A 72,089-nucleotide genomic window follows, 5' to 3' on the forward strand; every position below is an offset into this window, starting at 1 on the left:
AAATCCAACCATGCCATCAAAAAACAAACGGTGAAGGTCTCTGGTAACTGTGGCAAGCAGGATATAACTGCAGTCTGATGTGGTAAAGCTGGGCCACAGATCCTGCCATGGGGATCCCAACCCTCACTGTGGGATCCCTGTTGTCCCAGGCCCTGAGGTCAGCTAGCCGTCCTATTGCCTGCTCCTACCTGTATGGGGGAAGTTCTTCACATAGAAGACCAGAGTCCTTTATAAGCAAAGTGGGAATAAAAATATTAGACTTTCTTAAATTAGAGAAAAACTTGAAGCATTTTTAAATGAATAGTTTTCTGCATCCAATCTTAGCCAGTATTAAAAACAGATTTATAAAAACAGCTAGACTAATGTATAATTAGAAGCGGTGTGGAATGTGGGAGCCCAGAGTAGATACAGGAACTTAGAAAATGGTAGAGAGACTATTTCATGGCTCTCTGGTGAGTTCCTGTCATGTAGCTGGGATTAAAATGGCTGACAGAACAAAGCAGGAGCAGGAGCTAAAATGGCCCATGGTTCTGAGGATTTTGTCCATCGGCCACACACTTGAGATTAGGAGTTCCTGGTGGCGGGAGTCTGTGGTAAGACAAAAGTCCCTGGCCACAGAAACTTCAAAGGCCTGCCAGACCCCACCTCCCAAACATCCCTCAGCACCCCAAAATGGTGCCAAAAGCTCAAGGCCAAGCAGCCCACATAGGAGCTTGTGGGTGGTGTGTCAGGTTCAAACTGTAACAGGAAGGTCTGGTCCCACTTGCTTAGTCTCAAGCCCTTGGCCAGAGCATCAGGGCAGTGGGAGCTTGTACGGCCGAGCTGCTCTACTCCAAGGAAACAGTTCGGGAACCCCTTACAGCCTTCAAAGGCCTGTCAGAGACCTTTGCTCCTGTACGCCCTGCCTCCCCAGAGTCTCCACAGCATCCACACATGGCATCAGCAACAGTTAGGGACCATGAATCGTAAACACAAGACTGTGGGGACAGTTCACCATCAGTGGAGGATGGAGATTTTTAATGAATAATTATCTGGGATAGTGAACAAGACATCTGGGGAAAAAAATTCCCTGTGTCTCTTTTTACACCAAAGTAATCCCAGATGTTTTTTGTTTTTTTTTTTAAATAGCAATGTAAAAACAAGACTCAAAAAACCATACCAGTGAGATAGGACTAAGAAGATCAAAACGCAGGCCGATCCTGCCTCCCTCAGGCAGCCCCCGGCACACGAGAAGTGCTTAGTGAATAGCTGTGAAATTCCTTCATGCAGTGTGTGTGTGTGTGTGTGTGTGAGTGTGTGTGTGTGTGTGTGTGTGCGTGCGTGCGTGTGTGTGTGTGTGTGTGTGCGTGCGTGTGTGTGTGTGTGAGTGTGGTGTGCCAGGTTCTCCATAGCATGTTTCCATTTAATCCTTCTACTGTGACCGTAATAGAAAGAAATGTAGGTTCAGTGACATAGGTAAGGAGAGATGGGTTGACCCCCATGAAGAGCACCTGCCAGTGACATGAGGGTGCATCAGTAAAAGAAAAGAAGGGTAAGGACTAGGGGAAGCATGGGGACAGCATCTGTTGGACCCATGGACTGTCTCAGCCCACACAGCACCTAGCCCATGCTCAGTATTTAACAAGTAGGGATTGAATAAATGAATGGATTGCTCCTTGGGTCATTTCTGTTGCTATGACAAAATGCCCTGACCAAAACCAATGTAGGGAAGAAAGAGTGTATTAAGCTTAGAATTCTGATTTGAAGGGCCCTGAAGCAATTCATCACATGGACACTCAGGAGCAGAGAGAAATGAAATCAGGCTTGCTCACTTGTGCTCAGCCCCAACTGTACGCTTACACAACCCCCGGACCCAGCCTAGGGAATGGTGCCACCCACATTCAGGGTGGGCAGATCCCACTTTGACCAACTCAGTATTAAGAAAACCTTTCACGGGCTTGTCCATAGGTACCAACCTGACCCAGATAATCTCCCGCTGAGCCTCTCTTCCAGCTGATTCTAAGTATGCCAAGTGAACAATTTAAACCAGTCACCACACACCCCATATCACAGCTCTCGTTCCTACATCTATGGCCAAATGCAAGGCCTACAGTCTTCCTTTACTGAGAATCCCTGTGCTGAACTTTTACTTTCTCTGGCATAGAAGTACACATGGCAGCTGAAGCAGAAGCTGAGGCCTCACATCTTGAACTGCAAGCATGAAGCAGAGAAAAAGAATTAGAAACTGAAGGAGTCTTTAAACACTCAACACCTGCCTCTGGTGACATGCATCCCCCAACAAGGCTGCACCTCCAAAGCCTCCTCAACCAGCATCATCAGCTGGGCACCAAAATTTCAAATATCTGAGACATGTAGAACATCTCACTCAAAACGCTGTATTCAGCATGGTGGCATCTGCCTGTAACCTCGGCATTTGTGAAGTAGAGGCAGGGAGATCAGAAGTTCAAGGCCATCCTCAGATACACAGTGAGTTTGAGACCAGTCTGGGATACATGAGACACTAAAAAAGAAAGAAAAGGGGGGCAGACTCTGGGGATGTGTATTTGATTGTTTTTACTACTCTTTTGCTCTTTGGGGGACCCACCATCCAGCTCCCCCCAAAATTGCATGGATAGAGGCTTACTCTTTCTTACAAATGTCAGACCTTAGCTTGGCTTGCTTCTTGCCAGTTTTGCTTGACTTAAATTATCCCACCTACCTTTTCCTATAGGATTTTACCTTTTCCTATTTCTGTATGCTGTTCTTTACTTTTTACTCCATGGTTTGCTGTGTAGCTGGGTGGCTGGCCCCTGGTGTCTTCCTTCCTTCTCTTGCTCCTCGATATCTCCCCTGATTTCTCCTATTATTCTCCCTGCCTGCCATCCCCGCCTATACTTTCTCCTGCCTTGCTATTGGCCAGTAAGCTCTCTATCAGATCAATAAGGTGTTTTAGGCAGGCAAAGTAATACAGCTTCACAACATTAAACAAATACAACAGGAAAGAATGCAACAAGGTTCTATGGTGATGTTTAAGATATTCATCAGTCTGACTACAGGGTAAGGTCAGTTTGGGCCCCCTCTCCTCTATTGTTTAGGGTCTTAGCTGGGGTTATTCTTGTGGATCCCTGGGGATTTCTCTACTGCCAGGTCGCTTGTCCTGTAGTCAGATTGATGACTATCTTAAATATCACCATAGAACCTTCATCCAGCAACTGATGGAAACAGAGGCAGAGACCCACAGTGGAGCACAGGGCTGAGCTCCCAAAGTCCAGACATCCAATGGGGACACCCACCGAAACAGGTTACCTGAGCTAATGGGAGCTCACCAACTCCAGCCGGACAGGGAAGGAACCAGCATAGGACCAAATTAGACCCCCTGAATGTGGGTGACAGTTGTATGGGCTGGGGCAGACTGCGGGGCCACTGGCAATGACAGCAGAATTTATTCCTACTGCTTGCACTGACTTTTTGGGAACCTATTCTCTTTGGATGGATGTCTTACTCAGCCTAGATATAGTAGGGAGGGGCTTGGACCTTCCCCAAAGCAATGTGCCTTACCCTCTCTGAGGACTGGATGGGGTGTGGGGGCGTTAAGCGGAGGGAATGGGAGGTGGGAGGGAGTGGGAACTGGGATTGGTATGTAAAATAAGAAAGATAGGTTTTTTTCCTTTTAAAAAATAAAAGAAATAAAAAGAATACAACAAATCCTTAGATTATTAAACAAATTTTCCACAGCATAAACAAATTTGTGACATATCTTTAACTAATAGTCTTCAACAGGGGTGTGACTAAGCCTTCGAGTTCCTTCCAGCTCCAGGGTTCAAGTTGTAGTTGGTGATACATAGCCCAGCTCTCCAACTTGTGGTTGGTGATGCATGGTGTCTAGCCCAGCTCTCCTGCACACCAGCTGCCAGGTCTTGACCAAGTACTTGCCTTTCACTGCCCCTGCTTGCTGTCACTCATCTGCAAACTAAATGATGGAAAATGGTACCTACCCATCTAGTGGACTCATAGGAGGGGTTCTATGTATTAGCATCAACAAGCAAGATTCTGAAGGCAGCTCCTAGTACAAGGTGAGCTTGCCGTCAATGCTCGCTGCTCCTGTATGAATTAGTCATATTGGGTAAATAAACCGATGTGGTATTTTTGAGGGTGATGTCAAAAGGAAGTCTCCAGTGAGTGGCTAGATGGACAAAAATGGGAACATATGGATGGATGGCTGAGTCACTGAGCTTCTGGACCATGATTAACAGCTTTGACCTTTTTCCACATGATGGAACCATTTCATGGAGAATCCCTTTGCCTTAAGGTGCCAAGAATATGTCTCTGGACACATATTCTTCCCAATAGGGTGGCTATTTAGAGCACGGAGTCACCAAGGCATCAGACCCTCCATGTTCCCATCTCAGGCTAGCTGTGGCTTATTTAAGGAGGGAATCCCAGCTAGGACCAGATGAGAATGAAGCTTGGGGACAACTTGTCAGCTAAGCAGGAACAGGAAGTCAGGCGTGAAGCTAATGACGCAGGGAGTCAGAAATAGATGGGAAGGCACCACGCTCTCTTGTTTCAGCTTTCTCAGCTCTGTCAGGGTCATGGCAGAATGTGTACTGTCTCAGCGGTCCAGAGGTGAGCATAGGCTTGGGGAGATGAATTCATCCTGTCACCACTCAGCAAGTACCAGTGTGCCAAGTGTTGTGCCTGAGTCTGACAACACAGGGACGACATTGCTGTAGCCTGTCTCTATCACAGAGAAGTGAAAGAGAAAATGATCCAATTTCAGAATACATGGAGGGGGTGCTGTGCGGTGGGGACACTTCTCCTGGAGCTGCCTCACAAGATGAGGAAGGACGTGCAAGGAAAGTTCACTTGAGCTAACCTTCAGTAGATGAAGAACTTACTTCTCAGGAAAGCTGCCATGCCCCCAGCAACAGCCCCCACACGTGTGCAAAGGATGCCTGGGAACCAACTGCAGTTGCTGCTCCAACAGCAGTGAATACCTGTCTGGGTAAATGCGGGGCTAAAATGAGCAGGGCCGTGAGGGGGCTTACAGTCTATTCTGCCAGCCATTGTAAAGTTGCGGTAGGGGTGAGTAAAATATGCTCAGCCCCTCACCTCATTCTCACAGAGGACGAAATACAATGACTCCCCTGGAGCCACTGAGCAATTCCATGCTGGCCCCACAACTCTCCAGGCTTCATTTGGATCCTCTCTACTTTAGTGCCTGCTATAAACCTAGGAATTGTAAAACACACCCCAGCATGACTGCATTCAGAGAGAGGCCAGAGAGAGATAAGACACTCTGGCTACTCAACATCTCAAAAATGGAAACGAGGTAGATAGACATAGTACTTTACCTTGGAAGATTACAAGAGATGAAGACCATGAAAATGGGGCTTGAGATGGCTCCTGCCCCACATTGGGTGCCAGAATGCAGGCATAATTAAGAAAGTCCATGAGAGTCCTCAATAAAAGATAACGAATAGTTATTGGGGAACACTCACAACAAGAAAGCCACTGTGTTTCTCTGCTCTGTGAGTGATGAAAGCTGCAAACAGGATCCAGACCACAAGCCAAGAAAGAGAGAAAGAACATGCTTTTCATCTGTGCTTATAGCACTTCAGACCACGCCCTAATGGGCCAGTACTCAAAAGGCTATTGGATGAATGAATTCCCACAACATAAGGGCACTTGTCACCAAGCCTGATTTTACCTGATTTCCATCCCTGAGTTCAATCCTTGGAGTCCACTTGGTGGAAGAAGAATTCCAACAAGCTGGCAATTCACACAAGTTGTCCTTCGACTGCCACAGTATCCCCTCACACACAACAAACAAACAAGTAAGTAAGTAAATAAATAAATAAATAATGTAAAAGAAAATTAAGATCACATGGATGCATGATTTGAAGCCTGGAAAGTTGTAAGGACTGTCCTACAGCAGCTGTAGCTGTTGAGAGGGTGAAATCTTATTGTCACCTCCTGTTGGGGCTCAAAATAATTCTGAAGGTAAGATAGCTTTTCTAGAAGGATCCTCAGGGGATATGCTCAGATTCCTGGATTAGAGATTACGTGGGATATTCTGTATTAGATTTCTGTCCTGTTCCTATATTTAAAGCCTTGCAAAAGCAACAAGAGGGAGATTATTCTGTTGCAATTCCAGGTTACAGTCCATCACTGTGGGGAAATCAAGGCAGCAGGAACTTGAAACAGCTAGGCACATCCACAGTCAAGAGCAGAGATAGAATGCAGACATGCACACTTACTACTCAGCTTCTCTCTACTCTTACACAGTCTTAAATTCCTTGCCTAGGGAATGATGCCACCCACAGTAGGCAGGTCTTCACGCCATAATGTACTCAAGATAATACCTCACAGACAAGCCCACAGGGCCAACCTAATCTAGAAAATTCCTCCTTGAGATTCTCTTCCAGGTGACGATAGATTATGTTACGTTAAAACTAACCATCATATGCACCCATCTTTGTTTGGCTAAGGTGTTCTGACCTCCTCATGCAAACCTATCCATGTGACATTGGCATTCTAGGCAGTACGCATTCTCTGGGATGAACAGCCTCAAGTTATCTGGGACTCTAATTTACATTTCACGCTCATTGTGCTTTGCAAAGGCTCCTTTGTTTTCAGCACAGCAGACACAGTGGAAGAGGAGCATGGAAAAGAGTGTCACGCATCTTAATTTGTCGTAGGAGATGGGCTTCAGCCAAGCCTGGAGCTACATCTCTGAATGCAAGGAACTCAGCCACATTGTCCCTCCAAACCTGCACTTCAGCTGCTCCTCCCTGTAGTAAAGCAAGAGGAGACCTGGCTGGGGTCAGATTGTCAGACGAATCAGAGTGGAGAAAGAGACACCTACCTGATGAACTCATGTACTCAGAGGGCAGTGAGCCTTTTCTCAAATGACCAAGGTTATTGCTCTGTGGACACTTGACTTCAAAGGACCTCAAAGGCCTTTCAACTGTCTTCTCTGCCTCATGAAGGTGGTACTTGCTGTTATTCATTTTACTTTTTAAATGTAGTTATCACCATAATATTACATTTTTAGAGAAGAATCTCACATATACTAGGGTGCCCTTGAACCCCTATTAACTGAGGGTGACCTTGAACTCCTGATCCTTCTTCTTCTGCCTCCCAAGTGTGGGAATTGCAGGCATGTACCACCAAGCTCATCTTAAATATCTCATTTTTATTTATTTATTGAATTTATTAAGATGATTGCTGATGCTAAGACAAGGTGTCACACTGTCCTTGAACTTGATATGAAGCCAAGGATGATCTTGAGTCCTGATCTTCCTGCCCCCACCTTCCAAGCACAGGAATCATAAGCTAGTCTATATACACCTTTCATCTCCTTGGGAGTCCCTGTCTGTCTGTCTGTCTGTCCTCCCTGAGCCCTCTACGCCATCTGGCCATGTTCTAGTGCCCTGCCAGTCTGTACCTCAGCTCTTTATTAAACCAATCAGAAGGCACCATAGGCAGAGACACGCCTTCACAGTGTACACAAATATTCTGCAACATTTCCCCCTTTTGTCTAAATCAAAAGAAAACAGTTTAACTCTAACACAGTTAAGCTATATAAAAAGATTTATTATCAGGTAAGAATTATATTCACAATTTGTAATTGGCAATTTTGGAGAAAATAATCTATTATCTATCCAATCTTGATGAGTTCAAAATTTTATACCTAAACTACTTTCTATCATAACTTGTATTATCATCCTAAAATATCTTTTTAAACCTTAGACAGTTCCTTAAATAAACAACTTATGCTTTTATGTTTATCAGCCTTTATAACCTTTGCATCTCTTATGCGAGTTTCTTTTCTGAATTTGGTAACAAAGAAAGTAGTATAACTATCTAGACTCCAACATCGTCAGAGACCCAAGAAGGATAAAATATTACCTGAGTGAACAGGAAGTACAGAACAAGCAACACACAGTGACAGCGGAGACAGCGCCCTCAGGAGCTCTAGGGCACAATCCCTTCCTTTCCCAGCTCTGATGACTACTGACATTCCAGGGACTGAGACCACACTGCTCCACATATCTTCACCTTAATACTGTGTGTGTGTGTGTGTGTGTGTGTGTGTGTGTGTGTGTGTGTGTGTTCACACATGTATGTTTGTGCCTATGTATGTTTGTATGTGGACTTGTGTATTTGTGTGTGAGCATGTATGTAAATATGTGTGTTTGTGAGCATGTATGTTTTCTGTGCATATATGCATACACTATGGGCATGTGGTTGCTCACACACATGCACACTCTCACAAAGACACTGGAGATGGTATTAGGTAATCCAGGACACCTCCTTGACCTTTGACTTTTTGCGACCTTAACTCTTTGAGTCACATCTACAAAAACCCTTTATATATATATATATATATATGTATGTATATATATATATATGTATGTATGAATGTTGTAGACTCCAGGGACTAGAGTGTGAACCCTCAGGGGGTCACCATCCAGTCTTACAAGGTACAAGGAAGAGGTGTAGCAGGACCTTGAGTATCAGCTTTGAGACATGTCTGTCTGCACGGAGCAAGAGCCGGCACCTGTTTGCACTGTTGTCCTTCTTGGCTGATCCCAAGACTCTCAGGATGCTCTCAGGGCTTGGGGTCTGTAGAAGTCCAGCAAACTTGTGCTCACTCATCAACTCTTGAGTTGTTCAGGGAAGCTCATCACTGTGACCCTGTGTGAAGTGCAGTCCACAGTGACAGAAAGCCTCCACCTGGTGGGCACCATGCACGTGGAGAGTTTAGTCAGGAGGGTTGAATGCAGGCTGCATATTGGAGGGTATCTTGGAGCTGGGTCTTAGGGGAAGAAGGGGATTCTGGAAAGAAAGGGTTGGTCAATAGAAGACAGGGTCCAGAGTTGGTTCTGGAAAGATCACAAGCCTTTCACAGGCACAGAGAAGGCTGGCTGGAGGAGAGAGAGAGAAGGAGCTGCAGCCGTGGTCAGAAAGTGCCCTGGGAAGGCTCTCCTGGGAAGCTCAGCTCCGGAGCCTCTGTGTGAACAAGTTTCCTGCTTCTTCAACAGCTGCATCTTTCTGCCTTAAGTATGTTTTCTCTGAGAGGCGACTTACCTCTGTTGTCTGAGCTGGTGGCACCCCACACCACATTTTCCAACACTCATTCTCTGTACACACGTGTGAGTGGCAGCCTGGCTCGCAGCATAAGCACAGGACTCAGGATTAAGACTCTGTACTTGTCAAACAGGCATGTGTTGGGCTGCACCACTGCCTGCCTCAGCAGCCCTCACTCCAGTCAGTCCTGTCTGCAGCATGCCTGTGGAGAGATGAGTCCAGCCAAGAAGGTGAGGACCAACCTTCACCGTGGACTGTGTGTATTTGATTGCTGATCTTGAATTGTCTTACTTGATTTTCTATAAACAATAGAATTAGCTGGAAAGTGCCAGAATATCAGCTTGGAAATGCCTATCTGTTATCTTGCACCCCTGCCATCACTGTGAGAAGCATGGGTGTGGGTGGAGCTCCTGATTTTAGAAGAGAGAGGACAGTATACACAATGGTCACAGACACCCGGGTAAGAAGACAGAAGCACCCAGCTGAGCCCAGACTTAAGCACAGCCGCCATTCAGGAGAAACAATAAAGAACCATATGAAGCCTCTGGCCTTGGGGACGTGTTCTATGGGGTTGTAACTAACAGACAAGGTGGTTTTGGGCAAGATGTTTAATTTGTTCATGCTTCATTTTCCCATTTGTAAATAGGGGAAATAATGTCTATTTCATGCAACTTTCTCAAGACAGTCTTGGCCCATGACAAGTGCCATGTAAGTACTGTCTTAGTCACTGTTCTATTGTTGTGAAGAGACACCACAACCCTGGTAATGCTTATAAAAGAAAGCATTTAATTGGGGGCTTGCTTCCTCACAGTTTCAGAGGTTTAGTTTATTGTTATCAATGGCAGGTAGCTGTGGCGCTGTCCAGGCAGACATGGTGCTGGAGAGAAGCAGAGAGTTCTACATCTGGATTAGCAGGTAGCAGGTAGAAAAAGACACTGGGCTTGGCTTGAGATTTTGAAACTCCAAAGGCCACCCCCAATGACACACCTACTCCAATAAAACCATACCTTCCAATCCCTTAAGTAGTGCTACTCCCTGATGACCAGCATCCAAATATTTGAGCCTATAGGGGCCATTCTTAATCAAACCACCACAGTATTTCAGAAAATTACCTTCCTCTTCATTTGAATAGTAACTGTCTTGCTGTAATGTCCCCAGTGACTAAAGAAGGCATTTGGTGACTATCCTTTGAGTGGGTGTGGCTTTTCTTAACCCCAACCCCACAGAGGTTTTAAAGCTAAATACAGACTTGCTTTTGCTTTAAAAAAAATTCATCATTTAATGAGTACTTGCTATATGTCAGGCTTGTACACTAGAAGAAGGGAGAATGACTGTCTTCATTGTAGAGAGAAAGAAAATGAGGGTGAAGGAAGAGAAGGAAATGGAAGTTACAAAATAACAGAACTCATACCTGACCCTGCATCTGATACCCAAGTCCCCACATTTCTCCCTCTACCCCAGAATGTCTCCCCAACTACATATTGGTGCAAAGAGTACGGGGGCCATGGGACAAGACCTGCTCTGCGGGCCAGAGGCCCAAAACAGCAGGTGTGGCCTGTCTTGGGTTGCAAGTCCTCAGGATCTCCTCTCATGGACACGGCACTATCAAGTCAACAGGAACCTGATGGGGAACTTCAGCCAATCACATTCCGTTTAGGGTATGTCCCCCTGGGGCCACAGAAAAACAGATAAAACATCCAGGTGCGCTTGTCTCTTCCTCTTTTGTTCCCTGCACTCCTGGATGGCTGGAACCCGGGGTTTGTAAGTTCTCTTTCTTCTGTTTATTAAAGGCTAAATCTATTATATTAAACTGGTCTGGTTAATTCTAAATACCGATCAAACACGCCCCTTCAGGAACCCTCTTGTCAGCATGTTTTCTGAAAACATATGGTCTCCCCCCTAGCTTCCAGCTCAGCTGACACTTTCCAGAGGGTTGTTTTTGGGGGATCCACTCCCCAAGGGCCTCTTAGTGAACAAAGCATGAAGGCACAGTGAGATGCTTTGTCAGGATTTCCCCCTTTGGGCAGGCACTGGAGAGTCGGGAAGTCCATCTGAGTAATCAGGTCTAGCCCAGGACTCCTGGACCAGGATGGATTGGTCAGCTGGGCCCACGTCTTAGTGGACCTCCAGGGAGGTGGAGAGACAACTGCTTGTACGCTGCCTCTTGGGGTTGCCTATCTCCTTCAGAGGTCCTCTCCTCTCCTCAGAGAACTTCCTATTCTCCCAAGGCTCTTGCAAGGAGGTGGAGTTGGAGTCCACAGTGCTAGGAACCTTGGGCTCAGGGTGTCAAACGTCAGCTGTGCAGACCATAGAACTTACTCAGTGTCTCTGAGCCTCAGTTTCCCATCAAGTGATACTGTAACTGCTCGGGGATCCACAGCACTTTACATGATAAAGCATCATTGACTAGCTGATCATACTTTGACATTGTTCTGACACAGGCTCAGCACAATGCACTTTTTATGTATTAATCTTATTATTTTTATTTGTTTGACATTTTCTTATGAAAAAATTCTGTAAGTTCCTTGAGAATTTTAATTTTATGTTTTAATTATAGTCACTACTCCCCCAATTCATCCCAGAGTCACAACCCTTTCCTACCAGCCAACATTGTGGGTGTAGCCCAATTTGTGCTGACTCTGCATTGTTGGATGTGTGACCTTCCACTGGAACGTGGCTGACTTATAGGGGAAACACTCTTAAAGAAAACAAACTCTATTCCTCCCAGCAAATATCAATTGTCAACAGCTTCTCCACGCCAGCATTTGTTGTGGCTTGTGCTTGCTCAGGTCTCACACATGTTCCCACACTTCTGTGAATGTCTGTGTGTAGCTGCCCCGGCGGTGTCCAGGAGACACTGTTTTCTTGCAATCAGCCATCGCCTCTGGCCCTGACACTCTCTGCCCCTCTTCTGCTAGGATCCCTGAGCCTTGGTGACAGAGGTGTGATACAAATGTCCCTTTAGGGCCGAGCGTTCTGTAGTCGCTGATCCTCCACACCTGGAGCCACTGGGGATCTCTGTTCATCACTGTGCCCTGCAAATATGAGCTTTTCTGGGGAGGGTTGAGAGAGACATTAATCTATGGTTAGATCAGTTCTTAAAACTAGATTTTGTGGGATGGAACTCTTTGGTTTATGAAAGAGGAAACGGGAATCAAGGAGGTTAAAAGAAAACTTTGTACAGTCACAGCTCTTGAACACCCATCCACTCAGTGTCCAGCTCCCTCCTTCCCAGTGGAACCATGATTTTAACCACAAAGCTCTCATGGAGGAGCCCTTCCCACATGGGAAGATGGGTGCCCATATCCCTGTCTTCGGAAGCCTCACAGGACATGAGGGGAAATCCCATCCGCCTACACAGCTATGAGTGTGAGGGTCTCAATTATGCTCGCCCTCATCAGAAACCCTGCTTTCACCATTAGCGCCTGACACATCTACTCTTTCCTTCTTCCCATTTCTCCAGTCTGGGCTTTCTCAGAACCCGTGATGGGTAAGGAGACAACGTGCTAAGTTCTCTATAACACTCCTCTCAGGAGACAGTTCACCTGCTGTCTTCCTCTCTGAGTTATAAGATACTAGCAGTAGAGCAATTCTAAAAGCTGGTGCTTAACGGGTTATCTGTTGAATGAACAAATGAATGAATGAATTGAATGAGTAGTAAGTATTGTATATCTGTATGCTGGGGGAATCGGGCAACCTGGTTTTCACAGATGAGGAAGGCTAAGCCAACCCGCTTGAAAGCCATTGCATTATTAATGATGGCTTGAACTTGGCAGAATAAATAACCCCCCCCCTGCGTTAGCTCACGGCACTCTGCCTTCTGAACTGCTCAGGCGTGAACAGCTCAGAATTCAGAACTTACAATGATTGTTCTATTTCCTGGACTAGGGATGTGGGTCCCTCTGTGTTCGCAGCTGCTAAAACCCTCGCACGACTCTTATTTCAAATGTCCCGGAGTCCTCCAGCTGCTTACCTGGATGCCAAAAGGCAACTTACAACCTAGAGCTTGCTGACATGGTTTTTGAAAAGAACCTGGAATCCCATCAACCTCTCTGCACATTGGCTCAGACGTGTTTCACACGGCAGGCATTTTCAGAGTGGTAGCCGCATGCTGAGCACCATGCTGAGATGCTGGTCCAGACTGGAAGAGGTCCACTGCCCATCAAGGGAGACAATATGACTGACTGCCCTGTGACAGAAGATTCTAACATCAGGGGTTGTGACATGGTGTCTGCAAACCCATAGAATGGATGTCCGTCTCTACCTGGGAGACAGGGAAGGACGTGTCCAGATAAGATCTTTAAAAGAACAAGCAGAAGCTATCTGGAAGCTGCAGATGTGGAGGGGCATCGTAGCCAAAGGGATCAGCATGGCTGAGGCTTAAAGGTTCCCTGATGCCTTTTGGGGAGTTACAAGCATTGGGCAAGATGTGATGGAGGAAAGTGAGTACAAAACCAGGCAGGGTGGGACCTGGGAGCCTTCAGTGTCCTAGGAAGGTCTGAGCCTCTACATTGAAGGGTTCTAAGCAAAGAATGTCTTAACTCTATGTCAGAGTTAAGACATAGAAAGATGGCCCTGCCTGTGGTGTCAAGTGTCAAAGGCACAGGATGTTCTCAGGATATCAATCCTCTGTCACCGCTCAGCCCCCTCCCCACTTCCGTTTTCTAGTCTTTCATTCTTCTCAGCAAGCCACATTCGCTCTCAACTTCTGCAGTAATCTTTTATGTTCTCCTTGCTCCAGGCTCCCAGAGCCTTTCCCAGTGAGTGACAGGCAAGGGGAAGGGAGGCCCCTAGATGCCAGGTTCACAAGAACTCTGAGGTTGTGATCTGGATGGGCAGGGGATCAGATAACTAAGCTGAAGAGTCCTTCCTGTGCATGGTGACGTGTTTATCAACCCCCTGGAGTCTGTCTTCAATGAACCACCAATGCAGTACAAAAGGGCTCCTCGGGAGGGTGACCCAGCTCAGGGTGCATGCAGAAACCTGCTTCTGGAGGAGAAATTCTTCAGACCAGCACTAGTGAAGCAGAATCCCCAAGAACAGAGAGAAGAACAATCAAAAATCAGGTCGACTTGGCTTTGTGCTGAACCTACAGTCGAAAGCCTCTCACAGTGAAAAGCCTAAGGAGAAATGGCTGGAAATGGCTGGAAAAGAAGAAACCACAGGGAGGGTCTGGCAGGGACAGGGACTGCATTGAGGAACTCAGATGTCCTGCCCTGTGACAGGCACAAAGACAGCATGCAGCATGACAGATGACCCGTCTGTCCACTCAGCAGGATTAAGGACAACATGGGGGTCATATTTTTGCTAAGAGGACCTCAGCAGCTGACTAGGTGCCCCCATATTCTATTAGACTACACATTAATGTGTGCAGAGTCCCTAAGCTTCGTAGGTCTTTAATGAATAGATGACACCTTCATTTTCTAGATGTTCTGCAGCTGACGATGAACATGACGGGCTACGGGCGGAAGGGCCCACCAACTTCATTGTCCATCTCCTCTTGGAAAAGCTCTAGCTGAAAAGACTTGCCCTTAACTCAACAGTTGTAACAGAAATGACTTATCTAGTGGAGTCCAGAAACTTCACACATGACCCACTCACTTCTTTCTAGCCCCCAAGCCCACTGAGGTACCCATGGGAGCAAGGAACCTCACTCCGTCTCTGATGATCGGTCTTGCAGCTCCTCGGAACACAGGGAGTCCACAATGGTGCACATCCAAGCTCCTCTGATTGGGTGAGCTATGACTCCAGATGCCAGAGGGGTGGATAGGATGTGGTCATCCAGCACTGGACAGATGGTCCTTCTGCACAGGCAATCTGTCCCATCGAGAAATGCTGCAGAGGGGATGGATCCAAAGCTCAGCCTAGCAACTAGCTGTTTGCTTGTGGGCATGTGATTACTCCTCCCTGCGCCTGTTTAATATCTGCATAGTAGGGGAAACAGTGCTGTCTTTGTGTGCTGTGGTGGGAGGTTCTTGAGCCCGCATGCAGGCTGTTAGAGTCTTTGAGATCTGGAAGCTGCTCGGTAGTTACCAATTCTTCCTGCTTGTTCATGCATTTCATTCATCCATTCATCCATTCGTCCGTCTGTCCATCTATCCATCATCCATCCATCTGTCCATCCATCTGTCCATCCATCCATCATCCATTCATCCATCTGTCCATCCACCCACCCACCCATCCCTCCACCCACCCATCCGTCCATCCATCCTTCCCCAAACAAGACTTTTGGCACAGACCCAACCTCCTCTGTATCCCACAGCCCTTTGAGGGTGGGAGGCCCCTCCTTTGTGGATATTCCCAACTGTTCCAGAGATAACTACATATCTGTATCTTAAAAGCAGGTGTTGGTCTCCCCAGGACTTCCAAGATGACCTCTAATTGGCACATCCTCTCCTCCAGAGAACGTCTGGGTGACAAACAGGGTCTCTTCCCACACCCCCAATCTTCACCATCCCTGAAAAGCAGAGTGATACCCTGGAGCCCTTTCCACACTGTGGCCCAGCTTGCCTCTCAGCTTCATCTTGTCGTTCATCTGATGCTGCTCCTGAGCCCAGCCTGTGTTTACACCCCTCCACACTTTGTTTCCATAGCTCTGCTCCCTAAATGCATACACACACACACACACACACACACACACACCTCCATCTCAAAGGCTTTGCTGGGCCCTGGGACCCTCAGCAAACATGATCACTGCAAATCTTTTGAATCCCAGAGTCAATGCTGCTTTTTGTCGTCTGTCCCCAAAGAACCAAGCTTTGAAAGCCATTGAGGGAAATGCTTATCCACTCTGGTAGGATGAAACATTCCTTCCCCCTTACAATCTTTATTCTAGGGCTGTCATGACAGAATAGTGTGTGTGTGTGTGTGTGTGTGTGTGTGTGTGTGTGTGTGTGTGTTTCCTTACATTGCTGGAGGCTGGAGGTCGAAGGTCAAGGCATTGGCAGGTAGCTCCTGAGGCTGGTCTCCTTAGCCACTTTGTCACCGTGACCTCATATGCTCTTTGTTTTGTAGCCAGGAGTACCTGGCATTTGTCTAAGTGTCTGAACTTCTTATTAATAGAATACCAGGGAGTATAGATTGGGATCCTCCCAATATGTCCTCATTTTAACTGAATCACATCTTTATCCCAACACTCGGGAGGCAGAGGCAGGAGGATCTCTGCGAGTTCGAGGCCAGCCTAACCTACAGATTGAGTTCCAGAACAGTTACAGCTACACAAAGAAACCTAGTCTCAAAAAAAAAACAGAAAACAACAACAACAAAAAACCCTCTAAATACAGTCACATAAAATGTGGGGATACAATCTAGTGCATAGCCTCACCTGCTATGGGTTTTGACTTAGAACGGTAGCCTCAAGTTCAATGTGCCTTAAACACCCCAGCCCATCCCCTCTGGCCTTGCTCTGTCAGACTGCTCTCCCAGAGACATACAGATTATATTCTTTTTCCATATAAATGACAGTATTGGATACAGGGTTTAGTAAGTATTGGGTGTTAGATGGGGTTACAAGGATGGGGCCCTGTTCTCACAGGGATGGTTATGGGAAAAGATGACAAAGAAATATCCCTTCTCCATGAACAGAGGTCAAAGGCCATGTGAGGACAAAGAGAAGCTGAGTGAGTCAGACAAAGAGCCCTTCCCAGGGCCTGTACTGACCAGCACCTTGGTCTTGACCTTGCAGGCCTTGAGGTCTCTGAGAAAGCAACTTCCGCTGTTTGATCCATCCCGCCCATGCTATGTTGCTTTGGTAGCCTGCAATGACTAAGGCCAGGATCCAGGCTCCTGTCTCCCTCTGCTAGTCCAGCACGGAGATGCACACCACATGCCTTGTAAGTGCACCACTGTTTCCCTACACTCAGACTTACACAATCATCACCACCATCACATTAAAACATTTCTCCTTCAGAGAAAAAGCTTCCTGCCTGGCTGACAGTCACAGCTTTTCCTACCAAAGCCCACGCAGCCTTAAAGAACCCGCCAAACTATTCCTTATCTGTGTGCGTTTGCCTTTCTTGCAGATCTCACATCAGCAAACGATGTCATGTGTGACAGGTAGTCTCTGGGGTCTGGAAATACACTCGCCTGCCACTCCTGGAATTCGCCTGCTGTGTGCAGCTAGAGGAATCTGCATGGGGGGAACTCTCTCAGGGGAGGTTGGTGACATTGAACAGGCACCCTTCCCTTGGTGCTGAGGACCCCAGGGAATGGGCCTTTCGATGCTGACTCCAAGTTCTGGGTTCAGATCCTCTCTACCCACACAAGGTCCCCAGGCACAAACTTGTGGGCAGGCTCAGACATGGGCAAGGGTGCAGCCTCTTGAACTCTCTGATAAATAGCCCTCTGGGCCTGTGGCAGGGCCTGTAGGGGCTATAGGAGAAGATGGCTGGTCATTGCTAATGGACCTTTTCATATGGATGCACCAGGCCCTTAAGAGAGCAAAGGATAGGAGGTTGGCCCAGTTTTCACCGGTCTCAAGGATATGTTAAAGTTCCCTTTCTACTCATCGTTTTTACCTGTCCTAAGCTTTGTGGCCTCCTGTAGATACGATGTAGTTTCCAGAAAACATTTAGAAGCTTTGTTAGCTTTAGGGAAACTTTGGCCATGAAGGCCAGGCTATTGTTTGGCCCCAGGAAGAGGGGCACACCAAATCTAGGAATTAACTCTTGGAAGACTTTCTTGGTGACTATTGAAGCTGTCTCCATTCAGGTGGAACGGGTTTCCACCCATCCAGAGAGGTATCTATGAACACTAACAAATAATTGTATCCAAGAACCAGGGGTTTGATCTCTGTAAATCCAAGTCCCTGTTTTCCACGGATGATTCCTCAGGCATAGATTCCTTCCGAGGCTTTCCCCCTCTCTGTTGGGTTCCTTTTGTACACAGGTGGCCCTTAGGACATAGTGTCTACTTGAGAAATGTAGTATCTGGAGCTGAACAGCCCAGCAGTTTTAGTTACCCCCAGATGGGTGGCCTGGAGGAGTGTGGGCCTCTGTTAGGTCAGGTTGCAGTAGTTGCAGGGACTGTGGGTCTCCTGTCTGGCAAGAACCACAACCCGTTTGCCTCCTGTCTGGCGTCTTCCCTTTCTCATCCAGTTGGCTTCTTCCTGTGTACAGGTTGGATGCTGGAGTAATTCAGGTTCAGGGAGGGTATCTGGAGAGGGTCTATTGGTTCTAGGGCTGCCTTCTGGGCCTCCACGCCTTGCCCTGTTCCCTCGGGTGTCTTCTGGAAATTCCCTTTCTGGTACTCTTTGCGACAGAACACTGCGGTGAACAACACCTACCTCTCTTGGCAGTCATAGAGTCTCCAGAAGCATCAGAATTTCTTCTTTGCTTCCTATTTCCATTGTAGCTGAGGCGAGGAGTCCCCTCTCTCTAGAGAGGGCTCCGTGGATGTGGGCTGTGGCGAATGTATACAGATTATCTTTGTACACAGTGATGGCTTTGCCTTTCCCCCCACAAAGTGCTTGGGTTAACACCAGAAGCTCAACCCTTTGTGCTGAAGTCCCTCAGCTGAGGGACAGGGCCCACACCATCATGCCCCAGCTTACCTGACTCAGTCTTGAACAAAATTGCTCCCATGAGTGGATGGATGGTGCCGCCTCCACTTCTTAGAGCAGGGCCTCTGTTAGGTCAGGTTTAATGGACTGGACCAATAATTCCAGTTAGTCATGTTGGGTGATTGTCTGGCAGCAGGCTGACCTGGTCGATGACTGAAGTTTTATATATCTGAGATGGGGCTTATCCAGGAGCCATGCTTGATAATGCACCACTCGGGCATCTCTGGGGTCTCCCTCGGGAGGGCTCCGACAGGGGTCCTCCTGCATCCACCTGCCTCATGCTAGGATTGCATGCATGTGCTACCCCATTCTGCTAATGTGCATGTTTATGACATAAATGTGGGTCTCACCTCTTATTTCCTTGAAAAAAAACATAACATAGAAGCAACAAGAAAAAAGATGCATATCCGCCCACTTCTAAATCAATCTTTTGTGGCATCCATCCTATTAGAACAGCAGAATTGTGTCTGGTGGCTTTAGTCCACTTCCATTACTCTAACCAAATACCTGACACTGGGTAATTTATAAAGTACAAGGATTTATTCCTCAGTTCCAAAGGGTGGGAGGCCAAGATCAAGGCATTTGTGCCTGTGGTGTCCAAAGAGGGTTCAGTTTCCACTTCCAAGTGGTGTCTCAAATGATGTCCCTCCAGAGGGACCAATGCCCTGCTCTCCCCTAGACAGGAGGATGAGTTCATCCCTCAAGTCCATTAAAGAGGTGCTAAGCCCCTCCCTGATGGTGAAATCCTCATGCCCTAATCACTTTCGAAACGGCTAACTCCTTCCATGTTGTTGAATTGGGAATGAAGTTAGATAGATCTCAGAGGGATGCAAACATCAGAACCATGTGGCTTGCTTTTTCTTGTCGTCTGTAACACGGGCACTATCTGCTTTCTTGCCTGTTTGTTACTGTATCAGTTCATCTCCCTCCCCACTACAGAAGCCCAGGAAAGCAGAGCCTTATCTCTTTTGTCACTTGCTCCCAGTGCTGAGGACAGAGCCTCCCTTGTAAGAGGCAAGCCAAGTACATGTTGAAAGAAGGGATATGTGGCTATGCCTGGTACCCACAGCATCTTTGTTCAGTTGGCAAAGCAACAGGATACTGCATAATCAAAGCCCACAGTTGCATGTCAGATCTGGCTCCGTTCTTGACTGTGGGACCACAGACTGAGGCACACCTCTGTGAGAGCATTGATTTTTCTTTTCATGTGAACAACTGGGATTTCCTCTCTGTACACTTCCATCTTGGATGACATCAGATGACCCTGAAGACACCTTGTCCTGGAACTGCAGAGTCAGCCACACCCCCCCAAATGACCCCCACCTCCTCTCAGTAGTCTTGACCCTATAAGGTGACTCTCCTTTTAAGAGCAGAACCTTGGGTGGGTGACTTGTGACAAGATGGTAATAAACATGGGAGAAGTTGGTGAAATAATGACTCCAACCCCTTAGAGAGGCGAGGGCCTCCACACTACCACCCTCCCCTGATGGTTTGAGTCTTGGAGATCATAAAACCATTTACGTTCCTGCCAAGAAAGCCACCGTCCTATAAATATGACAAAGGAATGCAGTCCAATGTGCTGTGTGCTAGGGGTCTTCTTCAAATATATACATATATTTAAGTCTGCAATTATATTTCCTCTGCCACCTAAATTGTTTGGTATGATATCAGTAGCAGGCAGCAGATTGCTCTTCAAATAGAGATGGGCTTACAGGACCATGGGGGATCACCTTCACAGGAACTGTGGAGAAACACCGTAGGTCTCCTCATTCCAAATGTCCTTATATTCTTGGTGGCATTTTGGAGAACGTCACAGTTGCAGCTTGTATTTTCACTGTCTCTCACTGTTTAAACATTTTAAATTTGCATTTATTATTATGTGTACTATGATAGTATGTGAGCATTTATACATGAGTGCAGGCATGTGTGTGCTATGCTGTGCTTGAGGGGGGTCAAAGAATGTCTATCAGGAGTCAGTATTCTCCTTCTACCATGTGAGTTCCAGGAATTTAACTCAGATAATCAGACTTGGTGACAAGAACCTTTGCCCACCGAGCCACCTCGCCAGCTCCTGATTCTCACTTTTGATGTGGAATATATCAAGTCCCAAGGAGGTGTCTGGCTTTGTGTGTTAAGTCTGAATCTTGTCCACATGATGGCTTTGGGGACAGTCACTGCCAAGTCTTCGGCTCAGTTTTCCGTCTGTAATCTGAAACTGTTTATGGGGAGCCAACTCACACCCTCAGACTTCCAGGAGAGTGGGAAGACTGACACGAGACAGAACTCAGAGTCTAAAACAAGGCGGTCTCCACCACCATGAACCTAAGGCCACCCTGGGCTACAGAATGATACCCTACTAGGAAAGCAAAAGAGGTGGGAGAGCCGGGCAGTGGTGGCGCACACCTTTAATCCCAGCACTTGGGAGGCAGAGGCAGGCGGATCTCTGTGAGTTCGAGACCAGCCTGGTCTACAAGAGCTAGTTCCAGGACAGGCTCCAAAACCACAGAGAAACCCAGTCTCGAAAAATCAAAAAAAAAAGAGGTGGGAGAGAGGAGGGCAGTGAAGAGAGAAAGAAATAAAAAAGGGAGGGAGGGAAGGAGAGAAGGTAGAGTGGAATTGATGGAAGGTGGAAAGGGGAAGGAGAAGAAGGGAGGGAGGTAGAGAGGAAGGGAAGGGGAGGAAAAATGGAGAGGGTGGGAAGGAGGAGGGAAGGTGGAGAGGGAGGGAAGGAGAAGGGAAGGTGGAGAGAGAGGGGGAAGGTGGAGAGGAAGGGGGAAGATGGAAAAGGAGGGAGGGAAGAAAAGAAAAGAAGCAGATATCCAGGAGTTGTTTCTATCTTTCTAAGTATCCCCTGGGAACTCTACATTTGACACACCCGCTAATTAAAATGATAAGCTTCTTTTCTGTGATGTGAATAATGTCACTTCTATGGCAGCTTCGATACCCTCACACTCATCAGAGGTATATGCGGCTCAGTGACATCACAGGAAATCCCACGGTGTCATTTCGCTCTCTGCTGCTCTGTGCGTCTAATCTATATCAGACACATACGTGGGGTAGAATTGGCCACTTCAACCCCAAGGCTTACAGCCACAGCCTACCAAAGGAAGACTGTAGGAAAGTGTCTTGAGCTGGCTTTAGGGTGTGGGGTGCACGCTGGTGTTAATCCCCACACTTAGGAGGTGAGAGAAGGATCTGAAGCTTCAGGCCAGTCTGGGCTACATAGCAGTACTCCATCTTTAGATGTGTGTGTGTGTGTGTGTGTGTGTGTGTGTGTGTGTGTGTGTGTGTGTGCAAGCGTGCATGTGTATACATATGTGTGCATGTGTGTATATATGTGTTCATGTGTGCATACATATGTGTGTATATATATACATATACATATACATATATATATATATGAGAATGGGGAGGGAGGAGAAGAGGAGAGATAGGGAAGGAAGAGAGCGAGGAAGAAAAGAGGAATAGGAAGGGTAAAAAAAAAAAGAAGTATGCATGGCCCTGCACCCCTGATCACTAGATGACCTCTGTCATCCCCTTGTCAATCTAAGTTCAATGATTTCGGTATCCATGCTCCTGCCAGAATGCCTTTCACCCACCAGAGCAGCATAGTGGCGTGGATAGCGCTGTCTGTTTGCTTTTTAAGACAGCCCCTTTCATATAAAGCCACCCCCAGGCACAAGTAGGAAGGCAGGCAGGTGATTTGTTACTGTGCATAAGACAGATGCAGCCAGGACTGCTTTCTCGGAACAAAACAAAAAGAAAGTGTGGCATGGACTTTAAAGAGCTGTCTTGCGTTCAGTCATTGACTCTGCTGTGTAAAAACAAAACCGAAAAGATCAGCAGGGGAACCCCTTGGATTTGAGGGCCTGTAAATTAAAATGGAGGACGTGTTGAAAACAAAGCATTTTTTAAGAAAAAAAGGAAGGAAGAACAGAAGAGATGGAGGGAGGGAGGGAAGAAGGGAGGAAAAAGAGGGGTGTTAAGCTCAGAATCTGAGTGACCCCATTTCCTTTCAGGAAATTGTTGCTCAAATCTCAGTTTCTCCTCTGGAGTAGAAGCAGGTTGGGGTACAGGGAAGGCTGTGAGCCTCACCCAGCCATCTCCCGCCATGTTTGGTACTCCCGCTCTTCAACAACAGCCATCGCTTATATTGCCCTCCTCTCTGCAGAAGCCCCCACCCCTGCTATGGGAAGCCACCTCATAGGGAAGGTTGTACCCAGTCCCAGTACCCAGGAGGGGACAGCCTTGAGCCAAGAACAAACCAACAGGTGTGTCAGCCCTGTCTTCATCTCCTGTGGGCCCAGCTCTGGTGCTGAGCTCCCTGTGGGATGAGAAGCCTGAGTGGAACTCTCCTTGCTCCACTCCTGCCCCGTGTTCTTTCTCTCCACACAATCACCCCTCAGTACAGTATGTGTCCCAGAGTCCCCATCCCTGCTCCAGACATCAGTCACCACTGCTTGCGGTTGCTTCCTGGGCTAACTTCTTGATGTTCAGGATTTCCCATGGGCCTAGCACCTTGCTTTTTCACTTAACCAACTCTCTTGGTAAATTCAGAGGAGTTCCTAACCCTGTTTCATAACTTGGTGGCAATGGGGTGGCCTGCTTCTTTGTGGTCCCCCTGTCAGTGAGCCGTGGGACCAGAATCTAGTTCTTTCACTGAGATCCAGGTACAGTTAGTGTCAGCTCTGCCCAAGCCCGAATGTGTATGCACAGTTCTTTTCTCTTCCTCGACAGATACGCACCACACTCCTTCTTTGGACCTCTTAGGGAGACATTCGGGTAGTCTGCTTCCTAAGCAAGAGTCCACTAAACTCTTGCCAAACAAATTGGAGTAAATGCTGAGTGTCACAAACCGCAAACCCGGCTCCTCCTGAGACTCTCGTCGCTCCCTGGGATGTGAACAGGAGCTGCAGTAGGTGTTACTGCCAGCAGATCGGCTGTGTCAGGGCCTGGTCTCAGCAGGAGCTCATAGCTCTTCTGCAAGCAGCAAATGCTCTGGGGATCTCATGGACTTGTACCTGCTCTCCTGCCTGTGGCCCCTCACCACGCTCCGTCAGTGCCCAGAAAGACATTTGCTTTTCCAAGGTAAATTTCGGTGGAATTAAACTTTCATTTGTGTGCAGGAGGGAGCCTTGTGTGCAGGGGGGAGACAGAAACAAGAACACCTGACGTGGGGGTTTCCAGCTTCCAGAACTAGAAACGAAGCACATGTCTGCTGTGAATTAGTGAATTACCCACCCTTGCACAGGGAATGGACTAAGACATCTGGAATGGGATTCATGAAGGTGTAATTTTTTAGTGGCTGCTTTCAGAACACTCTTGCCCAACAGCACTCCACCAGAAAAAAAGCCCACTGTCATAGCCAATGAGATACTGCCCTCCCTGGATGTCAGATCAATTGGACAAACCCTCCACACCTTAGACATGAAGCCCGAACCCGAGCCCCCTCGATACATCTTGCAAGCCAGCATGGAGTGGGCTTATATAAACAGACACATCAGACGTATGTCATAGCTATGTCATATCTATGGTCAATAGATTCCCCAAGCATCTATCACATCGCCGATGTTACGCTTGAGGCTGGGGGCGAGAGGCACACAAGCATGAGAAACTGAACGCTAATGATAAAACAGAGGAGAGGAGTGAGTCCTGGGTGCCCAGCAACTCTGGGTGGGATGGAGAGGTGACCTGGTGACCTGGTGACCTGAGTAGGTGATGTACATGGTGAGATGCAGAAATCTGGAGGTCATCAGGGTCAGCCTGGGGGGTCAGGAGGCTGTCACAAGATGTATGCAAAGAGATCAAAGGGACCTGGATGACCACTGTGAGGGGCAGTGGCAGTCCCTGGAACAGGAAACCCGGGGAGAGAGAAGGCTTGAGGCAGCGAGGGAGCTTTGTGAGGGCCACCACCAACCAGACTGTTTTTGATGACTTTAGAATAAAGTTCACGGTTCAGTCCTGGACTGGGAAGGTGGCTCTGCCGGGGAAAGCAATTGCCATGCAAGCACGAGGACCTGGGTTTATACCCCAGCAGCCATGTCAATATCTGCTGTGGCAGCGAGCACTTGTATAGAGTGCTGGAGAGTCAGAGACAAGAGGACCCTTCGGGCTCACCGCTTGCTCAGCTGAGTCTGCTTGGTGAATTCTAGGCCAACGAGAGATCCTGTCTCAAAAGAGGTGGATGGTGTTCCTAATGATGTTTGATGCTACCAAAGATTTTTCTCCAGCTTATACACACATATGTATACATGCATGCGCGCACACACACAGGCATTGTATACATGCATGCAAACACAGGCATCAACAAATACCCTTAGTTTTCTTTTCTTAGCCTGACAGAAATCCACTCATTCCCAGCCCTGTTCAGACCTCCCTCCTCTGCAAAGGCTTCATCAAACACCATAGGACTCATTACCCCTGTCTGGGGTCAGGACTGTACCTCCTTAGACCTCGGTGACAGCAGATGACAGGGAAGAGAGCAGGCTGCATGGGCTCTAACTCCCTCTCTAGTCCTGGCCCTGTTTGGCTCATCCTCCCCTTGTGCCAGTGTCCAGGGCCACACCCAGCGCATACCAGAACATGCAAGCATTACTTTCAGCCAGACCGCAGGGTTTCTACTTAAGTAGGGCAGGGAGCAGTGGAAGCTCCTAGATCCCTCACCTGAAGCTTCATAAGGAAACCAGCCAGGCCACAGCTCTTCCCTCAGATGCACAATGAGATCAGGCCTGGAGGAAGGAGCCGTGGCCCCATGTCCACCTCTCCAAACTGTCTGCCTTCGAGGGCTTTCCTCTGTGAAGGAGGCCAGCCCCTAAGTGAAGGTGACAGGAGGCTGGCTCAGGCTACCCATGTATGCAGTCTTGGCCCGATTTCTATGGCAGGCGGAATTTGAAGTCTGAATCTGGACACAGGGGCAGCCCTGGGACAATCTGGAGTATTGAGGCTTAGCTTCCTGCACTTCGGCCTTGTTCTCTCGGTCTGGCACTGAGTTTTCCCCTCCGTTCCCCACCTATCTGACCCACCACCCAGGCTCAGAGCTTCCCTCTGTCATCATCAAGCTGCCTCGTTACGGTGCAGCCATTCCAACGGTCCTCAGGTCAGTCTTCACGTTGGACTAAGCCCTTCCCTTAATATTAACCACCATGCCACTTGGCAAGGCCTCCTGAAGATCATTAAGCCAAAAACCTGAGTTTGAGCCAGGCACCCTACAAGAGTGTGGGCCTCCCTACACCCCCAGAATGCAAAGTCCATCCGTCCTAGGGTCCAGGTGTGGTGGATGATAGGAAGTTTGTTGAATGGGTGCTGGGTGCAGGAATTCAACACAGTAGCCTCCATCCTGGAAGATCCTGGGATCTGGTAGACAGGGGACAGGGCTCTACTGGTGACGCTGATCTCAGTGCACTTCAGTTTGCTCACACCTGCCCCCCAGGGCTGTTGGAAGCATTAGTCAGATGACATCCGGAAGTTTCAGTGCATGCCAGGCCTTCAGCAGGTGCTCAAAAGAGTGAACATGTGTGTGAGTGAAAGCAGGAAGAGCAGCTATGCTGCCCAGCATTCCGTGGGCAGGGCGTGGTCTCCACTAGGTGGAGCTGAGGAGCCAAGCCAGCACACCAGCCCAGGCAAAGGACAAGGCAGAAGAGTGTAGGGCCATGGGAGGAAGCCAGTGACTGAAAGGAGAGAAGACAGTGTTGAGGGAATGAGACACCCAGTCGCATGGGGATGAATAGCAAGTATGAAATTGTCAAAGGAGATCTTCCTTGCAAGATGATGCTGCCAGAACCGGAAGCAGGGGCAGCCAGAGAGTTACCAAGGGAATCCAACGTCAGCCCTGACTTCTTTACCCTGCCGCCAGGCCCTTGACAGAAACAGCCCCATGAAGACAGACCGGGGTTGCAGCAACACAATCCTGCAAGGCTTTTCCGCCGGAGCCTTGGCGTGTGTTACCGCATCCAAGGTTGACCGGAAGCAGAGGGTTCAGCAGCCACATCACTTCGCTCTCCCACTCTGTGAATGAAGACCCTAAAGGCCCACAGCAGTGGGGGGACTTGGCTGAATGTAAACACCAGCGGACTTGTGTCCCCTAGGCTCTGGTTTAACTTTAATTTGCCCCAGCACCTGAAGTGAAAGAAATGAAGACCCAACCCATGATCCAAACACCCATTGTCTCACCCTTGAAAGGGGAGAGGGTGAATAAAATTCCATCATGCATGTGGGCCATACAGTTACTGGCAATAAACTGCTTAGCATCAGACTCTCCAGAAATTTGATCCAGTCTGCTAACTAAGTCAGGCTGAACCAAGTTCATCCTCACCTTTTTGAAGGTCATTTCTGTATCTGCCGTGACACCAGCAGGGACCTCCTCAGTCAACTTTGTTTTATGCCCTTTAGATTTATTTTTTTATGTGAATATATATATATACATATTCCAGATAGATAGATAGATAGATAGATAGATAGATAGATAGATAGATAGATAGATAGATGATAGATAGATAGATATCCCTATGTGACTGTATGTCTTCCATGTGTATGCAGATGCCCATGGAGGCCAGAGGGCATTAGATCTCCTTTGAGTTACAGTTGTGAGTAACTCGAAACAAATGCTGGGAACTGAACCTGGGTCCTGGGTCCTCTTCAAGAGCAGTAACCTCATTCAACCTCTGGCCCTCCAGCCCTCATTGTCAACTTTCTGTCAACTCTTTTTCAGGTATAGCTTCCCCTCAGCCTGAGAGAACCGTTGGTCTCAGTACCTATAGATTCACTTACCTAGGAGAAGGGGGCTTCCAGGGCCAGGGCCTATGGGAAAGGCCAGAGTGATGTAATTTCTTGTCCAGTATGATAATTTCAAGAACTGATTTTAAGGGGGTATCTGTCCAAGGTGCTGATGCCTGAGGCCGTGTCATTCAGAGCAGGAGTGAGACATTCATTCATTCATTCATTCATTTCTCATCTGCTCATTTGTACATTAAACAAGTGTTTCTGCACCCCGCACTGCAGTGGCTGCCAGAAACGGCCTCCCTTCCTCAAGGTCATCGGACTGGCATGGTATCATTTTCACCACCTCTGAGTCTCAGCTTTGTCACGGGTAAAATGAACACTCCAGGTGCTGCATTTGACATTCAAACAGATCATGTATATAAAGGGCCCTTGGCATCCCATAGACAGAGGCTGTGCTGTGGGCTCCCAGCCCAGGCTGTACAAGATGCCTTGCTTGCATGCATTTTTATCATCACCCCTCACAAGCTCCAAGGAAGATCCCGGGTTCGGGGAGGGGAGACTTAATTATTTCCCTCTGATAGATATCACAGGCCATAAAAGCTGACAGCAACAACTGGCACGTCTGACATTTGAAGACACTGAGTCTCCTTGTGGAAGCATTGCTTGCTGCGCTGTAAATCAGGGAGCATGAGCTGTGACAGCAGCCATGATGTGGTGATGGATAAGGCACTGCCACATCCCCTCCACTGCTGTGCTCAGGTATCCAAACACATGGCTGGAAATGCCAACAGTTTCCCCATCCTGAGTGCATCAAAGCCTGGGGGTGGGGCAGGGACCAAGTAGAGAGGACACACAAAGCAATGCCAAATACATTCCTGAAATGATTGAGTGGGCTTCCTCCGCTTCACGGCACCGCCTTCCTCCACCCAGGCTGAGGATCTGGGTAAGAGCCATGGGTAGACCAGATGGCTGTGTGTGGACCACCAGATGCACAAGGGTTACGGTGTTTACACAGAACTAAGAGTCTCTGTCTGGCCTTTTCATGAAGGTTCAATAATATGAGGAGTTTATGTTTTTATATTGGGAGGACTTCATAGCCAGGGACCCTTAACCTCTGCTGAATGTTAGATGCAAGTATAAATTATTTAAAAAAAAAAAACACCAGAGCCAGGCAGCATCTCCGGGTACTTTTATTCAATTGTTCTGAGCATCATATTTGGTAAAGGCAGTGAGGTCTGAAGCCAGAATAAACTCTGATATTGTGCCAGTGAGATGACTCAGTGGGTAAAGACTTGCCATTAAGCCTGGCAACTTGAGTTCAATTCTGAATATCTACGTAGTGGAAGGAGAGAACCAACAAGTCGTTCTCTGACCTTCACACACATGCTGCAGCAAACACATTCACACACATGCACGCACACACACACATGCGCGCACACACACATTTGTAAATACACAAAATAAAATAAGTTAAAATTAAAAATAACCCCGATGTTGAATTTGCCTACAACTGAAAATTTTGAGGTGGAAGGAGGTATGGCAATTAACCTTCAATGTTGATTTGACTAGACTTAGCATTGTCATGGAAACACCTCTGAGTGTCTGGGGATGATTCCAGAAACATTTCACTGGGGAAGGAGGACTTAACTGATGGTGGGGGGTACCTCCCAGTGAGTTGGGGTCCTGGACTGAACTAAAAGGAGAAAGTGGGCCGAGCACCACCCTCCATCTTTCTCTGATTCCTGACTGTGGACCATGTGACCTCACATTGCTGCTGCTGTGCCTTCCTCCCATGATGGATGGTACCCCCCAAACTGTGAGTCAAAATAAACCCCTTACATTGCTTTTCTCTGTTTTTTTCTTGTTTGTTTTTGTTTTTTTACAGAAATGTGAAAAATAACTAAATCCGGGGGCATTATGGTCTTATCGATGTCTTAGAAAGATTACTGCAGGAGAAATCAGTAATCCAGGACTGGGTCAAAGGAGTAAGACTGGATTCTGGGGACACTGACACTGTCTTCCACTGTCATGAGGTCCGCAGAACATCAACTTCACCCTTCTTGTTAAAAGGGTGGCATCTTAGGACTCACCCAGAGCTAAACCTGACTGACAAGTGTGCACTTGGATCCCATCCTGGATGACATACACACATTCATACCTTGGAGGCCTGAATCAGAGAACCAGATACTGCAAGGATCCAGTACAGAGATGGTGAGGGCTAACGCAGAACAGGAGAGTGAGAACTCAGAAGGGAAGACAGCTGTATTGCATTGTGCTGCAGAATGAGAAATGGGGGTTAGGACAAGCTCTATGGAGACTTGGTTGGCGTGTAGCATCCATATAAGCCTTCTTGTACTAGTACAGTTACCAAAGGAATTGTCATAATATGAGTCTTCACACTTGGAAACAGGCTGGAGGGAATTGAGTACCTGTTTCTAGTCCCACTCTCAGGGACTGGCAGAATGCAGCCTGGTTGCAAATCTTCTGGCTCTGAACCCTGGGCTCCTTCTGAAATCTTCATGGTATGGTTGTGTTTATAGCAGTAGTGTTTGTTGTGATCACCCATAGGTTATTTGGGTGTCCCTTTAAGTCATCATCTTCGGTAGATCATTTGTCACAATCATTGGTCATTTAAGGACAAGTCCCTGAAGATAATATGCATGTGCTTAACACAGAATAGCTGTGCTCGTAAAACTGTGTGGAGCTTTTTCCACACCTACCAACTCTCTTCTTGTCACTTGTCACTCACTAGACCTGCACACAGGTCTTAGAAAGCATTTCACTTATATTTACCCACTTGTCGTAAAGGATAAACCTCGGGCGCCAACAGGTGGAAGAGGTACACAGGGAGGGGCTAGGGAAGGAGCAGAGAGCACCCATGCCTTCTTGGGATGCATACCCCTTCTGCAATGCGGAAGTTCTCCAAGCCCTGTAGGTCAGGACGCTACATCATGTAACCATGATTACTGTTAGCCCCACCTCCATCCCCTTGATCTTTTTGGGGGAACACTCGGGAGACACCTAATATCTGCTCTTTCTGGCAACATCCTCATATAGAACCCCCCCTCCCCAAGGAGTTACTTCAGTAAAACAAAAGATGTCTGCATCACCCATGAGGACTCAAGAGACTAGGCATAAAACCAAACATTAGAAGCAGACTCACCTAGTCTTCACAGAAGAAATTAAGAGACTTGGGCCAGTGAGATGGCTCAGAGTGTAAATATGCTTGCTGCTAAGGCTGTCCTGGGGATCCATATGGTGAGAGGAGAGAACTGACTCCTTCCAGCTGCGTTCTGACTTCCACCATTGCACATGCACTTACACACACACACACACACACACACACACACACACACACTCCAGAAAGTGACGGGACTTCCAGGCACCTCGTATTTCCAGGAATCAAGAGGCCCCAGTGCTCATGTGATGGGTAGTCTTCATTGTCAACCTGACTGGACTTATAAATAAATAAAGTCACCCAGAGAACATACCTTTGATGTGTCTGTGAGGACATTTCCAGAGAGGTTCAATTAAGAGGGAAGACCCACCCTGAATGTGGGATGGGTGTCCAGCCTGAGTAATGGGGGAGAGGGAACAGGCAATGTCAACATTAGCACCCCCACCCCTCTGTTTTCTGTGACCAGACCCATTAAACTACCATCACCATGCCTTCCCTGCCGTGAGAGACTGCACTCTTAAAACTGCAACACAGTAAATAAATAAACCTGCCCTTAGGTTAATATTAGTTGCTTTTCCATTGCTGTGATGGAACACCACAGCCACAGCAACTTAGAGGGAAAGTGTTGGGGGCTGCAGAACCCTGGCCCCTCGACTTTCTTTGCCTGCCTCAGACCTTTTGCCTGCTGGAGTGAAACAACTTGTTTTCCTGTACGGAGCACAAGACTCTCAGATGGCAGCATAGTGGTTTCTGGTGGGTTTGGCTGGGGCATGACTATCAGTAAGAATCCCTCTATAACCTTCCCTGGAGCACAATAAAGTTGGCATTCTTGTTTCAAGGATTACCTGTGTCCCCATGTCTCTGTCTGTGCATGTGTGTCAATCTCCAAGCCCTTGCCCAAGACTCATGGACCATCCCATACTGCAGGTGCTTTACAGGGAAGGGGTTTTATTGGACTTACCGTATGCAAAGGCTAGAGTCCATAATGGCAGAATGGAGGTTTGGTGGCTGAAGTAGAAGCTGAGGACTTGCATCTTGAATCCAAAGCACAAGCAAGTGTGTGTGTGTGTGTGTGTGTGTGTGTGTGAGAGAGAGAGAGAGAGAGAGAGAGAGAGAGAGAGAGAGAGAGAGAGAGAGAAGTCAAAACAGTGTGGGTCTTTAAGATCTTAAAGTCCACCTCCAGTGGTGCATTTCCTCCTATCCCTCACCTCTTAACCCTTCCAGACAGCACCATCATCTGAGGTCAAGTCTTCAGATGCTTGACACTATGGGAAGAGCTCATTCAAATCACCAAAGTTGCCTCTTGCCAGGTATTTGGTTACAGTGATGAGAACAATAACTAACATAGCATATTTCCTATTCTAAATAGCATCACCATAGTTAACCATGTTATTCCTGCTTAGCTGAAAGAAGCATTACTCATGACGAGACTGGGAATGTTAGAAGGATGCTAACAGTGATAGAACTGCATGACCATCATTTCGAAGAAAGAAGCAGAGAAATCAATGGTGTACTCTGTGATGTTGGACAAGGGTGGCCACGTGACCATGAAGACAGGTCCTAATCCTGCCTCTGCCACCTGCCATTGTGTAGCTTGGGAGAACTTTGCTTGTCTCTGGATTCCTACCTCCTCTTTGTGACATGAAAGTGTCTCAGCTCCAAATCACGGGGTTTCTATTAGACATTAGCTATAAATGGTTTTCTTCTTTTTTTCTTTTCACACATATTTACAAAGAACATAATATAAAGAACAATTCGTGGGCGGTGAAATATGTACAGTAAATAAATGTCTAGGAAGTGAGCCAAAATATAAGAGTGGGCGCTCTGAAAGGCTCATCCATTATGAGATGGTGGGGGAAGATGTGGAGAACTCTCTGGGCTCCAGTGGGCAAATGCAGGGCAGGAGGGGGAAGGAGGAGTTTGGTCACCCATAGATTTATTGGTGCTTAATATTTATCTTATAGTGAGGACACTAGGGGAATAAGGTTTCACTTTTTACTTTCGAGAAATCCCCAATCTCTGTCAGGAAGCAGAACTCTGGACACTTGAGTGATATTACAGAAATATGACCAAATATGAGAGGGGGAAAGGATGAGAGCTGTCTTTTATGAAAACATGGAAAGAAGCTTCAGAAAGTGTTGAGTTTGGGATGGCATTTGGGGGCTAGTTGTCTGAAGAAAGGGGCAGAACTCTGAATAGAGAGAACACGGGATGAGGCAGGCAGATAGAAACGGGAGGGCCCAGGAAGATGTGGTCAAGGATTGAGCCATACCTGGCATGGAGGTTAGGAAGGAATGGGAGAGAGGAAAGGAGAGACAGAGGGAGTCTTCTATGCCATAGCATGGGGCTGGGGTGACTCTGTTAACAGCGTGTTTACCAGACCTGTGCCTTTAGAAAAGATCATGCTAGTCAAAGGATGAAAATACAATGACATCATAATTTTTAAAAAAGCAGATCTGTCTGAGAAGGTGCAGTGGGGGTGAACATGTGTGCAGGGGAGGGGGCATCCATGAAGAAAATGAAGACAGTCCAAGCCGTGACCCTGGTATTGAGGCATGAATGGGGGGGAGGGGGGAATGATCCATTCAGGACCACGGACAGCTTCCATGTCCCAAGTCCTGTTATCCCACCCTGCTACAACTGTTTTTAAAACAGGTATCATTTGTGAGATGCCAGGAGATCTGCACAAGCTGTGTCTTATGATGGCTCTGAAATGCATGGTTATTGGCCCTGGCTTGCTAGAGAAAAGAAATCAAATCCTCCAGGGAATACAGCTACCACCACCAAACATCTGATTCTCTTTTAGGATTCTCTCATTTCCCCATTTTTGGTAAATGAGAGAACACAGGTCCAAGCAATGCAGGATGGTGTGCACCTGCAGTCCCAATACTAGGTAGGCAGGAGGATCACAAGTCTGACGCTAGCCTGTGTCTGAGATTCCTGTCGCAGTTTTAGAAGTCCCCATAGGCTCCAGTATTTAAACACTCAGTCTACAGATGGCTGTGTTGTTTGGATAGGTTTAAGCTGTGCAGCCCTGTTGGAGGAAGCAAGCCACTGTGGATTCTGCCTTTGAGAGTTCAAAGACTCCACTTGGTGCTTGCTCTCTCTGCTTTGAGCTTATAGTTAAAGATGAGAGCACTCAGCTTCCCCGCCTGTCAGCTGCCCGCTGCCCACTCCCATGCCTCTTTTGCAATATGGAATCTCATCCTCCAGGACTTTAAGTCAAGTAAGTTCTTCTTTCTGTGAATTGCCTTTGTCATGGTGTTTTATGCCAGCAATGGAAAAGTAATGAATTCAGACCCAATCTCAAAACAAAACAAACCAGGAGCTGGGGATATAGCTCGAGGGTAAAGGGCTTGCCTAGTATGTGCAAGATCCTAGGATTAATCATGGGTACTGAGAAGAAGGAGGTTTATACTCCTGGCCATGAATTCTGATCAGCCATCCAAAACTGCCACATTACCTATTGCTAGTTCTTGATCTGATCAGGATGGTCCAGCAAGCTCGTTAGCGGAGGAGATTCATGAAGATGGGCCGCAAAGGTAGCTGGCGCTTGTGGTGAGGTTTTTCATTTGTATGTCTGCTTAGGTTTAAGTGCTTGGGTTTCATTGTTATAATAATAACAGCCACAATGGCAAGTTTATTTATTTGTTTGTTTGTTTTGAAAGTACACTAGAGTGGCTTTGAACATATCTTAGCCCTGCTTCAAGGCTCATAAGGACCTGGGGTCTTACCAGTGGGAACAGGGGTCATCAGAAAGTGAAGAGGGAACAGCTTGGTGTCTTGGGTTCTTCAGGATTGGCTCTTCTCCAGGAAGTTGAGGAAACATTCCATCCTGTCCCCCTTTTCCTCATCTCAGGTACACTTCCTCTTATTTCTATAACATCAAGGCTGTGTTTATTTTCTATGACAGTTAAACGTGTCTGTGTGTGCAGGATGGATGTAAAACACATACCTGCTACAACTACTGCCTAGCAGAGCTTGGGCTCGTTCTGAGAATTTACTATTCAAACTAGGTCGCTATCACAGTTGTGTCTTCTGATGTGCTGACTGTTAGGTCAGAGTGTGGGCCCTTTCTGTCTCTGCTGGGGCTCTTACCTGTCTCAAATGTCTCCCCTTTGCCATGTCCCACATTTACTACCTTCTGAAGGGCAACATTAAATAAAGTTCCTGCATCACGACTCTCACTGGTTCCCTTATCACCTCCCAATATGGTTTATGGCCCTTAGCTGGGTATTCAGGGTCCCCACAGCTAATTCAGCCTGCTATTCCACCCTGGTGTCCTGCTTCCTCTCTCCACACACACGGTCCATCCATGTGAATCTGGATGCCATTCCAGATGCGCAAACTCCTCGTCAGTGTCACAGGCCTCCCGACATGGCAATTGCTTCATCAAAATGGCCCAGGAAGGGCTTCTGAAAGCCTGGCAGAAATCAGAAAGCTTTGCAGTCATATCAAGAAAGTGTCGTGTCCTCTGCTCCTTAGAAGAGAGTCACTCCAAAGGAGAGGAGAGCAGAAGACTGGGAACACCAGGAGGTGGGCATCAGGGGTACCACTCCTAAAGCCACCTTTGAGAACCACATCAAATCCTACTTCTCAACAGCCTCCCCTATGTATCCCAGACAGAATGGCTGTCTCTTAATCTGTGACACCTTTATTAGCTGACATTGTTGTCAGAAACTATACGGAAGATGTCTGCTTACACTGGGGAACCTTGGGGAGGTGATAGGAATGGTCTGGTCTGTGTCTGTCTGTCTCTGTCTGTCTCTGTCTCTCTGTCTATCTCTGTCTCTCTGTCTCTCTGTCTGTCTCTGTCTCTCTGTCTCTCTCTGTCTCTCTCTCTCTCTCTGCATTTCACACAGCTATAAGGGCATGCAAAAGATAGCAAACTTTGTAGGACCGAGCCCTCCATTGTTTGTGCCCCGTGGAACTAGCTTTTGGCTTCCCATATTAAAGAGAGACAGCTCACCAGGAGGGCGCTGATCCTGGGTGGTAAGAGAACGGATGTTGTGTGAGTTTCACAAAATCCAGCATTTGACAAGTTAAGACATAGGGATTTGCCAGACATGGGAGCAGAGAGAAGCAGATTTCTCTGAAAACATTTGCACAGACAGCATACAATGCCTGACATGCTGATGATAGCAGTCTATGCATGTGCATAGCAAGGCCTCTATGCCTCACCTACCTCATACCCACACCACAGTTCCTGCATCTTGGCAAGGTCATCATCTCCACTGTGCACATGACGAAGGTCAGATTTAAGGAGGCAGGTTGCCTGAGCAAGCTTACAGAGGCTGGTTTTAAAGCCCGGGTGCTTCCCCGCTCACTCCTCTACCTGCTTCCCACAGTGACTCCTCCTCTCCCTCCCCCCAGTAGAATGGAAAGGTGCCATCTTATCACAGTGACCTCAGAATCGCAGCAGCTCCACCCTGAAGTGTAACTCTGCACACACTCTACGTATCAGGAGAGCTGGGGTTTTTGTCTGCTATTTCCCGAGCTGGCGGAATAGCTTTGAAAGAAGCAGCTTATCTTGTCACGGTCTCATTTTTCTCCCTTCGGAAAGATGAATGTTATGTGATCCCTAAGGCTCGACACACGTCTTCCAGTACATGAGATTTCATTATAAACCACCATGGATAATTTAAACCGGGTTGCTAAAACACACGCCAACATCGTCGTTTCATCCCCAAATTCTTCTTTTGCTTCTAAAAGATAAATTTTAAATGGGCGAATGGTGTAAAGGCAGATTTCAAAAGTTAGTCATGGAATAAAGAGAGTATTAGTTATATCATCTGGGGCATTTGTAGCGAGCCCTTTAAAAAAAAAACCTACTGTCTGTACATCCTAACAGATGATGTTTCCTGTTACAAACCCAGAGGGTTCGTTCTGCACCACTTAGAAAGAACAAGGAACCCCTCTTTCAGGAAGGGGAGGGGGTTGTTGGAGTGTCTAGGACAGTGTTTCTCAACCTGTGGGTCACGATAGTATAAGAAAAGAATGTAGCATTTGACCCAGTGATTTAGAAACCGTCACAGTAGTGATACAGAAATGGTTTAATGTAGTAGCTCTCAACTTCTGAGTTATGACCCCTTCGGGGGTCAAACAACCCTTTCACAGGGGTCACCCAGAACCATTGGAAAGCACAGATATGTACATTGTGATTCATAACAGTAGCAAAATTACAGTTGTGAGACAGCAATGAAAACAGTTCTAAGGTTGGCTCGCCACAGCGTGGGGAACTGTAGTGAAAGTTCACAGCATTAGGAATGCTGAGAACCACTGGTCTAGAAGGCCACACTAACCATCTGGTTAACTCATTTTTGGTTTCTAACAGTGGACTAATGAATCTAGGAAAAGCACTCTCATTAACACCGGCATACGTTGTGGGATAATGGGCACAGTCCACATTTTCCTCCATCGCTTCCTACCTGGGAGTAAAGAGAAAAAGAAGATGCTGGGGCTGGCTTCCCACCCAGCACCCTTGTCCTCTATCTGTGTCAGGAAGGTGTGTACCCCCCTGGGCGTGGGCTTTGGGGTCCAGTATTCAGGGCCCGAGCCCTGACAGTTCCACTCACCTTGTACAGATCACAACTGGCTGTGTCTGGCCTGTTTATTTATCAAAGGGATGTCGGGGACTGGGGAGATGGCCCAGTGGCCTCATGAAGTGAATGCCTCACAAGTTCAGGATCTGACGCTCAAATCTCCAGGACCCTTGATAAACACCGGCTGTGGGAGCGCATGTTTGCAGCCCCAGTGCTGGGGTTGGGGGTTGGAAGTGGGAGAACCCCTGTAGCTCATTGGCCAGCTAGTCTGAAAGGTGATGAGCTCCAAGTTCTCTGAGTGATGCTGCCTCAAAAAATAGACTGGAAAGCCATTGTGGAAGACATCAGATGTTGAACTCTGGCCTCCGTTCATGTGCACTCACTCACAATGTACACACACACACACACACACATACATACACACACACACACACAACTGGACCAGTGGATTTCCTCTCTGACCTGTGGGGATGCTATGAGGTGCTGACTGAGGAAAAGCTTCCGCATTGCCTCCACACTGCACGTCAATTACTTGTGGGGGTGGAGGGTTGGTAGAAAAATACTGATTGCAACTCTTGTCTTAAATTTTTGGACGAAATGATTGTTTCGTTTTAGGAAATTCTGAAATGCTTGTATGCCTTCATGACTGAAGATAGGTGTGAATGGCCATGGCACTGTCCACATGTAAACATTAGAAGTCTTTGGTGTGGATGCCATTTCGAGATCCCAGAGCTTGGAGGGACCAGAGGGGATTCGGTTGAGAAGAAAACTGAGGCTCAGCAGTCACATGACAAAATGAGGATAGAGCTGTGTTTGGTGGTACACACCTGTAATCCCAGCACTTAGGAAGTGGGGGCAAGAGGATCAGATGTCAAAGCCAACTCCAGTTACACAGCAAGTTCAAAACCAGCCTGAGTTCTGTGAGACCCTGTCTCAAAAAACAACAAAAGCATGGAGGCAAAACAAATATTTTCCATCCCCATGTCCAGGATGCTCCATGCTACCCCACTCCTCATCCTGCTGTTTTCATCTCACAACAGTTGTGCATTGCACTAAGATCACCGTGGACATGTCCCACCTCCTTCCTAAGCTGGAGGATGCTGGCTGTCAGGTATTACTTGCTATAGCACTACCCTGTGTCACCTGCCATCTTCTGATGGGACAGTGGGCATCCATCATCATCAGGAGAAGAAGAGGAAGCCCTAGGAGGATAAACCACAGTGTTTTCTCCTTAAACCACAGCCCTTCTCCACAAACCAAGGAGCACTCTTCCCAGCGGGTCATCTCCTGCAAGAAACAACGGCTCTGGATTTCCCAGAAGAGCTATTTAAACCGGGCTGTCTGTCCACTGGGCATCGATCAGCTCCTCCCATCCAGAGCCTCATATGAGGTTAGAGACAGATCAAGGCATCTTCTCTCAAGGCAGGTTAGCTGGGTTTCTTCACATCAGCTTTGTTGGCAGGCAGACACTTATAGTAAGTGCCTACTGTATGCCAGGCATCACTAGAGATAGACCATGAAGACAGGGGAAGCGTAGACCTTTTGGCACTATTGAGACAATTACTGTCAGTTTAGTGACTATGTCTGTATCACCTCACAGGTTCTGTTGGGCAGAAGCAGAGACCAGGAGTCCCAAAGGCCATGTTCTTTTACTGGAGCTGGGGGAATTTTTAACCCCAAAGACTCAAAGACCCAAAGCCTGTAGAGGCAGCTGGTACACGGTTAGAAAATGCATAGAAAGGTCCAGATTCCAGAGCAAACTGGAGGGAAGAGGTTCAGGTGCCAGAAAAGGGGAGGCTAAATCCTCAGTATGGAAGACAGGACAGTGACTTGCTCCAGTGATATCTAAAATTTTGCCTATGAGTTATACAACTGCACCTGCCTAGTAACTGGGTTTCAACAAGGACCCAGAAGGGGCTGAGCCCAGTTTCTTCTCTCAGGATCATCAGTTAGGCAAACACTGCCCACTTCCTTGTTGATCTATACAGTCTGTGGTGCAGGCACCAGGAGTGTTACATTAGTAGAAGTCCTTTTACACAGAAACAAAAGGAGTGAGAATTAAAGGTTCCCCTGAAGATCTGGTAAGGTTGGATAACATTTACTGAATAATTAATGTGCTAGCCCCTAATAGGATTATCTTGATTTCATAAGATGAGCTCGTGAAGTAGGTGGTGGGAAGTCGAAGATGAAAGGTCACTGTCCTTAGGGCCACTTTCCTGGTGAGCAGCTGGCCAAGCTCTCTTTTTGGATCATCTATGTAGACTGGCTCTCACTTTCCAGATGAGGGACCTGTGCAAGGCCCATGACCTTTCTGAATCTTGGGCCCCTCAACTGTAGACCCAGAGCAGAAGGCTTGGGTACCCAGAAAGTGCTGGGTCGGAAGAGTGGGTTTCTTCAACAAAAGATGCTGGCAAAGTTGGATATCCACATGTAGAAAATGAAATGCTACGAACATCTACCACCTTGCACAAAACAACTCCAGATGGATCAAAGGCTTCAGTGGGAGACACAAAATGCAGAAGAATCTGCTAGAAGAAAGCATAGGCCCATACACCTAAGGGTGTAGATATGGAAAGGATGTTCTGACCAGGGTCTCCACTCACTCAGGAGCTATGGCCCTCAAATAACAAATGGACCTTGTCGTAGGGTTTCTATTGCTATGAAGAGACACCATGACATGGCAGCTCTTCTAAAGGAAAACATTTAGTTGGGGTGGCTTATAGCCTCAGAGGTTTGGGTCATTATCATCATGGTGGGAAATAGCAGTGTGCAGGTAGACATGGTGCTGGAGAAGGAGCTCAGAGTTCTACGTCTTGATCTGCAGGCAACAGGAAGTGAGCTGCTTGTCATACTGAGTGCAACTTGAGCAAAGGAGACCTCAAAGCCTGCCCCCACAATGCCATGCTTCTTTCAATAAAGCCACACCTACTCTAACAAGTCACATTTCCTAATAATGCTGCACCTTATATGTAAGATGTATAGCTGGCAAAGATCAATATCCAGAACATATAAAGAACTAAAGAAACCAAAGAATCAAGAAAATGAATGACCAAACTAAAAATTGGAATGTGGACCCGAACACAGAGTTCTCAAAAGGAGAAATAAAAAAATGGCTAAGGAATATCTCAAAAAGTACTCAACATCCTTAGCAATTAGAGAAATGCACATGGAAACTACTTGGGATTTCCCTTACCACTGTCAGAATGGCTAAAATAAAGAAAACGACTGACGATAAATGTTGACGAGAATGTGGGGATACATTCACTACTGATGTTTTGGAAACAAACAAATGTTGCCACTATGGAAGTCAGTGTGGAAAATTCTCAAAACCCTAAAAGTAGACCTGACTTATGACCCAGCAATATCGCTCCTTGGAATAAGCCCAAAGGACTCAACATCGTGCTTCATGGACACTCTCAGCCATGGTCATTGCTGCTCTGTTCTCAAGAGCTAAGAACTGGAAACAGCCTAGATGTCCAACTGATGGGCACGGGGAAGTATCTGCCAGCATTCAACTCCCCGCCATTTGTACTTGAATCACGCACATCTCCATCTATGCACAAGGTCATTGCTAATTAAGCAACAAAATGCCCCGTCTTTGTCATTTGCTTGCTGTTGCTGTTCTGGGGGCCCCACCCTCTCCTCACTAGAGCTACTGAGGTGTTTGGTTTCAGTAGCCACTTAGGGGATACTAGATGAGGTGGGCAAACTCCATCTCCCTCCTCCCTGGTCCCACTTCCCATACTTTGTTGAGATCTCCAGATCCATCTGAGATGCCTTTCTGGGCATCCTGAATTTCCATCTAGAAGGTCACCCACTACCCTTGGAACACTTGTTTCCTGCTCATTTGCCTACCTGTTAGTGGAAAGCTGTGATTTCCTTATACACCACTGTTCAGTTCGCCCTTGGTACAGTGCTGGGACTGTAGAACTCACACAGCGATTCCAGAAAATGAACAAATGATAAAATCGAGTGGATGGCTGAGAGGATGATTGATCTCAACAGAGTTTAAGTCTGGATCCATGTGATTCCAGGCATGACCAACAGAGGGCGCCCTGTCCTGAGATTGATACGATAATGAGTAGTGTGTGGCTTTTTGTATGCCCTATTTAACAGTCTGATTTGAAGCTTCCCAGTGGCTACCAGCATGACTGAGGCAGTATAACAGGCTCCCATTTGGATTAGGGGAAATGGTTTCTTCATTTTGAAGACAGAAGTGCCAGTCCACTAAGGTAGTAAATGGCAAAACTCCTTAGCAGACACATCAGAGTCCTTAATCAGGTGTAAAGAGAGGGAGTCACACTGGCCTGGAAATCCCAGCCCTGTGTAACACCCTGGACAAAAGTCTCAGCTCTTACTCGCATACTCATTCATTCACTACCAAATGTTGGAGCTGAAAACCAAGTCCTTGTCCTTAGGTAGCTGAGCATTTAGACAGGGGAAGTAAAAAAAAAAAAAAAAGCAAAAACAGAACCACTCAGCCATCTTGGGACTATGGGATGACACCAGAGCACAGAGGAAGACAATCTACACCATTCCCAGGCTAGGGGCAGAAACATCCCCATGTAGAGACAGCTGTAGACGTCACCTATCAGGACAAAATGAAAGGCCAGGTGTGGTGACAGTTCCCAGCTGGAAGATTGGCCAAAGAAAACAAGGTTTGGAGAGTGTGTCCCACACAGACACACATGGGACAGGTTCAGTGGAAAGCCTTCATGCAAGGTGTCTTAGGGTTTCTATAAATGTGGCAAAACACCATGACCAAAAGCAATCTAGGTGAGGAAAGGGTTTATGTGGCTTACATGTCCATATTACTGTTCATCATTGAAGGAAGCCAGGACAAGAACTCAAACAGGGCAGGATCCTGGAGGCAGGAGCTGATGCAGAAGCTATGGAGGGGTGCTGCTTACTGGCTTGCTCCTCATAGCTTGCTTAGCATGCTTTCTTATATAACCCATGACCCCAGAGATGGGACCACCCACAGTGGAATGAGCCCTTCTCCTTCAATCACTAATTAAGAAAATGCCCTAGAGGCTCACTAACAGCCAGATCTTATGGAGGCATTTTCTCATAGAGGTTCCCTCTTCTCAAATGACTTTAGCTTATGTCAAGTTGACACAAAAACTAGCCGCCACACAAGGCCAGACACCACAGAGGTATGTGCCAAGAGAGACACCTCTTGGCTACAGGTGATGAAAGATTTTTAAACAGAGGCATGACAATGCTGGGCTTGGTGGGTGGGTGGGGGGTGAATGTGCGTGTGTATATATTAGAGGGAGGAGCCGCTTGTTTGTTCCCAACTGCTCGGCCCCAAAATAATCACACAGAAACTGTATTAATTAAATAACTGCTTGACCCATTAGCTCTAGCTTCTCATTGGCTAACTCTTACGTCTTAATTTAACCCATCTCATTAATCTGTGCATCACCACGAGGTCATGGCCCACCAGCAGTTTCAGCACATCCGCCTCCAGCAGTGCCTCCATGGCTTCTCCTTCACTTTGCCCTTCTTTCTCCCAGCATTCAGTTTAGTTTTCCCTGCCTATCTAAGTTCTGCCTTGCTATAGGCTCAAGCCAGCATTCTTTATTCATTAATGGTATACACAGCATACAGAGGGGAATCCCACATCATGCATACGTGTGTATTATACTTATGTGTACATGCATGTATGGAAGCCAGAGTTTAACATTAGATGTTCCCCTCGATCATTGTCCATTTTATTCTTTGAGACAGAGTTTCTCACAAAACCCGGAGCTCACTGTTTTGGCTAGATTGGCTGGTCAGTGAGCCCTGGGGATATGTCATTTCTGTCCTACATGCTGCCCCATCTGGCTGAGGTATGTGGATGTTGAGCATGCAAACACAGGTCCTCATGCTTGCACAACAGACACTTTACCACCTTAGCCATCTCCTCATCCTGCACTTATGTTTTGAAAGAGCACTTTGTTGACCTCCCAGGACATAGGTGGAGCTGAGAACAAGGCAATATCCATTCTCACTGAGCTTCAGTTTTCTTACTTAATGTGTAGCTTTGATTTTCCGTTTCCTCTGGATTGAAACATTCTATTAGACTCAGGAAGTATCCCCAGCTTCTTAGACCCAGGAAGTTCCTGAAACTTACACGATTCACAAGCCCCCTCCCCAAGGCTGCAAAAGCAACGGCAGTTGCCAGGACAGGATACCCTTCCACCCAGCTGCCTTTAAGACCTGCAGGGAGCTCCAGAGAGGTAACTTTCCTGAGTCATCACCTATGCTGAGGTGGGCTTTTCCATGATACAGCTATCTCTGGGCTGTCCATGCTCCTGTAAGGAACCTGTATAGACGCATCATTGGCTAAACTAGACTCAGGTGGGACTGTTTCTTCAATCTGTTGTTCAGTGTTCTGTCTGGAATGAATAGATGTTTGCTCATACCTGCCCAGGAGAAGTCACACAATACCTGACATGTCTGGAGGAGGGGAAAAATGACGTCTGAGGTCCCTTTGGATACAAAGTTCTATTTTCCACAACTCGAGATAGAGTTTGTCCTTCATAGTGGTTCAAGGTTATTAGACTCACACCAGCACAGAGGCAGGAAAAGGTCCCCAGAAAACTGGGGATCTAAAAATATCAACACATAACTGCATCCCTTCACTCTTCTCTTCGGGATGGCTGACACAGTGTCAAGAGGCTAGCATCTTTGTCAATCTCCATCTCCAGTTCAGAGTCAACGGCAGGAGGTGATCCTCTGAATGTCACTCACTCAGCTTGACAGCTATTCCCCTGGGACCACTCTGCACAGTGCCCCGTGGCATGTGAGAGATGACTGAGACAGACACCTGGCCCTGGTTTCCTGAGAGAGCATGGCTTGGGCTTCCTCGGGAAAATAGAGCTGGCCTGTGGGGAACCTGCCTTCCCCTAAGAATGCAGAGGGGAAAAAAAAGAAATCATTTCCGCTCTTCATCCCTGAACTGCCACCCGGGGAAGCCCTTGACAAGCAACTCAGTCAGCTTCATCTAGAAACACTCAAGGTAATGTTTGTCCAATGTCTGGGCACCCTGTGGCCCAACCAAATTCGCACACAGAATTATTCATTGCAACACAGGATGCAGCATTTTTGAGCTCAGCTATTTCTTCTCTTTCTGTGAACACAGATGAAAGTGCTGGTCCTTCCAGCTGAGCCATGGGTGTGCTACCAGTCATCTCTGACGTTATCTGTGCAAGGACAATGGAAAGAGGGAGCCAAGACAGTCAGGGAGAGTGTTTTAGAAGTGGAGATTCCATACAGACAGCTCCTGGGGTCAGTATCATAGTTCAAGTAGTCTTGCACTAACAATTATTTGGGGGAACCATCAGGGGCAAGATCATAATCTTGGCCTGATAGAATCCCAGCTGAAGACTTGCTTGTGGCCCCCAAAACATCCCAGTTACATTTAGATAGTAAATCTACCAGACAGAACATGGATAATGTGTCTTTGGCCTCTCCTTGGACCTCAAAGTTCTCATTTGAACCAGAGGGCCCAAATAAGATAAGGCCATCCAGAACCTTTGTAAACCTAAATTTCTGAGCCTTGCTTTCCTATTGGGAAACATTCCTAGGCATTAAGGCTAGAGAGTTGTAAACACTCATGAAATAGTGTCCGCAGATGGTCAGTGCCCAAGACAGGGGACCTGCAGATGACCAGTGCCCAAGACAGATACCTGCGGATGGTCAGTGCCTGAGACAGGTACCCGCGGATGGTCAGTGCCCAAGACAGTTACCTGCAGATGGTCAGTGCCCAAGTCAGGTACCCGCAGATGGTCAGTGCCCAAGTCAGGTACCCGCAGATGGTCAGTGCCCAAGTCAGATACCCGCGGATGGCCAGTGCCCGAGACAGGTACCTGTGGAACTTTCCAGGCACTAATTTCCTCAAAATATCATTCACATACTAAGTATGAATTATCTGGAGGGGGGATTATGAACAGGTGCTGAATGGAAGGTTAGAGAAACAGCAACAATGAAAGAAAAATGCTTTTTTATGTATACAGAGTTTATTCAGGAACCCCACTACACCTGATAACCAGAACCCAGTGACATCACTTATGCAAGAGAGCCAGTCACAAGACCGCAGAGAACCCCACGCCACCCACTCAACAGTGCATAAGTGGGAGACCAAGATCCACGAATCCATCACACTTCATCTCTTCTGGGCTGCTGGGGACACTGGAGAGATGCTACCTTGACCTGCCCTGTGACTGGAGAGTATCCCCTGGGATCCTGACACTTGATTTGAAGACTATTGAGAGAGACTGTACCCAACCTTTGGCTAAGCTATGTCACACAGGTGAGCAGTCTTGGGGAGATAGGCTTAGGACCAGACTTAGGAACTTGGGGTGTGAACCTTGTATGCGATGACCTTCAGCATAACAAAATATAACATGTTGTATCAATTACGAGTACCTACTTTTTTGTTCATGACAAACTAGGGGACAGGCAAGGTCTCCCAGAAATAAGAGCTGTGGTTGGGGTTATCACTGAGTAGAAAGAGGATTAGCATGTTGTGTGTTAGCTGTCTGTCCCCTTTCTCCTTCCACTGGTGTAGAGGTGGTTATCTCCCTTTCCCGAAGCTGACCTTTGACGTTTTTAATGACCCCACTCCCAAGGCTCTCTGAGACACATGAGGATGCCTAAGTATATCCAATGTCGAATGTTTTTATATAGGTCTCTGGTCACTTGGAGAACGAAGAGCTAAGGGCACAAGAAGAGCTTCTCTCTCTCTGGTAGTCAAAGCATCCCAAATGCATTCAGAGATGCAGGGTTATACCAGAGGGACTAGAATGAATATTTATCAAACATCTGGAGTGAAAAGACCCTCTAGGTGTAATAATAATAGAAAAGGAACAAAGTCCCAACAGAGAATAGCAAGCAGCTTCCAGTAAAATGTAAAGCTTCTGCACTGGGGTGAAGTAGGAGGGGCAAACAATTGGGGAAAATATTTGCAGTGAGACACTATGGCACATACCTACAAATCCAGCCTACGGAAGGCTCCGGCAATAGATTGGAGTCCAGAAGAGTAAGTAATCACTGTTCTATTGTTATGAAGAGACACCATGGCCAAGGCAAGTCTAACAAGAGAAAGCATTACAATATCAGAGGTTTAGTGCATTATCATTAAAGCAGGAAGCATGGTGGCGTGCAGGCAGGCACAGTGCTGGATAAGCAGCTGATCTTCTGTAACTCATCCCCTCTCCCCTACTCGGCTTGTGCCCGTAATCTCCCCTTTCATACTGTTCTGGATCATTCTGCTGGCATTAACATATCTCTTAATATCCCTCATGACAAAACCATAAACCAAACAAAAGCTTGCTTTGAGCCCGTGTCCTCTTACACCTGACTCTGTTCTCTTTCCTAACAAACTTTGTCATTCAGATGATCTATTCAAACTCAAAGTCTTCATCTTCAACTTTGCCTTAAACGACTCCCATTGGGCTCTTGTTTCACTGTTTAATCAAGGTCACTAATGACCTACATCTTGCCAAAACCAAGGTTTGTTTGGTTTTGTTGGCATCTTACCGAACTTCTTAGCATTTGAGGCTGCTGAATGCTTGGTCCACACTGTAACAGGTTACAGGCCTTAAGATTCCAGGGCTAAACACACACACGCACATACACATGTACGCACACACATGTACACATACACACATGCACGCACATGCACACACACATGCATGCACACGCACATATACACACATACACATGCACACAAACACATGCACGCTCGCATACTCCTTTTTCTCCTCTTTTTTGTCTGTTTGACCTCCTGAGAGTTCTGCCCAGTCACTTCTCTCCTCTATTTATAATCTCTCTAGGTGATTTCTGGTCTCTTAATATTTTTCTCTACAAATTTTACCCTATTTATCTTCAACTTAGTTTAAAAATTTTCAAATTTGCCCCAAAGCTGGAAGAATAGTGACATTGAACACCCATCTGCTCTTCAGTGAAGTTCATCAGCTGCTAATACTTCCCCAAGATCTGCACATCTGTGCTCTCCCTTTCTCTCTCCTCTTTCTCTCCTCTGTCGGCTTCACTTAATTTTAGCTGGTACATTTCAAAACCGGAATAAAGATTTTCTCAAATTGCTGTGAAAAAAAAAAAAGAGGGAGAGCTACTGGGCCTGGAATGTGCTTTTAAAACCTCAAAGCCCACCCTCAGGGACTCATTTCCTCCCAGAAGGTCATACCTCCTAATCCTTTTCATCTTTTCAAATAGTGCCCCTCCCTAGTGACTAAACAATTCAAATAGATGAGGGGGGGTGGTCATTCTGATTCAACCCACACAAGGAGTTCAAGGGCACCAAGGTAATTAAAGACAAAAACCCTTGGACAGAGAAGTATTAGCCTCACTCTGTAAACAATCACAGGGAAGTGTGGAGTAAAGTGGCTCCCACACAGGAATGAGGACCTGAGTTTGATCCCCAGCACCCATATAAAAATCTCATTATGGAGTGTTTGTAATCGCAGTACTGGGGAGGCCAACACCAGCAGATCCTTGGGCCTTGGTGAACAGCCAGTCCGGCTCAATCAGTGATCTCTATATTCAGGGAGAAACCTTGTTTCAAAACACAAGGCGGAGAGCCTCTGAGGAAGGACACTCAAGGATGACTCGTGGTCCCCACAGAAGAATGCACACAGGCATCTGCACAGGCAGGCACACGCACACACAGTGAGTTCATACAGGTCAATAAAACAAAACCATGGACCTTTGAGGGCTAGATGCATAAATATAGCTTCCAAAAGAAAAAGACCTGACTGAGGAGACATGTGGGAAAACATACACACCCTTTCTAAATAGTGGGCTAGGATAGAAGTACCACCCTTCCCACTTAGAAGGGGTGTTAATCTGGCCAGTCCCTGGGCTGGCAAATATGGAGCCATGTTGCTTCTCTGCAGGCATGTTGGGGAAGCACTGTATTTATTTGGAGACCCTGGATAAGCACGTTCTATACTTAGGGTTTTAGACGGCAAGCAACTGGCCTAACCAACTATTCCTTTACAGTTAAGAGAGTGTGCGTTAAGAAGGAGGCAGGGTTGTGCTGAGGTGATCCATGAATTCTTCCACACATTCCACACTCGTTTACTGAGTTTCTACAACATGCAAGGTATGACACAGAAAACTGGGCACGATGTCACAGTCCTGTGTTCCCACTGCAGAAAAGTGGGCAGGATATTGGCGGTCCTGCCTTCCCATTCGAATGTTCTACAGAGAGCTGACAGGGAGATGGTTCAGTCAATAAAGTGTTTGCATACAAGAATGAAGACTGAGTTCAGATCCCCAGAACTCCTGGAAAAGCCTGGCAGGGTGGCGCGTGTCTGCGATCCCAGTCCTGAGGAAGAGGGGGTGCAGGAGATCTAGGCTGCTTCCTGGCCAGTCAGTCTAACTGAAATCATGAGTTCCAGGTTCAATGAGAGACTCTGACTCAAAAAGCTAAGGTGGAGAGTGGTAAAAGACGCTCTGTGTCTATTGCTGAGCCTGTGTGCGTGTGCACAGGAGAGCATACATACATACATCCCACACAGACGCCACACTACAAGAAAATGTTCTTTGAAGAATAGCCAGATTTGTAGGGGATCCCCAAAGAGGCAGAAACATTGCTCTTGCAAAGCCAGTGGCAACTGGAGCTGAGCCTGTCTGCGCTTTGGGATAAACATAGCTCCTTGGGGATAGTCACCTAATAAGGAGTCATTTACTCTGCAACCCTGAGAGACTGGTGGCCTGGGCTCTTAGCTTGGTTGTTCTTGCAGGCTGTGGTCTAGCTAATGGGCTGTCCACAGGGGCAAGCGGTACGAGTTCGGGTACATTATATGTGAACGCCTTCAGAAACTATGACAGGATGGACCATGGAAGAGTGTCTGTCACTGGGCGGGGGGGGGGGGGGGGGGGGGTACCAGGGCTCCTCTCAAAACAGCCCTGCCGCCTGACACTCTAGAACATGCCGGGTCCTTTAGGGCCTCTGTTTGGAGGTGAGGGCTGGGCTCCTGCTACACCTGTAGCCTCGCGCTTAGAGGACTGCGCCACGAGAGGCCACAACAGCGGTTATACAATTCTAAGGATCTGACAGCTGATTTTGTCTAATTCATATATTGCTTGATTTGATTTTTTTTCACCCTAGAACAGATGGCCATCTCCATTCAGTCGTGATCCACATGGTCTGGCTGGGAGCAGCTGGTTTGGAGGAGTAGACGGCAATTCATTTCCTGCATGTCAAAATGAGCCACGAGGAAGGGAACTCAGATGGAGGGAATGCGATCTCTTCCATTTAATTTGTATTTGTAAAGTTAAGGGTTTGATTAGTTGTTGGTGTTGTTGTTTTTCCTTGGGCCCCTGTGAATCTCACAGACTTTAAGCAGCTGGGGAGGAGGGAAAAGTCTCCCCTCCTGAGGAGCTGATGGAGTGGCCAGGTGTGAGTAGCAGGCCAGCTTCCCAAGGCTGGAGAGCAGCTGGACCGCTGGACTGTGGAGCTATCCTGACTGTGCTTATTGAGAAGTGTGTTTATTCATTGCTCTTAGAAACTGTTCTTGCTTTTTCTTATTTATGTGTATTTGTAGGTATTCATGCATGTATTTGTATGTGCAGGTGCATACATATGGAGGCCAGAGTTTCACTTGCTCGCTCTCTCTCTCTCTCTCTCTCTCTCTCTCTCTCTGGTCAAGGGTCTCTCCCTGTACCTAGAGCTCACCGATTCAGCTACATTTGCTGGTCAGCAATGGTCTGCACCCTTCTGTCTTCACCCCCAGCACCAGGCACACAGAACCACTCCACTCCACACGCCTGCCTTTTTCCTGGGCCGTGGGGATCTGAACTCAGACTCTCAGGCTTATACAGCAATCATTTTACCCACTGAGCCATCGCTCCAGTCCCTCATCTTTACTTTTCAGTATTTTGTATTGCTTTACAGATGACAAGGAAGGTCACTTGTCCAAGATCACCAGCTGGTTCTGGTGCAGGCCCGCCTTAGCACCCAAACCCCATATCTCATCTCAGGAACCCATGCATCAGCATCACTTAGGCACCAGTGAGGGGGTACAAAGGCCACTTCCAGTTCCCAGCTTGGGGACTCAGGCCTTGCTTTTGGCTAAGATCCTCAAGGACTGGTGCACTCCTGGGCTTAAGGGACCTATAACTCCAGGCATCCAGCTGATCTTTCCCTCTCCTGCTTCTATAGCAACACTGTGTCTTGTTCAATTCCTTGTTGCAGGGCACAAGAGCCTGGAAGCCGGGATAGGGTACCCTCCGAAGCCTCACATTGCCAGGCTTCTCCTTTGCTAGGCCTGGAATCAACATACATCCGGGAGCCTGCCAGGGCTCTGGGGTGTCGCTTTCTCATGGCCCTCCTCACCCTTCAGTGGGATTGTGGGCCATCCCATCTTCACACCACGGTTTCTCTGTATGCAAAATGAATATGATAGTGAAGTAGCATCCATGAAATGTTCGTAGTAATGCCTGAAATTTACAAAATGATTCTAAGCCAGACTGGTTTACAAGTGACATTACTAGCTTGGAGCACGCCTCCTTGTTAGCTCTGGTGCCTGACTTCCTGGAGTTTCATGGTCTAAGGTTCTGAACAGAGACCAAGAAGCACACGTGGCAGCCGCTTCATAGATCGCCATTTGTCAAATTGTCGAGCACTCTGCCTTTGCAGGGGAAAGGCCCCGAGCTACAACTGCAGGAGTATTTACAGTTCTGCCTCTTAAATGACAAGTCCTTAGGAATTTGTGACACCTAGACTCCTCCAGGGCCTAGGAGCTGCAGTGTCCCCTAACACACTGTTCCCTGCAGCAGTAATGGGGTGCTGTCCACCCCTCTCATCCTTCCTGGGAAGCACCTGTGTCTGGGAGGCAGAGACACAAGCTCACCGGATCCGGTGCCATCCCTCCAGAGGATGGCCTGGTGGCCCGAAAATCCTCTCAGGGTCTCAGATTCCTTTGCAAGTCTCTCCCAAGGGTTTCTCCCTGGCCTTTCCTGCCTCATTTGCTGTCTAATATCCCCAGCCTTAGCATCGCCATAGTAATGACTTTGTAAATAGCAACAATAGTCAGTGCTCTAAAAGCTGCTGAAATCCAGCCAGCGGCTGCCCTGATCGCCTCCCCCCTGTGCTACATGTCAGCTTTCAGACAGGGAAAGTGGTCCCTTTGTATAGCCTTGGCTGCACCGCTACACAGTGGGTCCTCAACAAGCCCCCACTGAGTGAGCAAGCGAGCAAGCAAGTGACTGAGCGAACAAAACAAGGCATAGAACTGGCCCCGGGCTTCCAATCCCCAGCTGACAGGCATGGGATACCTTCCTCCTAGTCAGCTCACCTTTGCAGAGGGACAGAAAGGCTTCCACGACAAGGACACACTGCCACACTACACTCCTGTGATAGTTAGACAGCACTGTAGATTTTATTGGATTTAGAGTTACCATGGAAACTCACCCTCAGGTGACTCCAGAAAGATCTGAGACAGAGAGGCCCACCCTGAATGGGGACAGGAGTATCCTGGATGCTGGGGTCTTGAGCTGATAAATAAAATGGGAAGCAGAGGAGAAGCACTCAGCTCTCCTTCCTGGATCTGATGCCACATGGGACCAGCTATCCAATGCTCTAGACACCGTGCTTCCCTGCCCTGAAGGGTTGCACCTTCAGTGCATCGAAATAGACTCCGCCTTTTAAAAACTGTTTCTGTCACAACAGTGAGAAAATCAACTAGTTAGCTAACACTGCTGGGTCCAGGGGGGTCACGCAAAGATGGGGACAGACCACCAAAGTCTAATAAACTAGAAGCAAACTTTATTCCAGAAACCAGAATCCATAAAAAATAAAATTAAAAATCTCCATGGGGCACAAAAAGCTAGCTGAGACCACAGCCAAAGATGAGTTTTTTGGTAAGGCTGTGGCAGAGGCTGGTTTCTGAACCCACCTTTTTATAGCAGGGGCACCAAGCATTAGGTCTGAACAAAGGAATTTTTACAATCTCAAGGTAAAACTCAGATACAGATTGCCTTATTTTATAATCTCCATTAACAAAATTTTTAGTTAAACTACTGTTTGTACTTAATCTGTTGTCTTCCTTGGTACTTCCAGGCAGTGTTTACTGAATCTTTTGCTCTCCCCCTTTGATGCTGCCAGTTTCACATAGCAGGGGTAATGCATAACCCAGAGGTCATTTATCTGTTTCCTAAAAGTTCACTCAGCTCATATCCTTAGTCTACCTCTCAGTTTACAGAGAGATGCTTTGGACTTGTAAATAGAGCTCTGGGTTGTAAAGCAAAATAACCCACTGTTAATAGTTAATCCTCAAGCTGCTGTCAGTTTGTTCTCATTCTCCTAGGCTTACAAATTTATATTTTTTTATTTTACATTTCTATTTTTTAAATTTTTTATTCTTGGGCCCTTCAAACACACTTCCCCAGCTCCCATCCCACGGAGACTGTGGTGGTTTGAACAGGAATGGTACCCATAGGCTCATATATTTGAATGGTTGGTCATTAGGGAGTGGCACTACTTGAGAGGGATTAGGTGTGGCTTTGTCACAGGAAGTGTGTCACTGGGGTGGGGCCAGGCCCTGTGTCTTTCTCTTCCTGCTGCCTTTGGATCTGGGACATAGACGTCTCAGCTGCTAAGTCTGCCTGTGTGCCACCATGCTCTCCTCTGTGAGGATAAAGAACTAAACCTCTGAAACAGTAAGCAAGTCCTCAAATTATGAACTGTCTTGCTTTTTATGAGATGCCATGGACATGATGTCTCTTCACAACAACAGAACACTGATGAAGACAGAGTCCTGGAGGTCAATTCTGGGAGCGTGCTTCCATCACGGTCATCAACTTACCTTTTGCAAATTACATACTTGGAGATCAGAGAAGACAAAAGGACTCTTCAAGGGCAAACATCACTTGACATCACAATCAGCACTGGGACCCACGTTCTCCAATTCCCAAGTCATCTCTTTATATGTCCTTAATCTAACCATGGTAACCTGACTTCACAGGGGAATTGCCAGGGAGACTTCACAATGCCTCTCTCCTTCCATCTCTGCCACAGCCTGCAGGGGGGATCACCTTCTCTTTTTTGTTTTTTAACTTTCCTTTAAACCGTCCTTAAACCCCATAGCTAGGCTTTAATAAACGAAAGCAAGGACTTTTTGGGGGGACACACTCTGGATTCGTACTCCACTCTGCCTTTCACTTCCCTCCATCCCAGCCGGAGCAGCAGGGATTTGGCTGTGGAAGCCAGAGTTTCAAATGACTCCTGGATCCACTCCCTTCTTCCTCTGCTGTGTGACTTTTATGAGTATGGGAACCACGGTATGATGGATTGGCGCCGAGCAGGTTCCAGCTGGTGCCCGTGGGGCGGCCGCCTCATCATCAGGACAGGACAGCCGTTTCTTGGCCAGGAAGAGTGTTTTTATGGAAAGTCATCTGAGGGTCTGATTTGCTTCAGGCAAGCAGGAAGAGATTAAATAAGCAAACTAAGGGCTGTGGAAGCACTTTCTAAACTGTAAAGTGTTATGTAAAGATGGCTGAGAGGGGGATGGAAGCCAGCAGAGAAGGCTGGGGGTTGGGGGTGAACGCCCAGTGAGCACAACTCTGGTACGAGCAATGTGTTCGTGACTCCAAGCCTGTCATTCTGGCCAGTGAATGCCACTCCATAACCTGGTTGTGGCATGCGTGGCCCTACTATGTGACTTCCACTGGAAAAGATACATCGGTCACGAGGGAGATTTCCAGCTCTGCCTTCCTCAAAAGCTGGTTCTCCATGAGCTAAGGCAAGTGAAGGAAATCCCTGTAGACAGAGTGACTCCTGAAGCTCCCACCAGGCAGAGCAGTTTTATTAAAATGCTTGACGCTTTTCTCCTCAGTAAGTGGTGCTGGGATTTCATGACAGCATTCATTTGCCAAAACTCACACACGAGTGATGAATTTTACTGTGGGTAATCTGTATTTCAATATAGCTCATTTTTATAGAAAAGAGATAATATCTAATAGGGACACTTTGGTGTTTTCAAAACAATTACTGCTGCTTACATTTAACCTAATATTTTCCTAGTATTGTATGGGGGGTGGATATCTTTTCCTTGTTCACTGCTAGATTCATGCTGAGGCCTAGCGTACTAGAGCTAAAAAACATTGACCTTCACTGGGGCCCAGAAGGGCACTCAAGCAAAATCAACATCCTGGCATCGGACTGGAGGGACAGCTCACAACAGCCTGTAACTCCAGGTCCAGGAGATTCACTGCCCTCTTCAGGATTCTGCAGGCACCGGCACTCATGTGTGTGCGTTTGCACATATACACTGGCTTACTCCACTAAAATGAGTCTTCAAAAAAAAGCCTAGCATCTGCCTTCATTCGAATGCCTTGATTTCTTTGGCTCACTCTCTGAATAGGCCAGTTAATCAATCACTCAGGGAGTATCTCTCTGACCTAGCTCAACCACCTCAAGTATAAAGGCATGAGAGAAGCCATTATCCTAAACCAGCCATCACCTTGGATCCGGGAATAGAACCCCATGGAACTCACACTCCTAGATGGGACAATCGTCTGTGACAGTGGGGCTGCGCCCTGGAGCAGAAGTTACCATCAAGCAAGCACAGCAGGGATGCTGTGACCACCCTGCAGAGTGAGATGCGAGATGAGACAGGGACCAACAACAAGATCATGCCTTGCCCAGGACTGCTTAATTCTGACACTTGTCTCTTACTCCAATTCTTCCTCTATTTAAGCCTAGAGATCAGCACCCCAAAGGTGGACTTGGGGACCCCTTGACCTACTCTACCTCTGCTCCAAACATTAAGGCAGGAGTACAATTAACAGCTCCTGATACCGTCTGTTTTCTTCTATATTAAAGGAATGTTTCTAATGGTCTCTTTCTGTTCCCCTCTACATGAAGTCTCCAGGGGTCAAAGTGACTTATTTGTTGATAAATACAGAAAAACCAAGCAGGCAAAATCAGAACCCACCCCCAAGTCTTCACCCATGAATGAAGACTGACTGGGAAAGCATGCTGGGAGGGAGTGCTTGTCGTAGGAAAGATCACAACACTCTTGGGGTTCCTTCACTTTACAGATACTGAGCCAGTTGCCAAGCCTAGCTGATTCTGGGGTTTAATTTCAGCAAATCCACTTCCCAGAAGAGGTTACCATGGCTCCTGGTGTTCCATTCTCCTCTTTTGAACACGGAAGAGTTACCATAGTTCCTGGTGTAACATCAGTCTCTTCTGGACAGGGAAGGGCTCACCACAGTTGAGCTACACTCACATATCACATCATTTACATAAGGAGGAATTCACTATTGGCTGACTTCTGAGTGCTGCCATTTAACCAGAACAACTACTGAGTGAGCTGCTTCTCGGTTTATCAGATGGGATGGGCACACCAGCGTCAAGGAGCAGGAGTGAGCATCCAGAGAAGTCACTGATGGGAAAGAACCTGGACATCTGTGATGGGCCATGCCTGTGACCTTGTGACAAGGTCTTCATCACACACAGGCAACATGCACATGCATGCAGGGATTCAAGCTGTCCACTTGGCACTTCACAGATTGCTGTCTGCTTTAGAGCCTTGGCTCTGGGGTAAGCTCTAAGTGAGACTCCAGAGCAAGTGAAGGTGTGACTTTGCTGGGCATCATGGGACTTAGTGAGGTGATTCAGCATAGCACTAGCATCAAACAGAATTAACTTCCAGGTCAAACACTCACCTCTAAGGTACATGAGCAAATGGCTTCACCTCTATTCATCTGAAAAGTAAAGATCATAATAAATGAGGCTGATAATGAAACCTGCTTTGAATAAGTATTGATGAGGATCGAATGAACCCAGTTATAAATTCAAGCACATCCCAGGCATTCATTATGTATGACCAGGCATAGTAATGTCCACCCATCCCCACCATAGCACATAGCACATTGACTGTCCCCAGGCTGGCCAGGTTTCCCCCTGCCCAGAAAACTCCCTGTCAAAATCTAGTCTTCCCAATGGGGATGTTCTATCGGGAACCCACTAAGGCCAGCTGGCCTGGGTCTGAAAAAGCATGGGATAAAACCGGACTTGCTGAACATAGCGGACAAAGAGGACTACTGAGAACTCAAGAACAATGACACTGTGTTTTGATCCTACTGCACGTACTGGCTTTGGAGGAGCCTAAGCAGTTTGGATGCTCACCTCACTAGACCTGGATGGAGGTGGGTGGTCCTTGGACTTCCCACAGGTCAGGGAACCCTGATTGCTCTTCGAGCTGATGAGGGAGGGGGACTTGGTCAGGGGAGGGGGAGGGAAATGGGAGGCGGTGGCAGGGAGGAGGCAGAAATCTTTAATAAATAAATTTTAAAAATAAAAAAAATAAATAAAATAAAAAAACCTAGTCTCCCTCCTAACCTCCATGGCCACTCATCTCAACACTTCAAATGCATTTAATTCCTTTCACCAAAAAAGTCTACATGGTGCCCTATGTTGTGCTTGGATATAAAGTGTCCCCCCAAAGGCTCATGTGTTGAAGGTTTGGTACACAGATGGTGAAGCTATTGAAAGGACACTTGATGTAGGATTCCCCTCTGCATGCTGTGAATATCATTGGTTAATAAAGAAACTGTCTTGAGCTCATGAGAGGGCAGAACTTAAGTAGGTGGGGAAAACTAAACTGAATGCTGGGAGAGAGGAGGCAGAGTCAGAAAGATGCCATGTAGCCCTGCCAGAGCCAGACAGAACTCTGCTGATAAACCACTACCACGTGGTGATACATAGATTAATGGAGATGGGTTAAATTAATGTGTTTAAATTAATATGTAAGAGTTAGCCAGTAAGAAGCTAGAACTAATGGGCCAAACAGTGATTTAATTAATATAGTTTCTGTATGATTATTTCAGGGCTAAGCAGCTGGGAACCAACAAGCAGCCTCCTTTCAACGAATTGACGCCAACGTGGCAAACTAAAATCCACTTAAAACCTGAGAGAGTTTGAAAAGAAATTCTAGACACAAAAATTCAGAGTTTAACACAGCTTCTTGCTGTTTTCTGGTGGCATGCCACAGCTCCCTTAAGAGAGGTTTTCCTGATTCATCAGGAGAAAAAAGCAGCAGTTTAAAATGCTGGCTTTCTGAGCCATACTGACAGCACAAAGTCTGACTCTTTCTGGAGGTCCAGCTACAGAGCATTTGACTGGGGGTCTGGGAGCATACTGCTACAACTTGCTTAATGGCAACATAGACTGACTGTGACTAAAATTGGGGCTGTGAGCATGACTCTCAGAGGCAGCAAACAGCTCCACTATGCTGGACTGGGCAGGGAAAGCAGGCAGTGCTGTATTTCCCCTAGTAATGCAGCTGCTTAAGTTCATAAGAAGGGCATAACATTTTAAGAAGTGCTCCTGGACAGTAAAGAATTACAGATACACAATAGGACAGATTCAAACATAGATGACCTCTAAATGGGTCACAGTGTTGGATAAATGTACATAGGCTTGGGAGAGAAAAGAAAAGAAATATAGACAGTTATAAAAAGAAGCTAATGGTTTTTTAAAAATGAAACAAACTCTTTAAAGAGACAGAGTACAGACAGTCGTAGATTAAAGAAGTAAAGAAAAACAAGCCATGTAAAGATAAAATACACACAGAGAGTCTGGATTATGTATATGATTGTATTTTCTTTGAATTTTTTGACTGCAGAGAGACAATTGATTCTGAGGACTGCTAAGCTAAGCCAACATATATATTTCAAAGGTATCTTGAATTCAAAATTTCAGACTAAGGATATGTTGCTTTGGAAAAGAGATTCTTCTTTTGTTTCCACAGAGGATGAGAACCTGTGGATTTCTTCCAGGCTAATATGGTTCAATGGACCATGACACCCTGAAAGGTTGCCTTGAACACGCCTCAAAAAAGGGTGTTACTTCACCTGATAAACAGCAGGAAGCAGTTTAAAGAATAACTATGCCCATATTCCCAAATATTGTTTATAAATGTTCTTTTACATTTAAAGGGGGATATGCATTGGTATGGATTTTGGTTTATTGATACAAATTTAAAGTCAATTTTGTTATATGTATATTTCTGCTCTTGATTAAGGTATTGTGTTTGTGCACCTCATTTAAAAATGTAATGTACAATTAAGAAATTTAGGTTAATAGATAGTCATCTATAATAGTCAAACTTGTAGTCATGTTAGATTTTCTAGATATACAGAGATGTATTTCAGATGGATAGGGATTTTTCAAATCTTTCAAAGATTACAGAATATGGCATTTAAAATATTTTAATAACTTAGGACTTTTCATGACAGTGAGACACATCTGCTCCTGGAAGCACCAATTACTTCAAGAAGATGATGGGCATTGATGAGGCTCCTTATGGAGCTTGCTCTTGCCTGGACTGCTTGATGAACTGGAAATGCAAGGCCTGCAGAGAAATGACAGCTGAACTTGCCTAAAGATGAGACAATCCTTTGGGGTTCCTGCTTCATCAAAGAGTCTGCTAGACATTCTGCAGGACACAGAAGAAAGTGACTGTCAAACTGCCAATATATTGGCAGACTTGTCTTTGAAATTTCCTGCTTCATGTAAAAGTCTGCTGAATATTATGGGCCTGTAGGCTAAAGATGGATGCCCCAATGGTACAGAAAAACTTTGGGTGACGGTCCAGGCAGCAATATGTCTCTGTCATTTCTAGAGTTTTTGAAGTTGCTTGCAATAAAGTTATTGCTTATTTAGGCAATATTATATCCTTCTGGAGTCTTTGATGGGGTTGAAGAATTTATAGTTATAATTATAGTTTTCCTTAGTTTTGATAAAAGATAAAGTAGAAGCCGGGCGGTGGTGGTGCACGCCTTTAATCCCAGCACTTGGGAAGCAGTGGCAGGCGGATCTTTGTGAGATCGAGACCAGCCTGGTCTACAAGAGCTAGTTACAGGACAGGCTCCAAAACCACAGAGAAACCCTGTCTCGAAACACCAAAAAAAAAAAAAAGATAAAGTAGATATAAATATTGTAACTGTAGTTCTTGCTTGATAACTGTTTTGTTGTATGTAATTTTACTATGCTAAAGTTAAAACCTTCCTTTTTATTTAAACAGAAATGGGGAGGTGATGTGGGATTCCCCTCTGTATGCTGTGAATATCATTGGTTAATAAAGAAACTGTCTTGAGCCCGTGTTGGGGCAGAACTTAGGTAGGTGGGGAAAATTAAACTGAATGCTGGGAGAAAGGAGGCAGAGTCAGAGAGAAGCCATGTGACCCCACCAGAGCCAGGCAGAACTTTGCTGGTAAGCCACTGCCACATGGCAATACACAGATTAATAGAGAGGTTAAATTAATATGTAACAGTTAGCCAATAAGAAGCTAGAGCTAATGGGCCAAAGAGTGCTTTAACTAATGCCGTTTCTGTGTGATTATTTCAGGGCTAAGCAGCCGAGAACAAACAAGCAGCCTTCTGCCAACAGACATGGGAGCATAAGGACCCTGATTTCACCAGGGAATAAGAGAGAGGAAAGAGCTTATTGTGGTCAGTCTTGAGGGGTATATCTGTTCTCCAACCCCACACCTTCTTCTCCTGTTCATCCCTGCTTCCTCGATACCATGAGGTGAGCAGCTTCCCCCTGCCATATCCCGTAAGGCTCTGAGTGAAGGCAAGAGAAACCACCCCATATACCCTACTTGCCCCAGCTCCCAGAGAGCTCATCCATCCATTTCTTTTACTCATTCACCATCCAGAGCATATTAATCACCTCCTCCAAGCCAGGCCCTGAGCAAAGAAGCACAGAACATGGGGGCAAATAGGTCCCATTTTGCAACCCTGGAAGGCCACGGTGACCTCACTCCATAGCTGGCTGTGAAGGAAAACTTCAGACAGGCAGTGCATGAGGTACAGGGCACAGTTGTTCTTACGAGATGGTGTTCTGTTAGAACTCCAAAAGCAGGTATGAGAGAGTACTTCCCACACAGAGAGGAAAGGAGGAACTGACAGAGGGAAGGACTGGAGAGATGGAGCAATAGTTAGGAGCACATATTGCCTCTCCAGAGGGTCTGAGTTCAGTTCCCAGCACCCAATGCATGTGGTATCTCAGAACCATCTCTAACTCCAGTTTCAGGGAATTCAGTGACCTCTTCTGGCTTCTGTGGCCACTGCAGGCACTTGGTGCATACACATACAAGCAGGAAAACACTCACACACATACAATAAAAACAAATATTTAAAAAACATAGACAGAGGTAAACCAAGGCATGCAGGTATAAAACAACAAGGATTGCAGGAGGAAAGAATATGCTCATTCAGGGCATTGGGAGGTTGGAGAACTGTCTGAAAGGGATGACAGCTGTGCCCACGTCAGCACTTGCACAGCCTCAGACCTATGTGAGCCTCTTCATATGCTAGAAGAGGCCACTGACGGTGTCCAAGTTGGGGGTGTGGGAATGAGGGCAGCTCCCAGGACAGTGTTCACAGCAAGGAAGGAGGGTGGTAGGAAGGACCAGACTCTGAATGTGCTAGATAGCAATCTCTAGTAACTTGTCATGCATCATTCCCAGAAATAGCTTTTGAAGTCCCTGTGTCAAACAGCAGCTGTATCTTGGCGAGGGATGCTGGAACCTCCCAGAGCCTCCATTTATTCCCATTTCTCTCCACATCCTGGCCACTGTGATGTGGGAAAGGAATTATTGACTCGGTGACTGTCACATGCCAGGCAAGTGCTTGTTGCCCCCTCCCCTCCGGCCTCATGTAATTCTCACTGTGACATTACATCCACTATCATTGTCCTGGACATAAGGGTGAGGAAACTGAGGCTCAGATGGACTCAGAAACTGACCCAGGTCACAGAACTTCCGATTTGGTGAAGCCTGAACATTCACTTGTCTCTGGTAGACTGACACCAAAGTTTCCAGCATGCCCAGATGGCTCAGGGGACAATCGCTCAGAATGTGACAGGGCTAATGGAGGAGGCACAGCACTGACCAGAAGCTGGAAATGCAGTCAGAAACAGACACTGGAGGGTGCCTGAGGCCTGCTTTGGCAGGGGGTGTCAGGTCCCAAAGAGGAGGTGTGGAGTTGGCCAGCATTGGTGGAGAGGCAGGGGAGCAGGGCCAGGACAGATACGATCTGAGGGTGAATCAGGATGGCTGCTAGCAGAATTTAATTGAAGAGATTACAGTTTTTATAGTTGCACATAGGATTAGCGGGGATACAAGGGGCCTGTGAGCTAGGGTGTGGAAGCTTAACAGATGTTAATGGAAGGGCCACAAGTTCCTCTTGCTAGAGACAAGAAGAAGGACTTCTTTATCAAGCAGAAACTTTCCTCAAGCCCCCAAAGGAAGGGAAACCCTAATCCAAATGCCTGACTTTGGGAAAAGGACTTCTTCTGGGGAACAGACACCATGCTACAATTTCTTAGTCTTATTATATGCGCCTGTTCCCCTCCTATCACTCCCTAAACGGAAGGTCCTGGGGTCTTATTCATTTCCCATTATGCCAGATCATTCTGATTTCTCTGTATTTATTAATTGAACTCTTGTCCTTAATGGCCTCAGGCTCTGGATCTGAATTGAAAGCATTTCGTCCTTGGGATCAGGTGTGTCTAGTAAATCTGTAACCTTCTGTTCTTGGTGTAATTAGGAGGGCACAATGGAGTTCCTGGTTCCACAATGGAGATGTTTTTCCACAGAATTATTTTTAGAGAGGCTACCATTGTACACATTTTCATCCTTTACCGAAGCTCACACATGATTTCCCAAAGGGAAAGGCATTGATATTGAGAGTCATTAAAAATGAAAGCAAAAAGGTGCTGGAGAAGAGTGGTCCACAGTGTCAAAACACTGGAACTTTGTCAGCAGCAATGGACACGATGTGGTCCACATCAGGATGACCGCGGTTGCTTAGCTATGGGCTTGGACTTCCGTGAGGAGCAAAGAATTGACAGGCTGTGAGTCCTCAGTTACAGTGCAAGGCAGTCCTCAGAGGATCACCTGGAAGGGCAGAAGTGGAAAGGCACCCACATAGACTATTATTGCCACAGAGCAAAGGGCTGTGGAGCACAGTCCACAGCAAAGAGATACCGAGACGTGCCAGACAAGCAGGAAGATCCAGGCTGAAGAAGACTTTGACCCTCTGAGCAGGTATGTTGGAGAGAATGTCTCTGGAAGAGATGCAGGGTAGGGTGGGAGGTCTTCAGGCTCTATGCAGGTGACCCTTGGCATCTAGTGCAATGTCTTCTGGAAGGGGGGGTGCACGTGTTGAGCATATGAAAAGCTGGTCTAGAACCTTCTAAACACTCTCCTGGAGATCCAAGGTCTGTCCCAGAATTATCCCTGCAACTCCCTAGCCTTCCCTCCACTAACCTTCTGAAGTTCATCCGAAGGCCCACTGTCAGTCATCCTGGGGACCTTCTTGTTCAGAGGTTATAAGTTCTGGTAGTTTTCTTCTCTGAGCAACCCTCCCATCTTTTCATACTTTGATCTTAGACTTCATCAGCATTTTTTTCTACTCAACCCCTCCATCTGGACACCTCTCCACCTGGACACTCTCCACCTGAACACCCCTCCACCTGGACACCCCTCCACCTGGACACCCTCCACCTGGACACTCTCCACCTAGATACTCCTCCACCTGGACACCCTCTATCTGTGCACCCCTCCACCTGAACACCCTTTACCTGGACACCCTCCACCTGGACACCCTCCACCTGGACACTCTGCACCTAGGCACCCTTCCACCTGGACACCCTCTACCTGGACACCCCTCTACCTGGACACCCCTCCACCTGGATACCCCTCCACCTGGACACCCCTCCACCTGGACACCCCTCCACTGGACACCCTCCACCTGGACACTCTCCACCTAGATACTCCTCCACCTGGACACCCTCCACCTGGACACTCTCCACCTAGATACTCCTCCACCTGGACACCCTCTACCTGTACACCCCTCCACCTAAACACCCTCCACCTGGACACTCTGCACCTAGGCACCCCTCCACCTGGACACCCTCTACCTGGACACCCCTCTACCTGGACACCCCTCCACCTGGACATCCCTCCACCTGGATACCCCTCCACCTGGATACCCCTCCACCTGGACACCCCTCCACCTGGACACTCTCCACCTAGACACCCCTCCCCTGGACACTCTCCACCTGGACACCCCTCCATCTGGACACCTCTCCATCTGGACACCCTCCACCTGGACACCCCTCCACCTGGACATCCCTCCACCTGGATACCCCTCCACCTGGATACCCCTCCACCTGGACACCCCTCCACCTGGACACCCCTCCACCTAGACACCCCTCCCCTGGACACTCTCCACCTGGACACCCCTCCATCTGGACACCTCTCCATCTGGACACCCTCCACCTGGATACCCCACTGGCCCCCGGGCTCAGCATATCTCTTACTTAGCATTGCCACCTACCTGGTGACACGTGGAAACCATCCTTAATTCTTCACCCTTTTATTCATCCCATCCACTTACCCCCAAATTCCAATTATTTGATATAAATATCTCCAAAGTCATTCCCTTCATCTGTATCCGATATTCCTTAGTGTTTGAGATGTCCTTAACACTTTCCCCTGCATTCCTGCAGCCCTTGTCTGGTCACTTCCTGTATTCAGCCTTATGGAATTTGTATCCTACAGAATTGCTCTCCTCTTTAAAATCTTGCAAGGACTACACCACCTGTGCATGGCATTTGCCAAGGAAGTGTTTAAGGACTGACTTTTCGTAGGTTAATTTTCTAAGACACATTTCAGAACTCATTAATCTACAGGACAGAGTCAGAGCTCCAGAACGCAGCATCTAAAGGCCCCATGATACTGCCAGAGTCTGAGTGTTGTGTCTGCCAATGGCTCGCGTGGCAAAGCTTGGGCCCTATGGTGGTGCTATTGGGAGGTGGTGAGGCCATTGGGAGGTGGGTGTAGACGAGATCTTTGGGTCATGGAGGAGGTCTTTGGGTCATGGAGGGTATGCCCTTGAAGGAGACTGTGCCTCTCCCTACAGCTCCATACCATCCCACTTTTGCTCCCCAGCTATGAGTGGTCCTGCTCCTCTATGAACACCCCACCTTGATATATCCCCTCATCACAAGCCCCAAAGTGACAGGAATCAACTAATCCTGGGCCAGAACCTTGAAAATTATGAGCCCAAGTCAGCCTTTTGTTCTTTATGATTAACTCAGATACCTGTTGAAGGGACAGAAAGGTGACTTCCAACAAGTCAAGCCTGACCGCAGCACCCTGGCCTCACCCCTAGAGTGATGGAGGAGAAGTTGTATGCACCACACCTCAAACTCACCGTCCTCTCTTCCTCCCTCGCTGTTGCTCATGCAGTGGCCTTCAGTAGAACTCTTTCCTCTGTCCACCCTGATCACAGCATAGTGGGCACCTTCTCCAGGAAGCCCACAAAGTACACACGAGACAGGTCTGTATAGCAGCTGAAAGACAGCTGGGACCCACTTACCTGTCTATCACAATGAGAGCCAAGAAGAGTACTGTGAGCCATTAAAGCTGGCTTGGGCACCATCTAGGTCTGCTTTCTTCTCTGAGGGATACAGCAAAGGAAAAACTACCTTTAGAAAGATGGGCTAGGGCTGGAAAGAGGGCTCAGAAATTAAGAGCACTGACTGCTCTTACAGAAGACCCACATTCAATTTCCAGCACCCACATGGCAGCTCACCCTTGTCCATGAAGTAACTTCAGTCCCAGGGATCTGACACCCTTACGCAGACATACATGCAGGCAAAACACCAATGAACACAAAATAAAAATAATTACTTTGAAGAAGAAGAAGAAGGATGGACTGATAGAAAGGCCCAGGAAAGACCTCTACAACCAAATGCAATCTTTGCCCACCCTCCCAGCCCACCTAAGTGCATCTTCCCAGCTGCAGGGCCAGTGACTAAATAGAGGGGGGTTAAAGCAGGTCGGGGTGGCTTTCCAATGTTCCTAAAGTCAGAAGTTCATATTTGTGGATAAGATCAAAAGATGACCAAGAGAGAAATGGATTTCTCTTACATGAAACATATTTCAGATTAACCCTATCTGGAAAACGGGACATTTCAAGCCATCCAAAGGGTTAAATTTAGACACCGTGACCCTGCCAACCTCCTGACAGCAGTTAATGCCCTCTGAGATCCTGTTTGTGGATCCAAGGGGAGACAACAAATCCTAGCGTGAACCAGAGTGGCCTCTGTTCCTGGCTTTAAAGGATGTGGTTCCGAGAGTCTCTCTCAGTGAGTTTTGTCATCATAGGAGCTAAACTGTTGGATTCTAGCATCCAAACACTGAGAAGGAGTCACCCCCAGAGACCACCTCACACACCACAGATGATGCAAAAGCATGAGGATTTTATTAATTCTGTCATGACAGGGTCCCTCAGCATTCGGGAAGCTGAGAGACCTCGAATAGCTGGTACAGTCTACTTTTAAAGGGGCCACAGAAGAAAGGGGGGTTGTTCTTTGACTATTCTGATTGGCTTATTTGAAAGGGCTATTACCAATAATTGATTGGAGAGCTGTTGCCAGATCAGATGAGGTAAGAGGTCATTTTGACCCCGTTTCCCAGGGGACTGAATCAAAACATACGTATATGGGTAAATTGTTTAAGAACTGAGTACGTGCGAGTGTAGCTGTTAGGTCCTTGGTTCCCAGGGGAGGAGGGGAAGCACTATGGCACAGAGGCTGAGAGGATTCAGAATTGTCAAAAATGGCTTCAGGATTGTCTTAAAGTCTTACAAACAACTTCCTGGTAGTCTTCTTCCACGTTTTCCCTGAGACCCTTTTGGCTATTCTAGTCAGAAGGTGCTTGGACCAACACTCAGCCTCCATTTCTCCTTTTCAGCATGATGCTTTGCAGCAATGTCCTCTGACTGAAATATTTCCGTAATAGATGGAGGTACCCTAAGACTCAGAAAACAAACTCCCAAGTCTCAGTACTTGAAACTTACAGGATTCACACCCCCACCCCACCCCCAAGGCTATAAATAAGCAAGGATTGCAAGCAAAGAGGAGACTCTTGCTGGAAGTCCTAGGCTGTAACTGTTGTGAGTCAATACCCATGCTGGGATGACGTGGTCGCCTCTGAGTCATCCAGCTCCTGAAGTAACCGCAAGACGGACTCTGGTGGAGTCGTTACTTCAGTCCACGGTTGATGGCCTAGCTGGGGTGAGCATTTATTCGAATCCTTCCAGAAGACAAAGTCATAACCATGTGATGACCAGCACTCTGCTCGGCCACCTACTGCTTAGGGGCCCCTTCCTTCCTTGCCCATGCTCATTCCACTGGCTCCTCCACCTTTCTGGTTAGTCTCCAGCTTCCTCACCTTGGCTCCTCCAGAGTGTCACAAGCTTATTTCTTCAGACAGTCCGTCAACAGCTGGTCTCCCAGTACAAGGCCAGCGGTCTGTCCTCCATCTTAACCCCAGCTTCCAGTGACCCACCTCTTTATGAGGTTGTAGAAAAGTCAGCCTTCCACACTACTCTGTCAGAAAATGTCAGCTCCATTTGTTTAAGGCCTTCCACTTATCCATCTGGGCTCCAGTTGGTCCATCTGGACGAAATACTATACAAGGCACAGATCTGTGGTGCATGCGTGCATGCATGCATGCATAAGTGAAAGGAACTTCTGTACTATGTAAGCCCCAGGGGTGAGTGGAGGTGTGGTGTTGTCAGGCCTCCCGGGGGGGGGGGGGGTAACTCTCCCTCACAGGCTAATGAGAGGACTAAGTGGAAGGCACACAGCCATACAATGCTCGCTGCCTATTGGCTGAGAGCTCCAGCCCAGTCCCACTGCTCAGCCACACCATCCACTGTCCTCCCATCCCTCCACATCTGGCGCTATCGGGAGGACACAGGTGACCCTCTCCCTTCCTCTCCGAGGGATCCCCACACTCTGTACCCTCTTTTTATTTTATCCTCTTGCTAGTTTATGGGGCTATAAATGCTTGCCTCATTGAAAATGGCTAAACTAATAAATAATAATTCTTCTCTAGAAAAAGGAACCACTTTCCAAGCGGGAAACACTCAAAGGCATCTGAGGCCACATTCGCAGGCAAACAGCTCAGCGGGGGCCATCTCCTCTCTGGAATCAGGGACGTCTTCATAGATTTTAATCACATTTCTCAAAAAGAAAAACAAGACTTATTCTCCCATGAGAAACTCATCCCGAGTTTATGGCGAACAGAGCCAGCTGGGTTGAATAGCAGAGAAACAAAACCTGCAGGGACAATTGTAGCCCTTGTGCAGTGGGGCATGAGCCAGCGCCAGGCACCATGGTGCAGACATTGTGTCGCCCTCCCCTGGTGTCCCCTGAGACAGAGCTCACCGTGGCAAACCACCGGCGGGGATCAACAGCACCGAACCCCCATCAGCCTCAGCCCTCATTTTAAATCTCATCCTTTGAGAGTGGAAAGAACGCTTAGACTCAGTTGGTCCGTGAACCAACTCACTTGGAATCCACATCTATATGGAAGTTACTGAGCCTTGGTCTCAACGGCCCCACATGTAAAAGAGAACCAATGCTCTCCATTCTGATGACCTCCAAGGCTCCTGCGTGTAACCCAGAAAGAGAGCAGACAGGATGCAGAAGCCCTCCCCAGTCATCACTTTCTGGAGTGCGGAAGCTATATACACTGTGCCATGCTGTCTTCCTGCTTAGCTGGAGGGGTGGAAGACAAAAGCCCATACAATACTCACTGCGATACAATGCTCGCTGCCCATTGGCTGAGCGCTCCAGCCCAGCCCCACTGGTCAGCCACAGTCCTGTCAATGCTTCCAATAGCTACAGGAACTCAGTGGGACACTGGCTTTTCTACCTCATGACCCTGGTGAGGTTTCTGTGACTGCCTTCTCTCTAGGAGCCTTGCTCAGAGACCTACGCTTGTGACTAGGACACCGTTGTCTGCCGCCAGGTGTGACAGGATGAATCAACCTTGCCGGAACTTTGAGCAGCCTGAACAGCTCACCCCGTCCCTTCAAACTGACCTTATGCCTGAGGGCGGAGGTGGGGGCCGGTGACAGCTCCTATAGCATTCACAACCACGTTCCCTTTAACCATAACTGAGGTGCAGGCAGACACCTTGTCAGAAATGATAGTGACCAGTGATCCATGCTTGCTTACAGAGGGGGGGGGGGGGGCTGAGGCCATATTGCCTGCTCCTACATGCTTCATTAGGGGATTTCCAGAATGAAGCTCTCTCACTTCAGGGTGGTGGGAGTGCTCCCCAGAGATACTTAGCAAGGTCTGGAAAAATTGGTTTTTTTCCACGGGCAGTGCTCCTGGCATCTAATTGATAAAAGCCAGAGGTGCAGCTAAGCAGCCCAGAGATAAGAGCAGCTCTCTGCAATAAGGAAAGATCTGGTGCACAATGCCAATGGGGCTAAGGTGGGCGGCCCTGGCTAGACGGTAGTGAGGGATGGCAGAAATACTCCATAGCTAGCAAGATGCTGCTAGCCTTTACTTCTCTTTCTTTAATGGCAAATGGTCCTGAAAGGGGGTTCCTGACCAACCACAGTGGCCACTGTGAACCTAGTATGGGGTGAGGGGTGGGGGCCATCACCAAAATGAGGGTCTCTAGAATATGGTTGTGAGTGATGGGCTTATGAGATTCATGCTGAAATAGTACACAGGTACATCCAATTCTATTTTGGTAGCCAGTGAAGGACATGTCAAGATTTGTTCTGACTAGACATTCCTTCACTCCCAAAGTCTCTCTTTGCTTTTCAACGTCAGAAGTTTCATGTATACAAACCACGCACACTTATGAATCATGATGCCAGCTCAAGAGGATGTTAAGTTTGAGGGAGCCCCATCATTTGTGTACTCGTCAATGTCAAGAGAAACATGTTGAGTGCCTTTTATACCCAAGACCTGAGGCTGCAGCCTGGAATTCCAAGAGGACACACAGACAGGAGCAGACACCTGCAGAACAGCAGCTGCATGGGCTGAGGTTGGGTTGGTGTGGTGGTGTGACAAAGGATGGCTAGGAGTCCCTCAAGCCTGTTCCTGCCTTCCTCCTACACACACGCACGCACGCGCGCGCGCACACACACATGCACACACACACAGCTACATTCTGTTTTTAGGCCCTCTCAACATTGGGCTGTGTGCCAGAAGGGATAAGCATCACTGGACTTGCCCTGGAATAGTCTCTTATGCTTGGCCTCTGTCGTCTCCCTAATTCCTATCCAGATACAGGGGACCTGGCATGGTACCCTGAGATCCTATGGGGTTCACAGCTGCACTGTAAATGAGACATTAGTGCCTGGACGGCCACTGGGTGCATTCTTCAACATGAATCCACACTGTATTGTCAGGTCCGAGAGACACAGAATGGACAAGATGGATGGTGGATGGGACAGTACTGGATGAATAGGAGTTCAGAGAGGCTGAGACATCTCATGATCCACCGTCTTCAAGGCAGAGACAAGGAAATCTGAACATGTGATTTAGTCCACGTGAGGAGGCCCGGGCCAGAGGACATGAATAGTACAAGGTGTAGCCCAAAGGCCTGGCACCCAGAGTGCGGATGTCCAAGGCCAGAAGAAGACAGACACACTCTCTCTACCATTTTGTTCAATTTAGGTGCTCGACATATTGGAGAAGGTGATTTTTTCCCCTCAGTCTACTAAGTCAAATACCAGTCTTGAGAAATGCCCTCAGATGTGCACAGAAATGGTATTTTACCAACTGTCTAGGAATCCCTTAGTCCAATCAAGTTGGTAGATAACATTCACCATGCCCACACTGGAGTGAGGAAGGAGTCTGTACTATGTTAAGCTACTGACATGTGGGGTTTTTCTCCGCTACGGTGGATAATGCAGCATGTATTAGGATGAGACTTGTCCTTAGGCCGTCATTTCCATGAAGCTGGTTCTCTTGTGGAGACGTCATTGCACAGGGGAGGTGTGTCACACTCAAGGGTACATCTTTCTGAATTCTTGCCATGGTTGGTCCAGACTGTCTAGATAGGAGAGGCTTGAATATGCCAATCTTCCCGATCTTCCTGGAAGAGAAGCAAAGAGACTTGTCTCCTTAAACATCCTGCAGAAGTATAGACTTGCTGGCTGGTGGTGGTGCACGCCTTTAATCCCAGCACTCGGGAGGCAGAGGCAGGCGGATCTCTATGCATTTGAGGCCAGCCTGGTCTACAAGAGTTAGTTCCAGGACAGCCAGGGCTACACATAGAAACCCTGTCTTGAAAAACCAAAAAGTACACTCATCCAAATCTCCATATAACTACATATAAGAGTTCTGCAGCTACTTACAACACAAGGACTAGGGGTAAAAAATGCCCATCACTCCATTTCAAAGACAGTACAACGCCTTCCTCTCCCAAGCAACTATATAGAAACTGGGTACTTTTCTATTGCTGTGATAAGACCATGACCAAAGCAACTTAGAGAAGCATTGCAGAGGGTGAGAGTCCAATGTCCATCAGGACAGGAAGCATGGCAGCAGGGAGGCAGGCAGGCATGGTACTGGAGCAATAGCTGAGAGCTTACATCTTGAGCAATAAGCACCAGAGGGAACTAATTGAGAATGGACTGGACTTTGCAACCCCAAAGCCTACCACAGGGACACCCCCTCTTCCAAAAAGGCCACATTTCCTAATGCTTCCCAAACAGCTCCAATAGCTGGGGACCATGTATTCAAACATACAAGCCCATAGGGGTCATTCTCATCCAAACCGCTAAACTGGGTTTGATTCTAGACTCAGATAGTTAATGTGCGGTGTTAAACAAATTACTGGGGAGACTAGAAACCAGAAACGGACTTGAAAATTATAGGGTAAAAAGACCACCGCCCCAAAAAGAACAGGCTTTCTTTTTCTTGGCCAAAAGTCCAAAATTTCCCTGAGCCTTTGGGCAGCTTTGTCCTTGCGAAAGCCAGAGGTACCTGAAATGTTTAAGCTAAAGTAGCTGTGACTGATCCCTGGCCAGAGAGCTTCGGGGCACCAGAAGAGGCATCTGTTCTATCTTTACCTCTTTTTCCATAGAGCACCCCCTTTCCTGGAAACCGTAGTGAGGACATCATCGAAACTTCAAGGCAGCGCAGCACCTGAAATGGAAGCTGGACCAACCATTCCACCCCCTCCACGCAGTAGAATCCTAGTGACACAGAAGTCCTCGATGCCACCTTCTGTCCAGGCCCCTCTCCTGCTGTGCTCCTCCGCCTTCTTGTTCCTCTGCTCCCTATAATAAAATACTTCTGAATCTCAGCCTCTGTGGTCTGTGCATTCTATCCTTCATATCTGAGGGACAAGGACCTGTAATACACTAGCTTGGGCTGGCGTTGGTGGTCATTGAGATTCTGAGGACCTCAGCTCCCCGAGGTCCTCAATCTCTCCAGGAGTTAGGAAATGAGTAATGGGAATTTCTCTCCAAGATATCCCAATATTCCGGTATTATTACATCTTGGTGCTCAGTCTGCTTCTGGCATGAGGGACCTCACACATTTCTACACGAAGAACATCGATCCGGGTCCTAGCGCTTCCTGATGGCCATCAGATTCATTATGATTTCCAAACACTCAGCATTTAGCACGGTGTCCCAGAGCAGAGAGTCTGCTGGTAGAATGAATAATTCATTAAAAATCACCCAAGGCAGAGGAACACAAGGGGAGAGAGATTGCTCACCCAAAGCTGATTCAGCTACCATAATTAATTCTGAAGATACATTTTGTTGGCATCTTTTCAGGGAGGATTCTCCCCTAGACTTAATTAGGAAAGCAAAGTCAACATCTTATCAGAGTGCTTATCCTTTTCCATGCTCTTCTAAAAAAAAGAAAGAAAGAAAAAGGAAAGAAAGGCTGTGGGATGTGTTTTGTTTAGCACAGCAAAAGTATTACCCTAGGTCTTTGCAGAACAAAGTACCAGCTAGCTATGCTGTCTGCTCCTAAAAGAAAAGCAGAGGACAGATAGCCTTAAAGACCCAATGGGAGGTACCTGTGTAGCAACAAGAAGGCTCAATGGCCACAAAACACCTAGCCCTGTGTGATGGTGCATGCCTTTAATCCTGATCTCGGGAGTCAGAGAAAGGTGTATCTCTGTTGAGTTCCAG

This window comes from Microtus pennsylvanicus, chromosome 14 (genome assembly GCF_037038515.1).
Source record: "Microtus pennsylvanicus isolate mMicPen1 chromosome 14, mMicPen1.hap1, whole genome shotgun sequence".
Taxonomy (NCBI): Eukaryota; Metazoa; Chordata; class Mammalia; order Rodentia; family Cricetidae; genus Microtus; species Microtus pennsylvanicus.